The sequence below is a fragment of the Bombina bombina genome, chromosome 8, assembly GCF_027579735.1.
Source record: "Bombina bombina isolate aBomBom1 chromosome 8, aBomBom1.pri, whole genome shotgun sequence".
Lineage (NCBI taxonomy): Eukaryota > Metazoa > Chordata > Amphibia > Anura > Bombinatoridae > Bombina > Bombina bombina.
Window position 1 is genome coordinate 57626013 of NC_069506.1, and position 72089 is coordinate 57698101.

A 72089-nucleotide genomic window follows, 5' to 3' on the forward strand; every position below is an offset into this window, starting at 1 on the left:
ACCATTTTGAAATGGCTATCTTGCATTAAAGCTTCAGTGTATGGCTGTACTCTTTTCTTGTGCCTTCTGGAATGCTCGCTCTGTCAGTAATAAGCTTACAACTGTTCAGACCTGTTTGTTTCCAACGCTTTCAACCTTTCAGCAATTACTGAAACCTGGCTATCTTCCTCTGACACTGCTTCCATTGCTGCTCTCACACATCCCTCCCTTGTTATTTTCTGACTTGACTACTGCAATAACCTACTTGCTGGCCTTCTTTTTTCCCGCCTCTCCCCCCTTCAATCCTTCCTAAATGCCTCTGCCAGGCTGATCCACCTTTCCCATCGCTCTGTATCTGCTGCACCTCCCTGCGAGTCCCTTCATTGGCTCCCCATTCACAGCAGAATTAAATTCAAAATTCTCACCCTTACAGACAAAGCTCTCACCAACACCGCTACCCTCTACCTATCCTCTCTAATACACAAGTATACTCCAGCCCGCCCACTAAGATCCAACAATGACCTGCCCCTTGCATCCGCGACTATCACCTCCTCTCATGCTAGACTGCAGGACTTCACTTTAGACACACACCTAGGCCAGGTGAGAGACATGGTGGCGGTGTTGGCATCTTACTCTCCCCCTCCTGCTCCTATCAGTACATATCTCCATTCTCATCTCTCTCCTTTTCTTCCTTTGAAGTCCACTGCATTTGCCTGTTCTCGCCCCTCTCTCTCAGAGTGGCAGTTATCTATCGCCCCCCTGGACCAACCTCCCAATTCCTTGTCAACTTTTCTGCCTGGCTTCCTTACTTTCTCTCTACAAATACACCTACTCTAATTCTGGGGGACTTCAACATCCCCATTGACAACCCATCTGCCCCTGCTGCCTCTAAACTTCTCTCACTCACTAAATCCTTTGACCTCTCACAATCCACCCTATTCCCTACCCACCGCGATGGACACTCTATTGATATGGTATTCTCCTATCTCTGCTCTCTCTCTCTCTCTCTGATGTTGCCTGTCGCCCATTTCCCATCTCAGACCACCATCTGCTCACCTTTAATCTTAAAATACAGGCTGGGTCCTCTACTCTTATCCATCTATACTTCTTCGCTGGGTAAACTTATCAACAGTTATGGCTTCAAATATCACCTCTATGCTGATGACACCCAGATCTCCCTCTGTCCTTTCTCATGTCAGCGACGGCTTATCTGGTATTTCTTCCTGGATGGCCTCTCACCACCTAAATATTAACATGTACAAGACTGAGCTCCTTCTTATCCCCCCTCAAGTTCTACGCCGACTTCTGACTTCTCTATCCCTGTTGACAGCATCACCATTTCCTCTTCGCCCCAAGTCCGCTGCCTCGGAGTTACACTTGACTCAAATCTATCCGTCATCCCCCATATCCAATCACTTTCTACATCCTGCCGCAACCATCTATGCAATATTTCCAAGATTCGCCCTTTTCTGAGCGCTGACACCACAAAGCAAATAATCCACTCCCTTGTTATTTCCTGACTTGACTACTGCAATAACCTACTCGCTGGATTCCTCTTTCATGCCTCTCCCCCCTTCAATCCATCCTAAATGCCTCTGCCAGGCTGATCCACCTTTCCCATCGCTCTGTATCTGCTGCACCTCCCTGCGAGTCCCTTCATTGGCTCCCCATTCACAGCAGAATTAAATTCAAAATTCTCACCCTTACAGACAAAGCTCTCACCAACGCCGCTCCCCTCTACCTATCCTCTCTAATACACAAGTATACTCCAGCCCGCCCACTAAGATCCAACAATGACCTGCCCCTTGCATCCGCGACTATCACCTCCTCTCATGCTAGACTGCAGGACTTCTGTCATGCAGCACCTACCCACTGGAACACTCTCCCTCATGCTGTCAGGCTTTGCCCTAATCTTTCTTCCTTTAAATGTTCCCTGAAGACTTTTCTGTTCAGGGAAGCCTACCACCCAACTCAAAAATACATTAATTTCACTTACCTAACATTTCCCTCATCTAACTCTGTATTAACATCTTTCTCAAACTTGCAGTCCTCACCTCCTGTTTCTCAACCTCCTACCCTTTTAGATTGTAAGTTCCCACGGGAATAGGGACCTCAATCCCTCCTGTATGTGTTTGTAAATGTTGTCCTGTCTCTTACAAGTCTTATATTGTTTTATTTAAATTAATTGTATCCATGGACAGCGCTGCGGAATATGTTTGGCGCTTCATAAATAAAGTATAATAACAATAATAATAATAATAATAATAAAACCTACTTCTCCCCCTCACCCTCGCACCTGTAGAAATCTGCACACTGTGGACCCTCCCCAACTCTCCAACCTTATTTAAATACACCTCCCCCACTCTTCCACGATATCCTGCCCTTGCTATAACCCACTATAACTCTCTCCTCTGCACTTGACACTCTCGCTCCGTCCCAACTTCACAAAGCCCCACATCGTCAGCTCCAGCCCTGGCACTCCCAGCAAACACGCAACCTACAAAAATGCTCCTGCACTGCTGAACGTGCATAGAGGAAATCCCGCTCTGAACCTGATTTCATGCATTATAAGTTCATTTTTTACTCTGCCCTTCACTAAGCTAAGCAAACCTACTTCTCTTCTCTTATAGCCACTCACTCCTCAAACTCTAAAAGACCCTTCTCTATTTTCAACTCTCTCCTCTACCCACCTGCACTACCCCCCTCATCTACATTCAGTGCTCAAGACCTGGCTGTTTACTTTTTCAATAAAACACCATCCGAAGAAACATCCCAACACAAGCCTGCAATCTCCTAACTTCGCTCCCAGTCATCCCCTCTGCCGCTCTCTGCACCCTCCTCCCAACCACTGAGAGTGAGGAGGCATCCCTATTGTCTTCCTCACACCTCACTACCTGCCCGCTTGACCCTATTCCTTCACATCTAATACCTTCTCTGTCTCCCACCCTCACTCCGGGTCTTACTCACATATTCAGCCTATCCCTTTCTACCGGCTCATTCCCTGCCTCCTTCAAACATGCAAAGGTAACCCATATCCTCAAAAAACCCTCCCTCGACCATAACTCTCTTGCAAACTACAGCCCCATATCACTGCTCCCGCTAGCTTCAAAAATCCTTGAAAAACTAGTTTTCGATCGTCTAACCTACATCCTGTCCTCCAACTCATTGCTCGACCCCCTGCAATCTGGCTTCCATCCCCAACACTCAACTGAGACTGCCCTCACCAAGGTTACTAACGATCTCCTTTCTGCTAAAAACAAAGGCTACTACTCTATACTCATCTTACTTGACCTCTCTGCTGCCTTTGATACTGTTGACCATCCCCTTCTCCTATGGACTCTCAGCTCTCTTGGGCTCTGTGACACTGCCCTCTCCTAGATTCACTCTTATCTCTCTAACAGATCCTTCTCCGTCTCTTTTGCTGGAGAATCCTCCTCTCTATTGCCTCTGTCTGTTGGAGTACCTCAAGGCTCTGTCCTGGGTCCTCTACTCTTCTCTACTTACACTTCTTCACTGGGTAAACTTATCAACAGCTATGGCTTCAACTATCACCTCTATGCTGATGATACCCAGATCTACCTTTCCACTCCTGCTGTCTCCTTCTGTCAATTCTCACATCAGCGACGGTTTATCTGGCATTTGTCTAAGAGCGAACTACTTCTAAACCCCCCTCTAACTCTACTCCAGTTTCTATTTTTCCATCACTGTTGGCGGCACCACTATCTCCCCATCACCTCAAGTCCACTGCCTTGGAGTCACACTTGACTCAAATCTGCCCTTCATTCCCCACATCCAATTGCTCTCTTAATCCTGCCGCAACCACCTACGCAATATCTCCAAAATTTGTCTGTTTCTGAGTGCTGAAACTACTAAACAGCTAATCCACTCCCTGGTAATTTTCCGAATTGACTTCTGTAATAACCTACTAACTGGCCTCCCTTTCTCCCGCCTCTCTCCCCTTCAATCCATCCTAAATGCACCTGCCAGGCTACTCCACCTCTCTCAATGCTCTGATTCTGCTGCACCTCTCTGTGAATCCCTTCACTGGCTCCCCATTCACAGCAGAATTAAATTCAAATTTCTTACCCTGACCTACAAAACCCTCACCAATGCTGCCCCACCCTACCTGTCCTCACTCATCAACAAATATACTCCAGCCCGCTCCCTAAGATCCAACAATGACCTGCTCCTTGCGTCCTCTACCATCACCTCCTCTCATGCTAGACTACAGGACTTCTCTTGTGCGGAACCAACCCCCTGGAACGCACTTTCTTGAGCTGTCAGACTTTCCCCTAACTTCTCCTCCTTTAAATGTTCCCTAAAGACATTTTGGTTCAGGAAAGCTTATCACCCGACTCATTAACATATGAACTTCCCTTACCTAACAGTTGCCCTCATCATTCTCCTCACTAATATCATTCTCACCTTTGTAGTCCCCACCTCCTGTTTCCCATCCTCCTACCCATCTAGATTGTAAGTTCCTGCGGGAATAGGGCCCTCAATTCTCTCCTGTATCTGTCTGTAAAATTTTGTCTTTTATTGTATTGTTTCAACATTGTACTTTTATCCTTGTACCCATGGGCAGCGTTGCGGAATCTGTTGGCGCTTTATAAATAAAGAATAATAATAATAAAAAAGAATACGTCGGGGACCGTATGAAGAGGACGCTCCATGATGGACTTCTTCGCTGCACCCCCACGATGGATGAAGATGTCAACGCCTGGATGAAGACTTCTCGCCTCCTGGATGTCCGGATCTAACCGGGAGTAGATATTCTGGGGTTAGTGTTAAGTATTTTTTTTTATTTTTTGGGGTGGGTTTTTTTCAGATTAGGGTTTGAGTTTTTGAAAAAGAGCTAAATGCCCTTTTAAGGGCAAAGAAAAAGAACTGAATGCCTTTTTAAGGACAATGCCCATATAAATGTCCCTTCAGGGGCAATGGGTAGCTTAGGTTTTTTTTAGAGTTATGTTTTTTATTTTGGGGGGTTGGTTGGGTGGTGGGTTTTACTGTTGGGGGGACTTTGTATTTTTTTACAGGTAAAAGAGCTGTTTAACTTAGGGTAAAGCCCTATAAAAGGCCCTTTTAATGGCTATTGGTAGTTAATTGTAGGCTAGGAGGTGTTTTTATTTTGGGGGGGCGTTTTTATTTTTATCGGGCTATTAGATTAGGTGTAATTGTTTTTATTTTTGATAATTTAGTTTATTATTTTTTGTAAGCTTAGTATTTTTTTTTTTTCATAATTTAGTGTTTATTATTTTTTTAAATTTGTAATTTAGATATTTTAATTGGTAGTATTTTTTATTTTATTGGAAGGTTAGGTAGTAAGGTTAGGTTAATTTATAATTTAATGTTAGGTCTATTTTTATTTCACAGGTAAGTTTTTATTTATTTAAATATAGTTATATTGTAATTTTAATTTAAAGTTAGGTGGTGTTAGGATTAGGGGTTAATAGTTTAATTTAGTGTTTTGCGATGTGGGGGGGCGAAGGTTTACGGGTTAATAGGTTTATTTAGTTGCGGAGATGTGGGAGGCCAGAGGTGTAGGGGTTAATAACTTTATTATAGTGGCGGTGATGTCGGGGAACGGTGGAATAGGGGTTAATAATTTTTATTAGTGTCGGCAATGTCGGGAGTGGCAGATTAGGGGTTAAAACATGTATTTAATAGTCGCAATGTGGGTGGGCGGCAGATTAGGGGTTAAAAGGTTTAATATAGTGTTTGCGATGGAGGGCGATGGTTTAGGGGTTAATAGGTAGTTTAAGGGGGTTAGTGTACTTTGTAACAGTTTAGTTCTGAGTTTTGTGAAACATTTTTGTGGCACAAAACTCATAGCTACTGGTCTCATATGGAGGTATGGATCGTGTCGGTAAAGGCTGTAACGCAAACATTTTAGCCTCAACACACAACCTGTAATACCGGCGCTATGAAAATCCCACGCAAAAATGTCATTTTTTTGAGTGCGGAATGGACGTTGCATTACAGGCTAAAATGCGTGCGCTATAGCTATACCGACACGACTCGCAATAGCTGCGTTACTGCCATTACGTTGAAATTGCGTTAAAAGCAAAACTCATAATCTAGGTGTCAGTTTGTTAATTGCTGACATGATACAAGTCCCACTGGTGCTCTGAGCAGCTGCAGTATTTACAATGCTGATGCACTGATAATATCTAGCTATGCCTCATATGCACATGCAGATAAAAATGTTAACACTAAAATAGTGATAACTTTTACTAGAAGTATTTTTGCTAATCCATGTATATTGCAAATATGTTTCTATTCAAAGATGTAATTAATTATCATTTAAATTTTGGCCCGGAATGTCCCTTTAACCCTTTCGTGACAGGGTTAAAGTGTCTACATCGGAACACCTGTTCCGATGTAGACAAATTGAAACTACGCGATCGTGCATACGATCGCGAGATTTCAATTATTGGATCGCATCTGGGGGGCGTCCCTACAACCCTAGGAACGCCCTCCAGACCGCGATCAAGTCCTTGAAGCGCAGAAGGCTTCAGGACAGCCGTTTGATATGACGTTCTATTCCGTCATAACGGCTTTAAAGCCCAGTGTAAATATGACGGAATAGAACGGCATAACGGCGTTAAAAGGTTAATATATATATATGTTAAAATGTTATGTTTTTGTTTATTATTGTGAGCAATAATTGATTGTGTTTGGGTCAAATAAAATACAATAATTCTATAGGGCCGATTCATCAAGCTCTGTATGGAGCTGTATGCAGCTGTTTCCATGTGAGCCTTCAGGCTCGCCGGAAACAGGAGTTAAGAAGTAGCGGTCTTAAATCTGTTGTTCCGTCACTCGTTCGCTACCACTGAGGCGGCGGACAGCAATCCGCCTGATCGCATATGATTGAGTTGATTGACACCCTCTGCTAGCGGCAGATTGGCTGCGAATGTGCAGGGTTGTTAGAGGGTGTTAGGTTAGGGGGTTTTGATGTTAGTGTTTTACTTTTTGGTGGTGGGTTAGGGGTTTTATAGGTTAATAGTGTAGATGTTTAGTTTGCGATGTGGTGGGTTGGCGGTTTAGGGGTTAATAGTGTAAAGAGGTTGTCTGCAATGTGGGGGTGGTGGTTTAGGGGTTCATAGTGTAGTTTAGTGCAACTGTTTCATCCAGACAAACTCTTTACCCGATCTTTCAGGTTACGTAAAAAGTTTGAGCTGTAAATGCGATTGTGTTTGAGCGATCGTATTTACTTTCAACTTGGAATACGATCTCATATTAGTGCTCTGTGCTACCCATAGAAAATATGTGGAGCGTAAATTACCGCGAGTTCGCTCAAAGGAATTCACAGTAATTGAAACAGAGCAAGTTTTTGTTTAAATGGATAGTGTTCTGTAAAATTGATTACCCCTTAAAGGTCCATAATAATCAACCTAATGTTGCATATATTATAATTAATTAAGGTTTAATTATTAAGTTTTTTAAGATGCTGTATTCTCTAGTTGCCTCTCAACAACTACAAAAATGGCCAACCTAATAGCTTTTGTTCAACATATACTATGGGGTATTTTTATTAATGTGCGAGCGGACATGATGCGAAGTAGTGTATCATGTCCGCCGCACATCGATAAATGCAGACAACATACACTGTCCACATTTATCATTGCACCAGCAGTTCTTGTGAACTGCTGGTGCAATGCCACCCCCTGCAGATTTGCGGCCACTAGCAGGAGGTGTCAATCAACCCGATCGTATTCGATCAGGTTGATTTCTGTCCACAGCCTCAGAGCAGGCGGACAGATTATGAAACAGCGGTCTTTAGATATGCCCCTATATGTTTTTAACCCCTTAACGACTGAGGACGTGCAGGGTACGTCCTCAGAAAAAAGGCAGTTAATGCCTGAGAACGTACCCTGCACGTCCTCAGTGTGGAAAGCAGCTGGAAGCGATCCTGCTCGCTTCCAGCTGCTTTCCGGTTATTGCAGTGATGCCTCGATATGGAGGCATCCTGCAATAACCTTTTTAAGTAATCCGGTGCAGAGAGAGCCACTCTGTGGCCCTCTCTGCACCGGAGATCGGTGGCTACCTGCGTTGGTGGGTGGGAGCCGGACCGGGAGGCGGGTGGCGGCCATCGATGGCCCTGTGGAAGTGAAGGGGGGCGGGATCGTGGGCGGGGGTGGCTGGGGGCGCGCACCGGGCGCGCGCGCGTGCACGGGGGGGGGGGGGCCCGGGCGCGTGCACGGGGAGGGAGCGGGTGGGAACCGCTACACTGCAGAAAATGTGCAAATAAAAAAGATTAAAAAAATCGAAAAATAAAATAATCATCAAAGTGGTGGGGGTTTGTCTGGGTGGGGGGGGTGTCTGGGTGGGGGGGGGGGGGGAAGCTACACTACAGAAAAAAAAAAAAACAAAGAGAAAAAAAAACACTTTTTATTGTAAACTGGGTACTGGCAGACAGCTGCCAGTACCCAAGATGGCCCCCAATAAGGCAGAGGGGAGGGTTAGAGAGCGGTTTTGGGGGGGATCAGGGAGGTTGGGGGCTAAGGGGGGGGATCCTACACAGTAGCATATGTAAATATGCTAAAAAAAATTTTAATTTTTTTTTTAAAACCCTTTTATTTTAGTACTGGCAGACTTTCTGCCAGTACTTAAGATGGCGGGGACAATTGTGGGGTGGGGGAGGGAAGGGAGCTGTTTGGGAGGGATCAGGGGGTGGGATGTGTCAGATGGGAGGCTGATCTCTACACTAAAGCTAAAATTAACCCTGCAAGCTCACTACAAACTCCCTAATTAACCCTTTCACTGCTAGCCATAATACACGTGTGAGGCGCAACAGGATTTAGTGGCCTTCTAATTACCAGAAAGCAACGCCAAAGTCATATATGTCTGCTATTTCTGAACAAAGGGGATCCCAGACAAGCATTTACAACCATTTGTGCCATAATTGCACAAGCTGTTTGTAAATGATTTCAGTGAGAAGCCTAAAATTGTGAAAAATTTTACGTTTTTTTTAATTTGATCGCATTTGGCGGTGAAATGGTGGCATGAAATATACCAAAATGTGCCTAGATCAATACTTGGGGTTGTCTACTACACTACACTAAAGCTAAAATTAACCCTACAAGTTCCCTAAAAGCTCCCTAATTAACCCCTTAACTGCTGGGCATGATACACTTGTGGTGCGCAGTGGCATTTAGCGGCCTTCTAATTACCAAAAAGCAACGCCAAAGCCATATATGTGTGCTATTTATGAACAAAGGGGATCCCAGAGAAGAATTTACAACCATTTATGCCATAATTGCACAAGTTGTTTGTAAATAATTTCAGTGAGAAACCTAAAGTTTGTGAAAAAATTTGTGAAAAAGTGAACAATTTTTTGTATTTGATCGCATTTGGCGGTGAAATGGTGGCATGAAATATACCAAAATTGGCCTAGATCAATACTTTGGGATGTCTACTAAAAAAAAATATATAAATGTCAAGGGATATTCAGATATTCCTGAAAGATATCAGTGTTCTAAATGTGACTAGCGCTAATTTTGGAAAAACATGGTTTGGAAATAGCAAAGTGCTACTTGTATTTATGGCCCTATAACTTGCAAAAAAAGCAAAGAACATGTAAACATTGGGTATTTCTAAACTCAGGACAAAATTTAGAAACTATTTAGCATGGGTGTTTTTTGGTGGTTTTAGATATGTAACAGATTTTGGGGGTCAAAGTTAGAAAAAGTGTGTTTTTTTCCATTTTTCCTCATATTTTATCATTTTTTTTATAGTAAATTATAAGATATGATGAAAATAATGGTATCTTTAGAAAGTCCATTTAATGGCGAGAAAAACGGTATATAATATGTGTGGGTACAGTAAATGAGTAAGAAGAAAATTACAGCTAAACACAAACACCGCAAAAATGTAAAAATAGCCTTGGTCCCAAACGGACAGAAAATGGAAAAGTGCTCTGGTCACTAAGGGGTTAATATATGTGATATTTCAATAAATAGAAAATATTCAGACACTTTTATTGTTATGATTTTATAAGTTGACAGTTGATGTCTAGAATATACATTTAAACAGAGAGCTCCATAATATACAGTAGGTTTAAGCTTTCGAGCACTGTTCTTCTCACTCTTTGGGGTCAATTTATTATAGTGCGAGCGGACATGATACGATGTAGCGTATCATGTCCGCCGCACATCGATAAATGCCGACAGCATACGCTGTCCGCATTTATCATTGCACCAGCAGTTCTTGTGAAATGCTTGTGCAATGCTGCCCCCTTCAGATTCGCGGCCAATCAAAGCAGACGGACAGGTTAAGACCGCTGCTTCATAACTTCATAAGCTTTGTACAGAGCTTGATAAATTGACCCCTTTGTAGCAATCCTTAATTAATAGTTTTGCATGTTTTTTTTTTAAAGGAGTATGTTTTATAATAAAAATCTTACTTTCATTTTTGTAAAATAGTCCCACAACGATATTTTCGAAAATGGGTGTTTGTTTCTTTTCCCATGTCAAAACAGCATTGGTTTGCTGATAAGATACGGGAGTGTGGGCGCAATAGCGTGTCAGTTTCTGCAATTCTCTACAGCAATCTTCTGGCTCCTATGCTTACATTCATGTTTTTTCAAATAAAGATTCCAAGAGAATGAAGAAAATATAATAGAAGTAAATTAGAACGTTTCTTAAAATTGTATGCTCTATCTGAATCATAAAAGTTTAATTTTGACTAGACAATCCCTTTAATAATAAATGTAAATTGGATTTTTTATTTTTTTTTTATTTTCAAAAGAGCTTTATTGAACTTATCAATAATACAAACACAGGTAAAAAACAAATTAACAGCGTGAGGACATCAATTGACATCATAACAGTATAGTATTACACAGTTTAAAGTACGTTGAACTCTATATGAAACTCAAGAGTTGGTCATAATCTAAAGAGATATCATAACACTCATATGAGGGAGACTCCCAGGTCTCCAAACCAGGAAGGAAGGGGTGGAAGGGGGAAGGGGGGGATGTCCAGGAGCGGGATAGAAGAGGGCAGGGGGGGAGTGGTTGGTCCTGGGAAGGGATGACGTGTAAACCCCCCAAAACTAGAAGGGCATATCCTAAGGTAAGGCCTTATGTCATCCGTGGGAGGCTAGCAGGGGGTCAGGACATTAGGTTTCCAGGTTGTGTCATATTCGTCTTTCCAGTCAGCCCAAGTGAGCTCAAAAAGGTCAGAGTTACCCAGTTTATAGAATATATCTTTTTCCATGGTATAAATATAGGCCATATAAGAGCAGACCCTTGTCCAGCTAGGTGGGGACTCTGTTTTCCAGTCGCAAGCTATTAGGTGCTTAATGGACATAAAGAGGTAAATGCTAATATACGCATGGTCCTTTGGAATAGCATGGACACCTACATGTAAGAGGGCAACTGCCGGCGAGATACGAAGCGAAACACCCAGTTTGGAGAGGACTCTAAAACATCTAGCCCATAGAGGGCGAATTTTGGGGCATTCCCACCAAATGTGTAAAGAGTCGCCTCTCTGACCACAACCTCTCCAGCAATAAGGGGACGCATCTGTAAATATTTTAGCCAATCTGGTGGGTACATAGAACCAATGAGCCAGCAGCTTGTAATAAGTCTCAAATAGGGTTGTGCAATGTATGGCCTTTTTAGTACGCTCAAGAGTGTATCTCCAAATTTCTTCTGTATATGATTTCTCAAGTAGGGATTCCCACTTTGCGAGGTGGGGAGTAGCATACGAAATTGGATTTTTTTCTTTTTTACTTGTTCTCTTCCTTTAAAGGGACAGTTTACTCAAAAATTTTCTCACCTTTAATTTGTTCCCAATGACCCACTTTACCTGCTGGAGTGTATTAAATTGTTTACAAATATTTCCATTACCCTTATATAGGCATTTTAAATAGTTTACTCAAAAATTTTCTCACCTTTAATTTGTTCCCAATGACCCACTTTACCTGCTGGAGTGTATTAAATTGTTTACAAATATTTCCATTACCCTTATATAGGCATTTTAAATAGTTTATTTAGTCTGTGGTATCCCCACAAGTTTTTGGCCTCGAGGCCAAGCTGTGTTAACACAGTCAGTAGAAAAATGACACTCCCAGTGGGTTATAGAAGAGAAAAGGTAATAAAATGTTAATTTTCCATTGTTCTTTCCAAGTATTGGTGATTGGTTTATGGACAGATATAAGATAAAGAAGCAGGTATATGTACACAATGTGATAAAGTAATTAGATCTGATTATACCTACAAGCTCAGCCAATTTTATTAGGCTTTGGCTTCAAAACACAAAACCAGCTAATTCATATACACAAATAAGCCATAAAAAACAAATCTCATACATTTTATACTCTGCAGCTGGTAAAAAAAGTAATTGGAAACACATTAAGGGAAAAACAATTTTATAGTATACTGTCCCTTTAATTTTAAACTCCCATTTCCCTTTATCTGCTGATTCAGCCTTTTGTATAGCGCAATCTTTACAGGATTAACAAACATTTCGCTGGAAGTGGCTATGCAAATAATCATTTAAATAACATCAGTTGAAAGCAAATCAATACAATGAGGATTACTGAAGCTCACATACAAAAAAATCTAAAGTGACAGCTAAAGACTCTAGCCAGCAGGTCAAGTGATGAGTGCTCTATCTCTGTTCATAACTTATTTTAAAGGTATATGAAACTCAAACATTTTCTTTTGTGATTCAGACAGAGAATACCATTTAACCCCTTAACGACATACGTCGTACAGGGTATGTCTTGCACAAACTGGTCTTTAAAGACAAGCGACGTACCCTGTACGACGTTGGGGATTAAAGCGGCTGGAAGCGATCCTGATCGCTTCCAGCCGCTTTCCGGTTATTGCAGTAATGCCTCGATATCGAGGCATCCTGCAATAACAGTTTTTCCCCATCCGATGCAGAGAGAGCCACTCTTTGGCCCTCTCTGCACCGGACATCGATGGCCGCAATCGTTGGTGGGTGGGAGCCGATGTGGGAGGCGGGTGGGCGGCCATCGATGGCTTGCTGTGTTCAGAGGTGGGCGGGATCGTGGGCGGAGTAGCTGGGGGGCGCGCACAGATGCACGCGCGTGCACGGGGAGGCGGGCGGGCGCGTGCACGGGGAGGGAGCGGGTGGGAACCATTACACTATGGAACAATTTGTTTAAATTTAGTGGGAGAGAAGGGGAATAAAAATTTTAATATTCATAATCGAAGTGATCTGGGAGGGGGTGGGGGTTTAGTCTTGGGGGGGGGAAGCTACACTAAAGAAAGGTGGGAAGAAAAATTAAAAAAATATATTTTTTTGTAAACTGGGTTCTGGCAGACAGCTGCCAGAACCCAAGATGGCTCCCAATAATGTGGAGGGGGAGGGTTAGAGAGCTGTTTGGGGGGGGGGGGGATCAGGGAGGTTTGGGGCTAAGGGGGTTCCTACACAGCAGCATATGTAAATATGCTAAAAATAAAAAAATAAAAAATAAAAGATACCTTTTATTTTAGTACTGGCAGACTTACTGGCAGTACTTAAGATGGCGGGGACAATTGTGGGGTGGGGGAGGGAAGAGAGCTGTTTGGGAGGGATCAGGGGGTCTGATGTGTCAGATGGGAGGCTGATCTCTACACTAAAGCTAGAATTAACCCTGCAAGCTCCCTACAAGATCCCTAATTAACCCCTTCACTGCTAGACATAATACACGTGTGATGTGCAGCGGCATTTAGCAGCCTTCTAATCAGGGCTGGACTGTGAATAAAAAGCAGCCCTGGAAAAATATGAAGACCAGCCCTATTTTCCGTTAAGTCGAAAGAATGCACATGCTCCATTTATTTTTAAAGGGGATTACTGGGACACTCCTTCCCCAATATTGTTTCAGAATTAAATTATATTACTTTGTATTAAATACAAATGTCAGATTGATGTTATATAGCAGCCCTACAACCCAATTGAATCTATTAATCACCCCTTTAAATTGTAGCTTTCCAGCCCCAGCTGCTGCAGCCCACCGGGAAATCTCCTGGTATTCTGGTAGGCCAATCCGGTCCTGCTTCTAATTACCAAAAAGCATCACCAAAGCCATATATGTCTGCTATTTCTGAACAAAGGGGATCCCAGAGAAGCATTTACAATCATTTGTGCCCTAATTGCACAAGCTGTTTGTAAATAATTTCAGTGAGAAACCTAAAATTGCAAAAAAATTTAACGTTTTTTTTAAAAAATTTGATCGCATTTGGCGGTGAAATGGTGGCATTAAATATACCAAAATGGGCCTAGATCAATACTTTGGGTTGTCTACTACACTACACTAAAGCTAAAATTAACTCTACAAGCTCCCTACATGCTCCCTAATTAACCCCTTCACTGAAGGGCATAATACACGTGTGGTGCGCAGTGGCATTTTTGCAGCCTTCTAATTACCAAAAAGCAACGCCAAAGCCATATAAGTCTGCTATTTCTGAACAAAGGGGATCCAAGAGAAGCATTTACAGCCATTTGTGCCATAATTGCACAAGTTGTTTGTAAATAATTTCAGTGAGAAACCTAAAGTTTGTGAAAAAATTTGTGAAAAAGTGAACGATTTTTTTTATTTGCTCGCATTTGGCGGTGAAATGGTAGCATGAAATATACCAAAATGGGCCTAGATCAATACTTTGGGATGTCTTCTAAAAAAAAATATATACTTGTCAAGGGATATTCAGGGATTCCTGACAGATATCAGGGTTCCAATGTAACTAGCGCTTATTTTGAAAAAAAGTGGTTTGGAAATAGCAAAGTGCTACTTGTATTTATGGCCCTATAACTTGCAAAAAAAGTAAAGAACATGTAAACATTGGGTATTTCTAAACTCAGGACAAAATTTAGAAACTATTTAGCATGGGTGTTTTTTTAGTGGTTGTAGATGTGTAACAGATTTTGGGGGTTAAAGTTAGAAAAAGTGGGGTTTTTTTTCGATTTTTTCCTCATATTTTATAATATTTTTAATAGTAAATTATAAGATATTATGAAAATAATGGTATCTTTAGAAAGTCCATTTAATGGCGAGAAAACGGTATATAATATGTGTGGGTACAGTAAATGAGTAAGAGGAAAATTACAGCTAAACACAAACACCGCAGAAATGTAAAAATAGCCCTGGTCCTTAAGGGAAAGAAATTGAAAAATGGCCTTGTCCTTAAGGGGTTAAAAAAAGTTTCCATTTTTCTCTTTCCTGCACCTGATCTGCTACTTTATCACGTAGGAGACACACCAACAAGCATATGCCTGCAGCTCTTAAAGATTTCACTTAACAACACATAAGCAAGTTCTGAACAGTGTACCTGCGCACACAAGAAATAAACATGTCACCCAAGAAGCTTAGCAAAAAGGGATTAGGCCCCAAGCCACGTGGCCACACAACCCCATCTGTTAACAGCTATTTTAAGTCAGTGGAAGCTCAATCTGCTGCTACCAGTATTGTAGAAGATCCTGAATCACTTGCAGCATCCTCTTCGTCAGAATCTGACACAGAAACTACAACTGACACTATTACAATACCAAAAGCTTTATTTGAATCCCTCCCGTCAAAAAAAGACTTTACCACTTTAATCTCGCAAGTAAAGCAATGCATTAAAGATGAAATCAGTGATCTTAAAAGGGAAATGGTGAAGATTGGTCATAGGGTGGAAGCAGTGGAGAGCACACAAGATGCACATGCTTCAGCAATAACAGACCTCCACAACATTATTCTTAAACAGCATGGAGAGATTCAAGACCTGGAAGAAAAAATGGACGACGCAGAGAATAGAGGCAGAAGGCACAACATTCGAATCAGGAGCATCCCCGAAACTATCCCGGCCTCTGACCTAGACCAATACCTACAAGACCTCTTTAATTTCTTAAAACAAACAGAGTCTCCTGCAAAAATAGACATTGATAGAGCGCATAGGGCACTGAGACCTAGGCCCACGGACTCGCAGCCCCCACGGGATGTGATTGTCCGTATTACAAACTTCAAGGAAAAGGAAGAAATTATGAAGCAGGCCCGTGAGAAACAACCCATAAAGTATGAGAATACAGATTTACAATTTTATGCGGATCTTTCCCAAAGGACCCTCGCCAAAAGAAAAGAATTTAAGCCGCTCACTTTATTGCTTCAAAAGATGAACATCCCATACAGATGGGGATTCCCCTTTCATCTCATAATCTTGCGACAGGGAAAAAGATTCACATGTTCTTCACTGGAAGATATTCCTAAGGTGTGCACAGAGATAGACATTCAAACCCCGGACGGGGTGAAAACGCAGGCTACTCAGGAACAATCAAGCTCAGGAGCCAACGGTGGTCCTCTGCCACAGAGAAAAGAGTGGCAACAAGTTCAGCCAAAAAAAAGCCGTCGACACAGCACACACAGTCAGCTGCAGTTGAAGGAGAAGGGTTGATTGAGACTGTTTAAATAGTATCCTTTTTAATATCTTGAAATGCAAACTTTATATAAATTCTTTTTTTTAGGTGCTGTGGGGGGTGGACTTCCCCAAGAATACTTAGATATGTCGCGAGACATAGGTAACACCCAACACACGGGTAGTGGTAATCCTAAATTCTTACTGTTAGAGTTAAATTTCAGATGCATGTTTTTGGAGTTACAAGGCCATAATTTGACAAAGTTTACTTAGAAGTAATAATATTTTTCATTTATATGTTCAATCTCACAAAGACCTGATGTTATAGCCATGTTGGGCTCACTGTTAGATCTTGCTGATCTCTCAGCCAGATGGGAGAACTATTCTCCCTTAATGTTGATGTTGCAACCAACACTCCTCATACTAAGAGGTAGTGATTGTAATGTTATTTGCTATCTGCATTTTTCTTTTTCTTTTTTGTTATTATTGTTTTCATTTTTCTACATAGAGGGAAGTACCCGGGCATACATCTTGGTAAGTGTGGCAGGAAGTCTCATCTCACTAACATATTACCGGTCAAAGAGTACAGGTATAGGTAGGGATAACACTCAGGATGTAATCATCCTCACCCAAAACGTTAAGGGCTTCAATTGCCCAAATAAGCGCAGAATGGCTTTATTAGACCTACACAGAAAAGGGGGGCATATCCTAATGTTACAAGAGACACATTTTAAGTCTGGGCATGTTCCTAAGTTTTTCTCCTCCAATTACCCCCTGCACTTCCACAGTTCCAACCCATCCAAAAAAATCAATGGTGTTAGCATATTGATACATAGGTCCATTGCCTTTACTAAAACCCACATAGAACATGATAAAGATGGTAGATTCTTATGTATTACAGGTCTTCTATTCGGCAAGCCTGTAACGTTAGTGAATGTTTACGCCCCAAATAGATCCCAAAGCATGTTCATTAATACTACTACTAATTCCATCCTGTCACATATTAAAGGATCTTTAATCCTAGCAGGGGATCTTAATGTCCCTCTAAATCCTGAAATAGATTGTACCAATCCAGACACAAGACTCAAAATACCCAAAATGCAAACTATCTGGCAGAATCTCAAATTACTGGGGTCCATGATGCATGGAGATATATGAACCCGCAGAAAAGAGATTTTACATTCTTCTCAAACCCAAATAGGTGCTACTCTAGGTTAGATTATATACTTATAGACCACTTAGTACTCTCCTACATGAGAGCAGCCGACATCTCACACACTACCTGGTCAGACCACTCCTTGGTCTCATGTAGAATAACATGGCCCTCAGCTCCTCTCAGAACATTCCAGTGGAGACTGGATGAGTCGTTACTAAAGGAAAAAACACAAATAACTAATTTAGCTAAACATATAAAATCCTATTTCTCTTTGAACGACTCCCCCGAGGTTAACATCACTACCCTTTGGGAGGCCCACAAAAGTACTATCAGGGGGGAACTTATCAAGACCAAAGCATACGTAACGAAGAAGAGAAGGGAGAAGTTCTCCTCTCTAGCAAAAGACATAGCTGACTTAGACTATCTACACAAACAACACCCAGACAGAGTGTCAATTTTGGAAAATCTTAACGCCAAAAGAGACCAATTAAATACCCTACTCCAGTTGAACACTCAAAGGCAACTACTGTCCTTCCAACAAACATTTTATAGGGAGGGAAACAAACCAGGTAGATGGTTAGCAAGAGCCTTGAGGAAAAGACAACAACGCACATACGTTCACTCAATTAAGAGCAAGTCAGGTAGACAGATAGAAGATACCCATAAGATAGCGGAGGAATTCAAGGCGTATTACCATAAACTTTATAATCTTTACCCGAACAGGGACACACAGTCACACTCATATAAATGTAAGCAATACCTGGACCAAATACAAGTCCCGCAGTTAAATACAGAACAGTCTAAAACTCTAGATCAACCCTTCAATCTCAGGGAAGTGTTAGATGCAATAAAAACCCTAAAGCCTAACAAAGCACCTGGCCCAGACGGCTTTTCTGGTCTTTATTATAAAACTTTCTCCAAACACCTTGCCCCCTATTTGACTTCTTTATTTAACTATGTGTCAGAAAGCTCTTGTTTCCCGGACACCATGCTCCAGGCTGTGGTGACAGTCCTAGAAAAACCGGGTAAAACACCAGATCATCCAGCCAACTTCAGACCAATCTCGCTACTTAACACAGATCTGAAGCTATACTCAAAAATCCTAGCCACCCGAATAAATAAATTATTACCCCTACTAATTCACCAAGACCAGGCAGGCTTTGTGTCGTCCCGGGAAGCAAGGGACAACACAGTGAAAGTTCTAAATCTATTAGATTACGTGCAATCGACAGACATCCCGACTTTATTTGTATCCACCGACGCCGAGAAGGCATTTGACAGACTTGACTGGACCTACCTACAGACGACTCTCAGACGGTACAACTTCCCCAATCAATTCATACAAAAAATGATGGCTCTCTACACCACTCCTTCGGCACAGATCAGGGTTAATGGGACCCTGTCCGAACACTTTGAAATTAGAAATGGATCCAGACAGGGTTGTCCTCTCTCACCTTTACTGTTCATCCTATCCCTTGAACCCCTAGCAATCAAAATCAGATCAAACAGCAATATTCATGGAATACAGATAGGGCCAAGGAACCATAAGCTTGCCATTTACGCTGACGATTTATTACTAACACTGACAGATCCGTTAGAATCTATCTCTCACGTTCTATTAGAACTCGCTTCTTTTGGCAAGGTGTCTAATTTCTCGGTCAACATGTCAAAATCTGAATTCCTACCAGTGAGGGTACCACACCTTGTTTTAGAAGCTATTAAGACACATTGCCCCCTTAAAATGCAGACCAAATGCCTCAAATACCTAGGTATTTATCTTACTCCAGATAGACAATCTTCACGTAAATATAATTATGAGAGATTGATTACTGAATTTCATTCATTAACTTCCTCCTGGCTCTTAAAAAATGTTTCGTGGTTGGGTAGGATTCAGGCAGCGAAAATGGTATTGTTACCCAAAGCACTATACATATTACAAACTGTCCCTATTCAAAACATCTCCAGAGAGATTAATATATTACAAAAAATAATGAATGACTATATTTGGTGACGCAGACCACCGCGTATTGGTAAAAGCACAATTTATAAACTCACGACACAAGGGGGTCTTGGTGTTCCTCACCTTAGCTCATACAAGTTAGCTATTTCACTTCAAAGAGTACTGGAGTGGTGCAGGTATGAGATCGATCAATCCAAGGGTTGGGTACAGATTGAAACATCTCTAGCAGGCACTGATAACCTAGGCAGTTTGTGCTGGAATCCCTCAGCTATGAAAAGCCCAACAGTTTCCCAATTATATATCACTAACGAGACTTGGAAGGATTGGTTGTCAGTTCTTAAAACCCACCCGAAAATTTCCACTAAATACTCTCCGCTCACGAACCTACTATCAAACCCTGAATTCCCCCCAGGATTACAAGTAGAGAGAAATACAAACACAAACTCCACATTGAACATCCAGATCCAAATACACACACTATTAGATAAAAATAAACTAATGACAAAGCAGCAAATCGACTCTTTATCTCTTCCCTTCTTCACCTCTTGGTTCAACTATCATCAGGCTAGACACTTCATTCTCTCACATAAATACAAAGCAGACTTTACACGCCCACTTACACAGTTTGAACAAGCCTGCTCAAATGGATCAGAACACTTGAGATCAATTTCCTCACTATATAAATTAGTATTAGAAAACAGATTTGACAAACTACCTTCATATACAGTAGGGTGGGATAGAGAACTGGCATTAAACACCCCCCCCCCCCCCCCAAAGAATGGCTTTCTAGATTCAAAAGATTGTCGCAGTCGGCACATTCTTCTAGAGCAAAAGAAACAAATATCAAAATTTGCATGCGCTGGTACATGACACCATCAAGACTAAGACGAATATATAAAAATAGTACAGGTACTTGTTGGAGGGGGTGTGACCAAGAGGGTAGTATGAAACATATATGGTGGGAATGTGAGCCAATTAGACAATTCTGGTTCGAGATCTTTACAGATATAAATAAGGTTCTATCCACTCAATTAATCCCAGATCCGGAGCTGATATTGCTTCAAGGATCTCCCCGAGAAGCATGTAAGCTACGCAGACAATTATTCCAAATCATGATAAACACAGCAAAACAAATGATTCCCAGATATTGGAAATCCGCCACAATTCCAAGAGTCAGTGCATGGAGAAAGCTTGTCAGCACAGACCTAACTTTAGAAAGATTCCACTATCTTAGTTCGGATAACCTAGATTTTTTCGATAACATGCTTTTCCTCTGGGAGTCCTTCATACTAGCCCTGCCCAAGTAGGGGAATTAGGTGCGCTTACCCTCTTACTCTTTTACATATTTCAATATTGTACTCATTACGATTTCAGTCACACGACACTCTGAACATTTATTGGAGTCCTGCCGCGCTTATGCCCGGGTACACTTACACTCAATCTTTTATATTCAACTTTATTATTTAATTCTTGTTTAAGTTGAATTTATTTTATTGTATTTTTTATTATTGTTTCAAATGTTGGTGACTATTAAAAATTTCTGTAAATTGGTCCAGTCGAAACGAGACCTGGCATTGTTCACCACTTTAGAACTTTAAACCTATACATTTGTAGAAGAACGCCAGGACCATCTTCTTGGCCCTTATGAAAAGACTAAATATCACCTGGACTAGTCACCTGTAGACTAGGGAAGCTCAGACTTCCTCTACATCTAAGATCTGTCATCTAATGTTTGTGTATGAGTCAAACTAATTTTTTTTTGTTTTGTTTTTGTTCAAAAGTGTTATCATTTATTGTTATGTGAAATTCTAATAAAAAACAAATATATACAAAAAAAAAAAGTTTCCAATTTACTTCTATTATCAAATTTGCTTAGTTCCCATGATATTCAGTGTAGAAGAGATACCTAGGTAGGAATCTGGAGCGCTACATGGCAGGGAATAGTGCTGCCATCTAGTGCTCCAGACATGGGCCGGCTCCTAAGCATACGTCCCTGCTTTTCAACAAAAGATAACAAGATAACAAAGAAACTATGATAATAGAAGTAAATTAGAAAGTTGTTTAAAATTGCATGCTCTATTTGAATCATGAAAGAAAAATTTGGGGTTTCATTTCCCTTTAAAGTGATGGTAAATCCGAGCGTGTAAAAAAACGCTAGGATTTACCATCACTAAAAATAATGTGGAAATTCATTGATCGTTTAGTAAAAAAAAAGTGCTAAACTCATCCTCTCTAAGCCGTGGCAGCTTGCAAAAGTCAGAGCCTCCGTCCGCCCACAGCACAGTGCTCTTCTACCAATGAGTTGACATTTCAACCTCTAAACCAATAGCCTTGCTAGCATACAGAACACTGATGACAAGCACGGCTATTGGTTTAGAGATGCAAATGTCACCTCACTGAAGAAGAGCACTGTACCATGGGCGGCCTGAGGCTTTGACTTTAGCGAGCTGCCGCAGCACAGACGTGATGAGTTTAGTACCTTTTTTTACTAAATGATCAATGAAACATTTCTTGTGATGGTAAATCCTAGTGTTTTTTTAAATGCTTGGATTTACCATCACTTTAAGAAAATCTATTTGAATTAATATTTTGAATTGGATTTATCATTTTTACTTTGAGATCAGGAGAGCTATAGATCCACAGCACATTGCTTCAATACAAGCCGCTGGGGGAACACCCAGTTCTTGGCTGGACAAAACTTAAATCATTCCCCTAAAACGTTTTTTTAAATGTGGGAGGCATGGTAAGGAGATGCATAATTATCTATTCTGTATGGCTGCACATAGTACACAATTATTTACACTGTACAATTTTAAAGGTCAGTAAACACCTTGAGATTTTAATATATAAAATATTTAGTTATGTATAGTAAAGCAACGTTGCAATATACTTTTATTATTTATTTTGCCCCCTTTTCATGTAATTTAGCTCTGAAAAATGTGGGTTTAGTTCTCAGAAATTGAAAAGCACCCTGCTGACTCAAAGCTGACATGTTCACTAATTGGCATTAAATGTTAACAACAGCAAAAGAATGTACTAACACAATGACCATAGCTAACCTTGTTGTCTGTAGACTAAAGCCCAGATTGGCTCTTCCAAATAAGGCAAATGGGGGCTGGAGTTTGGCTATTAACAAATAATTGCATCAAACAAGATGTTAATTTGATTTACAAACGTTTAAACAACAGAAGTACCTTGTAATTACAACGGGCTAGATTACGAGTGGACTGGTAGTTTGAGCTCCCGCTCGCACATTAACCCTGCTAGACTGCAAAAAGCCGAACTTGGATTATCGCGAACGTGAAAAATGGAAAAAAAACTAACGCCCTTACGCACGTGCAAACCTGATCGCGTTTTCTAAAGTGCGCTAATCCAATATTTTACATTCCAATGCTCTTCACATAGCAGAATGTGTTCTATTTATTCTTAAATACACATTTCTATATATATATGATAATATTGTGGTACAATATATATCTATACCTATATATCTATATGATTATATATAGGTATAGATATATACAGATATATATAGGAATATATATTTATAAATACTTAGAACATATTCTGCTATGTGAAGAACATTGGAATGTTAAATATTTACAGTAAATACACACTATATAACACTTTATTAAATATGACTATTACATAAATATGTTTTTACATGTTTTCATCTACTTGACTGCAAAGGGCTCTAATGCACTTATACATATGTATCTTTATATGTATACATGTGTATTTATGTGTTTAGATGTGTATATATGTCTGTAAATACATATATACACATCTACATATGTACAGAGATATAAACATATATGATTATTATTTATTATTATTATTCTTTATTTATAAAGCGCCAATATAATCTGCAGCGCTGTCTGTGGGTACAAAAGTACAACCATGATACAATTTATGAAATAGGACACAATTTAGCAAACAAATACAGTTGGAATTGAGGGCCCTATTCCCGTGGGAACTTACAATCTATATATAGACATATATTTAGAAATATCTATGTATGTACCTCTATGTTAAAGCCCTTGCATACCTAGCTGAGACCTTATATCTTTGAGCCCTAATAACTTTTAATTTTTTTTATTTTAAATAATTGTATTCAGTTTTATTATGAGTGTAACTGTACTCAGGGCCGGCTCAAGATATTGTGCTGCCTGGGTCCAAGAATGAAATGACGCCCCCCCCCCCCCAGTTATAACATTACTAATTATCAACCTACTACCCTGGCCTCTGACCTTACTTACCTGCATGAAACCAATGCTTATGCACAACTGCATAATAGGTGGGAAGGTAGTTTGGGAAAAGATGCACTTGTCCCACCTTGATATGCAATACAACTGTATCATTGCTAAGGAATACTTTATATTAAGAGGTATTAAAGGCACCTAGTAATTGCCAATTCCTATGTACTTTGTATTATGAGACTAAAATGTGAAGTCAGTAACAGTATTATGCAATTTGTTAAGATTTGTATTAACTCTATAGCTTGAGACATTGGGGCCGAATTATCAATGTCTGTCCGACATGATACGCTGTAGTTCTGGTGAACTGCTTGTGCAATGCCATCCCCGGCCGCTAGCAGGGGATGTCAATCAGCCCGATCATATAGGATTGGGCGAATTGATGTCTGCAGCCTCAGAGCAGGCAGACCAGTTATGGAGCAGCGGTCTTAAGACCACTGCTTCATAACTGCTGTTTCCGGTGAGCCTGTATTGAGTCTACAGTGCAATAATTAGCTCTAGAGATACACTATATATGGAAATTAGGATTGATAGTTAGCCTAGAGATATGTACTTTTTGATGTGCTTGGTGCAACTTTTAAGTCTCGCATAATAGTTAAAGGGAAACTGAACCCAAATTTTTTCTTTTGTGATTCCGATAGAGCATGCAATTTCAAGCAACTTTCTAATTTACTCCTATTATCATTTTTTCTTCGTTCTCTTGCTATCTTTATTTGAAAAAGAAGGCATCTAAGCTTTTTTTCTCGGTTCAGTACTCTGGACAGCACTTTTTGATTGGTGGATGAATTTATCCACCAATCAGCAATGACAACCCAGGTTGTTCACCAAAAATGGGCCGGCATCTAAACTTACATTCTTGCATTTCAAATAAAGATACCAAGAGAATAAAGAAAATTTGATAATTAGAAAGTTGCTTAAAATTTCATGCTCAATCTGAATCACGAAAGAAAAAATTTGGGTTCAGTGTCCCTTTAACCAGAGCTCTGAGGTAACGCTATCCAGACGTGTGTTAAATTCAATTGTGCTCAAGTGAATGTGTTTACTTTCAACTCGTAATACTGCGCTACTTCTTACGCGTGCAAAGAGATGCGTTAAACCCCTTTTCACTTGTGCGCAGCTGTTCCATAAGTCTCCTCATTTCCTGATCTTGCTACGTCCTTACATTTATTTTGTAAATAAAACATTTATGTTATGCACTTGATGCCACTGGTCTCATTCCCTTAAGGCTCACCAACAATCTAAACTCTAAGAACCTATTATTGACTCTTCTAGACAATCTATATAAAATGCTTGTATCTCTTTTTCAGAAGGCCTGCCCACAGGTGCAACCATACAGAGACTCAATGGGCAGTGAAGTGTCCACAAATGTATACACTAGTAGGGGGTGCACAAAAGTTCTTCTTAAAAGTCACTGAAACAATTCCTTAGTTCTCATATGATAGGCCTTAGTCCCATAGCCCAACACCTGAAGTATCTCATATGCTTGATTCTTACTTAGCTCTACATAGAACAGGCAGATGTGAAAGGACACGTTGTACATAGAATCAAGTACTTCCTAATGGGAAACCTTGTCTATTACACCTCCCTATTGCTACGGAATCAACTGCTTGCCCCTTTATTTAGCAGCACATTTCTACTGACTGAAGAACTTAAAGGGACAGTCAACACTAAAAATGTTATTGTTTAAAAAGTTAGATAACGCCTTTACTAACCATTCCCCAGCTTTGCACAACCAGCATTGTTATATTAATATAATTTATAACATTTAAACCTCTAAATGTCTGCCTGTTTCTAGGTCACTATAGACAGCCTCTTATCACATGCTTTTTTATTAGCTTTTCACAAAGGGAGACTGCTAGTTCATGTGAGTCATTAAGATAACATTGTGCTCTCTCCGGTGGGTTCTGCACAACATAGCTAAAATGCAAGTCAATAGATAATAAATAAAAAGTCATGTGATTAGGGAACTGTCAAAAGAAGCTTAGATACAAGGTAATTACAGAGATTTAAAATGTATTAATATAACCATGTTTTCTGTGCAAAACTGGGGAATGGGTAATAAAAGTATTATCTTTTTAAACAATAACAAAATTTCAGTTGACTGTCCCTTTAAGGGGAATCGAATAAACCAAGATACATGGTGCTTACACTCAAGAAATACACAGAGACAGTTTAGTGAACGGTCCCACTAAAGACGGACTGAAAGTTTAAATTTCTAGGTCTCATGCTTCCTCCCGATGCTGCCTCACTGGATCCACCTAGTAAGCATGTTTAGATTTGTATATTTACGTTTTGATCACTGAGCAGTCCTAGTTAGTGCAAGCGCTTACCCAGGTGCTGAACCAAAAATGGTCTGGCTCATAAGCTTCGCATTCCTGCTTTTGAAATAAAGATACTAAGAGAACAGAGAAAAAAATGATAATAGGTGTTAATTAGAACTTTGCTTAAAATTGCATACTCTATCTGAATCATAAAAAAAAAAAAAGTTAGGTTTAGTATCCCTTTAATTATTGTTGATTTGTTTTCCCAGTTCTTACAGGAACAAAAAAAGCTCACAATTTCAGAGTGGAATTATAGGAAAAGGGGACAAAACAAATAATTAAAGTAAATTGTAGAGGGTTTTTTTTTATATACGATTTATCAGTTTATATTACCATCTCAAATTGTTTAATGTCCCTTTAAGACTGTCAGAAACAATTGTGGCAATAATGGGCCTAGCAGGACTGTCCTGACCAATTAATTTGCCATTTACAGGTACCATGTGGGAAATGAGGGAATCTGGCATTCCCTACCCTGCTGCCGGGGCTGAAGTTGCCACCCACTCACATACACAGCTTTAGCATGATGAGCAAAAATGCAGGACCCAAGCAGTGAGAAGTCCAATCACTCTGCCCCAAGAAGAAAGAGAGTCAACTTTTGTTTACAGCCCCCTTGTATAATCTTTGCTAATCCAAAGGGAATAATGAAATAAATGGTTTTAGGATCTACAGCACCTATGCATTTATTCCATTGTTGCACTTCTAGCCCTGTAGGTACAAAAGTGGAAAGGGTTTATGTAGACCTTAAATGGTGGGCAGGGCCAGGTGGCTGCAATGTATATCTTATTAGAGAAATTTAAAGTGAAATATTTATTTGTGTTCAGCATCAGTGTAAAAAGATACTTAGTATTCCAATAATAAAGAGCATATTCATTACAGCATTCTTCTTTATTATCAGTGTACAAATACTTAGCATCATTGTACACCTCGGGGTATTATCAGTTAATAAATGTTTATCATGATTATACAGCCTAGTCAACAAGTATCTTCATGTAGCTCACATTTTTAGAGGTACTCATCATCATTATGCTGGAGAGCATTATTACCAGTGAATAAATACTCCACATTACTATCCTGCCCACCCTACTCATTATGAAATATAAATACTGAGCACCGTTATACAGCTTGCTCTTTATCAGTTAACCCCTAAGTAGGGTTGCCACCTCAGCCATGTTTTCTTGGATACTTATGAGTTACACATGCTGCAGGGTGTGCAGGGAGGAACATGTATTGTGTTTCTGGACAGCACTATTTATATTCCTCCCTGCACACCCTACAGCATGTGTAACTTATAAGTGTTCTGTATTTTAAGGGACGGGTGGCAACCCTACCCCTAAGTGATCAGTTTGGGACCAGGACTATTTTTACATTTCTGCGGTGTTTGTGTTTAGCTTCAAATTTCCTTTTACTCATTTACTGTACGCACACATATTATATACCGTTTTTCTCGCCATTAAATGGGCTTTCTAAAGATACCATTATTTTCATCATGTCTTATAATGTACTATAAAAAATTATAAAATATGATGAAAAAAAGGGAAAAAAAACACACACTTTTTCTAACTTTGACCCCCTACACATCTATAACCACCAAAAAACAGCAAAGCTAAATAGTTTCTAAATTTTGTCCTGAATTTTAGAAATACCCAATGTTTACATGTTCTTTGCAAGTTATAGGGCAATAAATACAAGTGGCACTTTGCTATTTCCAAAATTAGCGCTAGTTACATTGTAACACTGATATCTGTCAGGAATCCCTGAAAATCCCTTGACATGTATACAGGTATATATAAATATTTTAGTTGACAACCCAAAGTATTGATCTAGGCCCATTTTAGTATATTTCATGCCACCATTTCACCGCCAAATGCGATCAAATTAAAAAAATTGTTGCATTTTTACTAACTTTTTCACAAACTTTAGGTTTCTCACTGAAATTATTTACAAACAGCTTGTGCAATTATGGCATAAATTGTTGTAAATTCTTATCTGGGATCCCCTTTGTTCAGAAATAGCAGACATTTATGGCTTTAGCATTACTTTTTGGTAATTAGAAGGCCGTTAAATGCTGGTGCGCACCACACTTGTATTATGCCCAGCAGTGAAGGGGTTAGATAGTTTGTAGGGATAATTTTAACTTTAGCGTAGTGTAGTAGACAACCCAAAGTACTGATCTAGGCCCATTTTGGTATATGTCATGCCACCATTTCACCGCCAAATGCGATCAAATAAAAAAAATCGTTCACTTTTTCACAAACTTTAGATTTCTCACTGAAATTACTTACAAACAGTTTGTGCAATTATGGCACAGATTCGCAATAAAATTTGCTCTTTTTTTTTTATATAAATCCCACTTTTTCTGTAGTGTAGCTGACCCTCTCAATACCCTACTCCCCTCCCAGATCCCTTTCTGGTCCCAGTTGTACATTGCTGCTACTTCAACAAAGGATATTAAAATAATGCAGCACATTTGAAATTGAAGCAAAATGAATCACTCATAAAAGAAAAATGTTGGGTTTCATGTCCCTTAATAAAAATATATATATAAAATATATAAATAATGGTCCTGGCAATACAACACGTACCCAGGTATTCTACTCTTTTAGTTATGATAGATAAAGTTAGTCACGTGTTATAGGGAGGTGTGGTTTGTTAGAGTATCGCAAAAAGTGTCCAACAAGGAAATAACCCTGGGTCTTACATCTCCTAAAACGCTTGTAAAGCTTGTAGCTAGTTGGGCCAGGGTTATGTGACTGTCGTCCCTTTACGCTGATATTGCACCGTGCTTCTCAAACCCCCAAATAATTATATTTTAAACGTTTTCGGTATGAAAAACCGACCCTTGTCTGCTCGTCCCGGGGTTTCTTACAAGATCCGCCCGGGAAAAAGGGATCGTTATGGGAATGTGCAGCTCTGCAAGCTGGCCGCCAAAACAGGCGAGGGCCTCAAACCGAGCTCCAGCGCAGCAGAGGAGGGAGAGATCCAGCAGAACCCGGGGTTTGAAGCGGTGCTAGTAGAGGACGGGGTCTGTGTAGTTGTGCTGAATGCCGGGCAGGTCTGTGCCGGTCACACTGGCTTTGTCCATTCTCTGTGTGTCACCTGTTTGCTGGGTTCTATGGGTCAGACTGTAGAACTAGAAAGGGGTTAAATAAATAGTCTGTTTTTTTTGTCTAATACTTTATTATAATAACCTCAAGCTTTATTTAATACATTTCTCACTTGCCAACCCCATAACAAGGCGCAGAATTAGATGTTAAATGACTAATTTAAAACTAATAAAATTGTGTTTACCCTCTGTCTTCATGGCCCTATATAAAGGTGGATTATTAGTTTAGCTTCTCATCACAAGCTAAATCATTGCTTTAAAGGGATATGTAAACCAAAAATTGTTTTTTCAAAATTCAGATACAGAGCAGGCAAATTTAAACAACTTTCTAATTTACTCATAATTTTTTCTTTGTTCTTTTGGTATCTTTTGTTGAACAGCAGGGCCATATTCTTAGGCGCTGGCCCATTTCTGGAGCACTATATAGCAGCAGTTTTGCATGTAGTGTTCCAGAAGCCTCCTAGGTATCTTTTCAACACAGAATATCAGAGGATCAAAGCAAATTTAATAAAAAAGTCGGATTCACAAAATAAAATGTTTGGGTTTCATATCCCTTTAATAGCAGTGAGGATACTAGGTAGTTTATATGCAGATATTATCTTAGGACAAAAATCAGCAATATGTGCTTGTACAATAACTTAAAGTGAAGGTAACGTCAAGCTAACTGCGTTTCGGCAATTGAACAATTGCATAAAATAATCCTGTTTCATTCATGGATTCGTCAATCAACGCTTATTTAGCAGTTATAATACCTTATAAATGATATATGTATTAACGCTGTTCGTTAGTCCGCATTATTCTAATTTTTCGTCATTGATGACGATTTATACAATTTCCAATCAATGCTGCCCCACCCGGGGTGTTCAACCACCTTTACAAATACGCCCATTGTATAATGTGCGCATGCGCAATATAATTGGCGCATGCAGGCAAAAATACTGATTCTTTTTCTGTGTATATGTGCATTCATAAGCCGCGCATGTTCTGTTACAGCCAGCACGATCGATACAGTTAAGTGAAGAGACTGAAGTTTAAGCGGAGACTGGCGCATGCGCATATACATCTATTCACAGAAGCGCGCTTCATAGCTATGTATAGAGCGGGTGGGACCATTCTATACGTCACACATTGAAAAAGCAGGAAGTATTGGATAGGAGGAGTTGGCAACGAAACGGTACAGATTTTTAAACTTGTATAAAATAACAATACATTTTTTTTTTTTTTAAACTTAGCGACAATGTTTAACTGAGACTTAATATAAGCGTAGCATAGATCCAGAATGGTTAACATTACCTTCACTTTAAAGGTAATAGGCTGCATTGTATCAGCTACGTACTGTGACCCTGTAAGAATGTTAATCTGTTATAAATATAAGCAAAAAAATGTGTAGATACAAAATATATAATATTTAGTCATGGATGGCAGAGTAGAAGATGTATATACTCCCTTTTTTTTTTTTTTTTTTTTTTTTTTTTATAGAAGAAGAAAGTGTTTAAAATTAAGCAGAATCAATCTGTGCTAAACCTCTTTAAGGTAAGGTGAGGGCTTCTCCCCTATCTTCTACTGCATATGTGTGAACCACAGTGTGTGGTCATACCACATCCATATGGACATGATTGTGATTGGTTAGCAAGGAGCATTATGTACACGGACACAGGGAAATCAGTGCAACCCCCCCAAACCATTAAACTTATATGGCAAAACAAAGCCACATTATTCATTTAAAAATGCTTCTTGAATATTATGAGGATGCAGTGTTCAACGTGTGTTTGCTGTCCCTTTATGACATTTGACTTATTCAATTGGATTAATGTTTTTTTTTTCTTTTATTCTTTATTTTCAGAAACTAACTTTCACAGGGAAATGCAGCCTAACGTGTTTATATGGCAGTGTCCAAGTGTTTGGCTTCACCATTTACCAGGACCAAACAACATGTGAGTTGTTTTCCCCTAATACACAGTCACCTTTGACAATTGAAGGGCTGATGAATAAGAGAACGTCAAAAACAAGGAAAGAGATTCGTATGGAAGCCAGAGCACTTTTACGAGGACACCTCCCTCTTGGTAAGATATATTTTTGTGTAAGAAGTTTTAAAGTGGTGCTTTTAATGGCATGGGTATGACTAATTTAGATTTCAATGGAAACTATTTTTTTTAATATACTTTTTAACATACCTAGTTAGGCTCAGGGCCGCAGTGTACTGCTGAGAGCTAACTGGTGGTTGGGTTGGTGGCTTCAAGCATATGCCTCTTGTCATTGGTTCACCAGATGTTTTCTTTTAAATATATTTTTATTACAGAGAGTTCAGGTTTACAACATATTAACAGATACATACATATAATTCAAAATTAAATATAATGATACAGAATATCTTCACAACAGATATTAAGTTGTCAATCAGTGAATTCCATACTAGTACAGTTAATTACGGCCTATGCTTGACCCGCTCAGACCTCGGATCTTTTCTCACTTGATTGATACCCAATCTCTCTTATTTTAACTTTTTCAATACTGGACTGACCCCTAATACTAATCATAGTTATAAGCCTCTTACTTTGAGGTCAAAAAGAAGAAAGGAAAAAAAGAGAAAAAAAAAAAAGAAAAAGAAAGAAAAAACATATTACTAACATCATTTCTCTATCAGAGTCCAGAGAAAGAAAGAAGAAAAAAAAAAAAAAAAAAAAAGGGGGGGAACACAAAAGAAGGGGAAAATAAAAATGTCTCCTCCACTCCTTCCCCCTATTAATACCATGCTACTGGAAAAATATCACGTAAAATTAAACCTTCGAAATATATAGACTTATGGAATGATTTAGTGAGTATATATTGTGTGGAGAGAGGATATGACTTTATGATTTTCAGCCATTTGTTAAAGAAACTTTGTATTTGTTTATCACATGTACTACATATATTGTATTGCTCGAACATAATCTGTGTTTTAACCGCATTTAAAAATATACTAAAAAGAGGAGGTTTATTATTTTTCCAGTTCTTCAGAATTAAGTTCCGAACTATAAGAATAATAGTATTCGCTAAATTATGAGATGCTACATCCGATACTAAGAATACTATGGACTTTGGGTCAAGCACTAGAATCTCCTTTGTATTTTTATTTAACCAGTGATTTACCTTACACCATAGTTGATTTATTTTCGGACAAAACCAAAAACAGTGGAGTAAATCTGCTGCAGGGAAATGGCATTTATAGCACTGGCCTTGCGTTTCTGAAGACCAGCGTATAAGTCTTTTTGGTGAAATATACGCATTATTAAGAAGTTTTAAGTGTGATTCTTTCAGGAGGAGGGGAGGAGAGCATTGTTCACCCACTTAATACTTCTACTAATTGTTTCAACATCCATCCCATCAAAGTATTTGGTCCAGTATACTAGACATAGATCCAAAATTAACTGGCCCTGTTTTGCAAGCAAGATTTTATAAAGTAGTGAGATTTAATGATTCCCCTGCCTGTATAGGTTAATATAGTCGCCAACTCTATCATATTTCCCATGCCAGGGCCCCAATTGTAACTTTTCCTGTATAAAGTGCCGTATCTGGAGATAGGCATAAAAGGATTTGTTCGAAAGATTATACTGCGTAGCTATACTCTCGAAGGTGCGCACCCCAAGGCCATCATCTAGTAGCTGTGCTATCAGGGTTAAACCCTTGCTGGCCCACCCACTGAATATTGCATTTTGAAGTCCCGGCTGGAATTCCGGGTTACCTCTAATTGGGAGAAAGGTGGATAAATGAAAATTAATCTTAAGTCGAAGACAAAATTGCTGCCAGGCCTTAACAACATTATATATACCAGTCAATGTTTTAATTTCTCCAGGAAGTCGCTTATAAGGACAATGTAAAGCCGCTATAATGGAGAAGGGCTTTATAAGATTTTCCTCTGATTTACTGTTTGTCAGATAATCAGAAGAAAGTAACCAATCTACTCCAAACCGTGCGAGAATGGCTATATTGTATAACTTAATATCCGGAAGCGCTAGACCTCCGAACTCCTTAGCTTGGCAGAGCTTTCTAATAGAGAGCATATGTCTACCTTTATTCCAGATAAGATTCGCACAGGCTCGATTGAATAACTTAATGTCCTTGTCCAGAATAAATAACGGCAGATTATTCATAATATATAGTAATTGGGGAAAAAGTATAGATTTAATAAGCATAATCTTAGCGGTTGCTGAGAGTGGAAAGAGACTCCAGCGATGAAATTTAGAAGTAATATTAGAAAAAAATACAGTATAGTTGAGTTTATACCATAGCTTAGGGTCTTTATGCAATTGTATCCCTAGATATCTAAAACTTTCTACTTCTCTGAAGTTATGCTGCGTAAAGCTCTCCTGGTGTTTGTGAATCCATAATATCTCTGATTTGAGAGCATTCACTTTGTAACCGGAAATTAGACTAAACTGTTCTAAAATTTTTAGTGCTTTAGGTATGCTTCTTTTAGTATTTTTAAAATACAGTAACGGGTCATCAGCGTATAGTGAAAGAACACAGGATTGCAATCCAAACTTCACCAGATGTTTTCAGTTAGCTCCCAGTACTTAATTGCTGCTCTGGAGCAGACTTTAACTATGTGTTTAACCTTTTTTTTTTTTTTGTGGGTGGGGGTGGAACACACAGTTATATGGAAGCAATAATGAAATGCTCTAACATAGGAGAGCATTTTCTTGCAGTAAAGCAATGTGGTAATGTACTCAGAAAGTTCTTGCATGCTACCAGTATGTTTCTACTAAGTCATTTAAAGGGTCAGTAGAACTGCAAGATGCAGAGTGCAAAAAAAATTACTCTGTCATGTGACAGCCATTAGCCAATCACAGGTGCATATAAGTATACATTGTGAACTCTTTCACATGCTCAGTGTAGTAGTTGCCTCTGAAAGTGTGCATATAAAAAAACTGTGCACATTATTTTTTTTAAGTATCTCAAAACTGCATGCTCTGTTGGAAAGTTTAATTTTGATTTAAGTGTCCTTTTAAAAAAAATTACTATGTATGTACACGTATGTACACACACGTATGTATCTACACATATGTACATGTATGTATATATGTGTGTGTATATATATATATATATATATATATATATATATATATATATATATATATATATATATATATATATATATATATATATATATATATTTATATATATATTTATTAAAACATTTTATTCCCTTATAGATGCAAGACGAACACTTATGCAAAGCTTTAAATCTTCAAGCTCCATATTATTACTTGAGCGTTTGGAAGATACAATGACTAGCTATATTTTGAGTCACCCAGATTTTTCTACGGTGTTTTCCAGCAAAGCGGTAAGGTCTTCAACAAATTTCTTGTAGAAATTTAGTAACTGTGGTCTGTGTTTTTAGAAGTTTATGATCTTTCTAATTCTTTTTTTTCATATTGTAAAGTGTATATTCAGCTATAACAAAAAATGGGACTCATTTATCAATTTTAAATTTTATTTTATAGAACATTCCATGTACTGTATATATTTTAAACTAGCTAATGTTCCCATTTTTTTAATAACAATTATTCTAGATCTTTTTAATTCTGTACTCCTAACAGGACAGTGGAAATCACTAAAAAGGACATAAAACCCAAACATTTTACTTTCATTATTTGAATCGAGCACTTTTTTTATTTTTTTTTATTTTTTTTATTTAAGTAAATTGAAAATCACATGCTCTCTGAACCCCGAAGGAAAAAAAAACTTGGGTTTCATGTCCCTTTTTTAAGTGATGGTAAATTTAACATATACTTAAATCCTTTCCTGTATCTACCTAATATTTATATGTACCTTTATTCATCAATTTTATTTGCATATGTGCTAAAGCAATAGTTTTGCTCCATTTTCAATATATTACTATATCTCCCTCTGGCCACCCACTACAAATTTTAGTTTTTTTATAAGGTAATGTTTTCACCTCTGATCCAATAGACATTCTAGCCATATGGCAATACATAAAAGATATTGCAGTGCATGCCCTCTGACCTCCTGTATTGATCCAAGCATTGATGGTTCCCAATTAGTTCCACTGTCGGGAGCGTGCATTGCTGTCGGCATAGAAAGTGGGTGGGACTGCTCTCCAGGTCACTACACTACAGAAACGCTGTTGGTCACTTTATATTCATTATTATTATTATTATTATTATTATTATTATTATTATTATTATTATTATAATTTATTTGTATAGCGCCGCCAAATTCCGTAGCGCTGGGTACAATGATGGGGGTATACAATGACAAAGATTTGTGATACAATACAAAACATAACAAGACTAAACAAATCTAGCACAGGAGGAAGAGGGCCCTGCTCCGGAGAGCTCACAGTCTATAGGTTTAGGGTGCAGAGACATAAGGTTGGGGTAGCTTGTTACATCGGTTGTATTTGCAGCAGAGAGTCAGGCAGTTCATGTACACGTATTAGCTTGGTTCGGTTGCGGGATGGAGGAGAGATGGTAAGCCTCTCTGAATAGGTGGGTTTTCAAGGATCTTCTGAAGCTATACAAGGTTGGAGACAGTCTGATGGAGCGGGGTAGAGAGTTCCAGAGGACAGGAGCAGCACGTGCAAAGTCTTGGAGGCGGGAGTGGGATGTAGAGATAACAGGAGTGTAGAGACGTAGGTCAGAGGTTGATCGAAGAGGACGGGATGGGGAGTATTTCACGATGAGAGAGGAAATATAGTTGGAAGTTAGACTGTTGAGTGCTTTGTAGGTTAGGGCTAATACTTTAAATTGTATTCTGGAGTGTATGGGGAGCCAGTGTAGAGACTGGCAGAGCGGAGCAGCTGATGTAGATCGTCGACTTAGGTGGATGAGTCTAGCAGAAGCATTCATAATAGATTGGAGGGAGGAGAGGCAGTGTTTTGGAAGGCCATTTAAGAGTAGATTGCAATAATCAATGCGTGACAGGATGAGGGAATGAATAAGTATTTTTGTAGTATTTTGAGTAAGGAAGGGACGAATTCTGGAAATGTTGCGTAGGTGTGAACGGCAGGATTTGGTAAGCGTTTGTATATGTGGGTTGAATGTGAGTTCTGAGTCTAGTGTGACCCCAAGGCAGCGGACCTGGGGTGAGGTGTTGAGAATAGAGTCTCCAACCATCAGAGAAATGTCAGGTGTCGGATGTCTCGAAGAGGGGGGAATAAGAAGCAGCTCAGTTTTGGACAGATTGAGTTGGAGGTAGTGTGAAGACATCCAAGAGAAAATTGCAGAGAGGCAGTCAGAAATCTGGTTGAGTAAAGAGGGAGAGATATCAGGAGAGGAAAGATAGATTTGGGTATCATCAGCATATAGGTGGTACTGGAATCCAAAGGAGTCTATAAGTTTTCCAAGGCAGGATGTATAGAGAGAGAAAAGCAAGGGGCCCAAGACAGAGCCTTGCGGTACTCCAACTGAGAGAGGCATAGGATCACAAGATATGTTGTTAAAGGAAACTGAAAACGAGCGGTTTGAAAGATATGATGCAAACCAGGAGAGGGCTGTGTCTCGGATGCCGAATGAATGGAGTATTTTTAGGAGGAGAGGATGGTCAACTGTGTCAAAAGCTGCAGACAGGTCAAGAAGAATTAGTAATGAGTAATGGCCTTTTGCTTTGGCTGATAGCAGGTCATTTGTTACTTTAGCAAGAGCGGTTTCTGTTGAGTGTTTAGGGCGGAAACCAGATTGTAGTGGATCAAGTAAGGAGTTAGTTGTGAGAAATTGAGTTAGCCGATTATAGACTAGTCGTTCCAATAATTTTGAAGCAAAGGGAAGTAAGGAGACCGGTTGATAGTTAGAAGGCGTGGAGGGGTCAAGCGAGGGCTTTTTTAGGATTGGTATGATTGACGCATGCTTGAATGTGTCAGGAAATGTGCCAGCAGTGAGGGATTGGTTAAAGAGATGAGTTAGGGTAGGGGTTAGTGAAGCAGAGAGAGGGGGAATAAGTCGTGAAGGAATATGGTCAAGTGGGCAGGTTGTGAGATGAGCCGAGGATAGGAGTGCAGAGACTTCTTCCTCTGTTACAGGAGGGAAATAGCATAGATTTTTGTTAATAGAAGGGGTGGGTAGGATCGCTGGGTTTGCGGGGTGCGAGGTGCAGATCTCTTTTCTAATGGTGTCAATTTTATTTTTGAAGTGATCAGCAATAATTTGAGCAGTGAGGTTGGTAGTGGGCGGGGGGGCAGGCGGACGTAGAAGGGAGTTAAAGGTTGAGAACAGTTTTCTGGGGTTGGATGCATGAGATGACACGAGGGAGGAGAAATAGACTTGTTTTGCCAGGCTGAGTGCAGAGTTGTAGGACTTAAGGGTGAATTTATAATGTTGCAAATCAGCAAAGGTGCGTGATTTCCTCCACTGCCGTTCAGCGGCCCGTGAGCATCGCTGAAGATATCTGGTCTGTTTAGTGTGCCACGGTTGCCGTCGAGTGATTGATGTACGTCGAAGAGTGGAGGGTGCAGTTTTGTCAAGTGTTGATTTTAGTGCTGAATTATACTGTAGAGTCACGAGGGTTGGACAAGAGAGGGCTGAAATGTCAGAGAGCAGAGGACTCAGTTGAGTGGAAAAGTCTGTGAGATCCAAGTCATTTAAATTCCTGTGAGGTAGCAGTTTTTTGGGGGCTTGCAAAGATGTAGCAGGTAGAGTGAGAGAGAAAGTTAATAGATGGTGGTCAGAGAGAGGAAAGGGGAAGTTAAGGGAGTTGGAAACAGCACAGAGATTTGTGAAGACCAGGTCTATGGAGTTGCCTTCACAGTGTGTTGGAGATGTTGTCCACTGGGACAGGCCTAAAGAGGTGGTAAGGGATAGAAGTTTAGAGGCAGCAGGCGTGTTAGGCTTATCAAGGGGTATGTTGAAGTCCCCTAAGATGAGAGAAGGGACATTAGAAGATAGAAAATGTGGAAGCCAGGTTTTAAAGTGGTCCAGAAATTGTGATGCTGGGCCAGGGGGCCGATAGATAACTGCAACACGAAGAGCTATAGGGGAGAAGAGGCGGATAGCGTGAATTTCAAAAGATGAGAATGAAAGAGAGGGGGGTGAAGGAATGCAGTGAAAGGTACTGTGTGGAGACAGGAGAATTCCTACTCCTCCTCCTTGTTTGTCTCCAGGCCTGGGAGTGTGACTGAAGTGCAGGCCGCCATAGGACAGAGATGCTACAGCAGTTGTGTTAGAGGAGGAGAGCCAAGTTTCAGTGAGGGCTAACAGGTTAAGTGAACGTGAAATAAATAGGTCGTGAATAGCTGTAAGCTTATTGCATACCGAGCGTGCATTCCAAAGGGCACATGAGAATTGGGGTGTACTAATAGAGGTGCAGTTAATGAGGTTTAGAGGGTTACGTGTGCAAGGTGTATGAGGTGTCATTTGGGGTGGACCTGGGTTAGGCGAGACATCCCCAGCTGCAAGAAGAAGAAAGATGGTGAGTGAAAGGAGATGAGAATGTGTCTTATGTGAGTGTTTAATTTTAGGATTAGTAAAGCATGGCTGGCTGAGGGATGTGAGATAGGAATAAAGTTCATGTTTGTTGTAGAGGGGGGAAGGTAGAAGGGAAGGAGAAATATGAATGTTCTGAGTGCTGTTTGTGAATGGAAGAGCTGTGACTTTAAGGAGAAGGGAGGAAAAGGTTAAAGCAGACATTAGAAAGTGTAGCATGCTTGCATTTATTTTTTGGAATCTGAAAGTACTTATTTCTGTTGTCCACTCCTTTGTATAACTCTGTTGTTATAACTCTCTCTACACTTATGAACTAGCACACTCCGTTGTTATAACTCTCTCTACACTTATGAACTAGCACACTCTGTTGTTATAACTCTCTCTACACTTATGAACTAGCACACTCTGTTGTTATAACTCTCTCTACACTTATGAACTAGCACACTCTGTTGTTATAACTCTCTCTACACTTATGAACTAGCACACTCCGTTGTTATAACTCTCTCTACACTTATGAACTAGCACACTCCGTTGTTATAACTCTCTCTACACTTATGAACTAGCACACTCCGTTGTTATAACTCTCTCTACACTTATGAACTAGCACACTCCGTTGTTATAACTCTCTCTACACTTATGAACTAGCACACTCTGTTGTTATAACTCTCTCTACACTTATGAACTAGCACACTCCGTTGTTATAACTCTCTCTACACTTATGAACTAGCACACTCCGTTGTTATAACTCTCTCTACACTTATGAACTAGCACACTCCGTTGTTATAACGCTCTCTACACTTATGAACTAGCACACTCTGTTGTTATAACTCTCTCTACACTTATGAACTAGCACACTCCGTTGTTATAACTCTCTCTACACTTATGAACTAGCACACTCCGTTGTTATAACTCTCTCTACACTTATGAACTAGCACACTCCGTTGTTATAACTCTCTCTACACTTATGAACTAGCACACTCCGTTGTTATAACTCTCTCTACACTTATGAACTAGCACACTCCGTTGTTATAACTCTCTCTACACTTATGAACTAGCACACTCTGTTGTTATAACTCTCTCTACACTTATGAACTAGCACACTCTGTTGTTATAACTCTCTCTACACTTATGAACTAGCACACTCCGTTGTTATAACTCTCTCTACACTTATGAACTAGCACACTCCGTTGTTATAACTCTCTCTACACTTATGAACTAGCACACTTAGGGAACTACACACAGTGCTGCTATGGTCTAACAAAATCATTATATTTTTTATTTATTTTTTACAAAAAAAAAATTCTACTGGCTTGCTTTTCATTCATCCATATAAGAATTTTTTTTTTTAAATAAGAATTTATGCTGTCAAATCTGTAAATTAATTTCTTGATCTTTTGATATTGTATCAGAAAGAAAAAAGTTCTACATTGTTGGACAACCTAGTTCTGCACTCTGTTGGAATTGAAAATTGTGATCCAGAGTGTGGTATCAAGATATCAGAAAAATGCCTTGTAGCGGTAAAGGAAATTATTCATGCCTGCCTTGGTATGTACGTTGAAACAGAATTGTCTCTTATGTTAAAGAAGTGTTTTGTGTACGTGTAGTTAGGTTTTTCACTTTGATAAAAACTCGATAAAAAATTTCTTATCTTTTACAGAAGAAGATAATGGCTGCCCAGTCATCCTTGTATGTGGTCCTAAAAATGTTGGAAAATCTACTTTTAATCGGTATCTTATTAATCAGTTATTAAACCAGTAAGTAGAACTAGCACCTTAATGGTAGTTTTAAACTTTAGAAAACGCATGTGAAACAGCACTGTCTAAGTATGTTATAAAAGCTTTGTGGTATGATAAAGGTTTAGACCTGTCTAACTGATTTTTAAAGGAGCAAGAAATCCTTGTTTGTGCAGAACTCATCCAATGGGACAGATTGCTTACTGGCTGATAAAGAAAGCATCCACAGCCCTGTTGATTGACTGTGGCAACCTCAAAGCACATGAATAAAACTAGTCTCATCTCAAGGTCACCGCAGAACTTGCCAGCTGATAGGGGTTAACCTCAGGAGGTTTTCTAAAGTATAATAAACCATTCACATAAAAACATGTTAGAGGGACAGTCTAGTCCAAAATAAACGTTCATGATTCAGATAGTGCATGTCATTTTAAACAATTTTCCAGTTTACTTTTATTACCAATTTTGCATTGTTCTTTTGGTATTCTTAGTTGAAAGCTAAACCTAGGAGGTTCATATGCTAATTTCTTAGACATTGAAGGCTGCCTCATTTTCAGAATGCATTTTGACAGTTTTTCACCACAAGAGGGTGTTAGTTCATGTGTGTCATATAGACAACACTGTGCTCATGCACGTGGAGTTACCTGGGAGCCAGCACTTATTGGCTAAAATGCAAGTCTGTCAAAATAACTGAAATAAGGGAGCAGTTTGCAGAGGCTTAGATACAAGATAATCATAGAGGTAAAAAGTATATTAAAGGACCAGTCATAATCAACAAATGCAAGATAACAAGACAATGCAATAGCACTTAGTCTGAACTTCAAATTAGTAGTAGATTTTTTTTCTGACAATTTTAAAAGTTGTCTTTTTCCACTCCCCCTGTACCATGTGACAGCCATCAGCCATTCACAAATGCATACACGTACCATGTGACAGCCATCAGCCATTCACAAATGCATACACACTTATTCTTGCACATGCTCAGTAGGAGCTGGTGACTCAAAACGTTTAAATATAAAAAGACTGTGCACATTTTGTTAATGGAAGTAAATTGGAAAGTTGTTTAAAATGGCATGCTCTATCTGAATAATGAAAGTGTAATTTTGATTAGGTGTCCCTTTAATATAACTGTTGGTTATGCAAAACTGGGGAATGGGTAATATAGGGATTGTCTACCTTTTACAGCGTTAAAAATTCTTGTGTCGACTGTCCCTTTAATACAAACAAACAAACAAAAAAAACTCATACTATGGCTTGCATTGAATGGTTTATTCTACTTAAAGGGACAGACTACACCAGAATATTTATTGGTTTAAAAGATAGATAACCCCTTTATTACCCATTCCCTAGTTTTGCATAACCAACACAGTTATAGTAATACACCTTTTACCTCTGTGATTATCTTGTATCTAAGCCTCTGAAAACTGCCCCTTTTTTCAGTTCTTTTGACAGACCTGCATTTTAGCCAATCAGTGCTGGCTCCTAGGAACTCCACGTGCGTGAGCACAGTGTTATCTATGAAACACATGAACTAACACCCTCTAGTGGTGAAAAACTGTCAAAATGCCCTAAACTAAGAGGTGGCCTTCAAGGGCTTAGAAATTAGCATATGATCCCCATAGATTTAGCTTTCAACTAAGAATACCAAGAGAACAAAGCAAAATTGGTGATAAAAGTAAATTGGAAAATTGTTTAAAATTACATGCCCTATCTCCGAATAATGAAAGTTTGTTTTGGACTAGACTGTCCTTTTTAAGAAAACTTCTAGGCATTAATAATTATTATATCAGAACGTCTGTTACAAGACAGTAGCCAGGCACCTAGTATAGTGACGGACGGAACATAAGAAGAAAATCTTTTATATTTGATCTTTTTTACAAAATATGTATGCATGCACTGGATGTCAATCAAAATTTAAAGTGAAGCGCTGAAGCGTAAGTAGAGAGGTGGCCATATGCTTAAACAATTTACTGGGCACAGGTGACTGAGTTTTAGCCAGTCTGACAATACCTGCATTAAACTAAAATTGTTAATTCTTTAGTTATGTTTCCCACTTCTTTGTTTTAAATTTACTGTTCAGCACAGTGCAATTAAATAAAAATGTCTTAGATTTAATTTGTTCTCCTCCTTTGTAATAATAAATTACTTATTATCAAGACTTTAGCTGTATTAATGATGCTTTCCTTTCTAGCATATCATGTGTAGGCTATTTGGACTGTGACTTGGGACAAACAGAGTTCACTCCTCCTGGATGTGTATCCTTACTGAGCATAACAAAGCCGGTTCTTGGTATGTATCTGTTTTTAAAAACCTTGCTTAAGTAGAATTTAAAAGGAACATCTGTGTTCTCCATAGAAAACCTTTCAAACTGGGAAGCATTATAATGTAGCCGGTGGGGCCTTGCAATACTTTGTAATATAAAAATTGTTTTCTAGCCAAAGCATAAGCTTTATTGCCTAATTTAACAAATGTATTCAATTATATTTTTGTTCAATAAACCTTTTTAAAAAAGGAATATTCACTAAATTTAGGTTCATTTGGTTTACATTTTAGTCAGGTGGTTAGTAAAATCAGCCGGGTGGTGCAACCGTTAAATATATCCTGGGTAGAACACTAGACATTTTATGTACTTTTAAATATGGATATCTGGGAGGGGCACGTGATGTTGTACTACTACAAAATTGCTGATTTCAACAACTTTGTTTTTGTTGATGCCAGGTCCACCATATACCCACCAAAGAGAAGCTTATAAAATGGTTTATTTTGGAGAAACCTCTTGTGAACAGGATATGGAGCGTTTTATTGAATCTGTGAAATATGTCATGACTTCCTATAAACGAGAAGAACCGCTGATTATAAATACAATGGGATGGGTTAAAGGTATTATTTGTGTGATTTTATTAATTTCAACATTTGATAAAGAAGCTTGGCCAATGATTCTCCTTTAGGCCAGGAGACAGGACATATTTAAATGATATCTGTGTGTAAGCACAGATTAACTCATTAGTGGACCATACACTTGTAAATAATCTCACGGTGATATCCCAGTGAGGTAGATATATACCTGTAGAGTGAGAAAATGAGATGTTATACAGGCAAGCCTAAAGCGTAGTTAGTTTGTGCATGGCCCATTGAGTATGTATCAACCCATCATAAGTGTTGTACATACTCTATATGCATAATACCTGTATACACACAAGTTTTATAGAAATGGCCCTTTAAAGGGACAGTCTACACCAGAATTTTTATTGTTTTAAAAGATAGATAATCCCTTTATTACCAATTTCCCAGTTTTGCATAACCAACACAGTTATATTAATATACTTTTAACCTCTGTGATTATCTTGTATCTAAGCCTCTGCAAACTGCCCCTTTGTTTCAGTTCTTTATGACAGACTTTCAGTTTAGCCAATCAGTGCCTGCGCCCAGATAACTTCACGAGCACAGTGTTATCTATATGAAATACGTGAACTAACACCCTCTAGTGGTGAGAAACTGTTAAAATGCATTCTGAAAAGAGGTGGCCTTCAAGGTCTAAGAAATTAGCATATGAACCTCCTAGGTTAAGCTTTCAACTAAGAATACCAAGAGAACAAAGCAAAATTGGTGATACAAGTAAATTGGAAAATTGTTTGAAATGACATGCTCTATCTGAATCATGAAAGTTTATTTTGGCCTAGACTGTCCCTTTAAGCACACCAGTTAAAAATACACTCAAATGATTGCATTTTATGTTATTTCAAAATGTCTTCAGTACATTTAAACATTCCTCTGGTTGGTGATCAATGTTTTCCTCTGCTCAAATATTATGATCCGCTAATGGCGTGAGGTCTGGTTATCTGTATGGGAACTCTAGATGATAACGCATCTTTCTTACCTTGCCTTCCTATCACAAAATATTCATAGTAATATATTATCTGGTTAATTACACACTGTTGTATATTCCAAGCTAGTGATTTTGTTTTTACCCCTTTTGCATTCTTTAAGGGTTTGGATTGCTGCTTCTCATTGATTTAATCCGTCTTCTATCGCCCAGTCACATTGTACAAATTCTTGCCAAAGGCGGCGACGTCATGGAGCCTCTTACGCCAAAATATCTTCAGCATTCCCCTGGTTTCCTAACAAAAGGGACTTCTCGGACAAAGAGTAAAGATAGTGAATTTGAGTCCTCCGATGAAGAGAGACAAGAACATCTACACAGTATCAGGACTCCTACTGATCAGCATCTCTTTACTGTTGAGACAGATTTCATAGGAGCAGGAGAAACCTCTCGTGTGTAAGTAATTTTTTTTCTTTTCTTTAAAAGGGATACTAAACCCAAATTTTCATGGGCATCATTTTAGTAGGTATTTTAGTATTTAAAAGGACATGAAATACAATTTTTTTTTTTTTTTTTTTTTTTTTTCTTCTTCTTTCATGATTCAGTTAGAGCATTACAGTTTTAAATAACTTTCGATTTACTTCTATAGTCAAATTTGATTCATTCTCTTGGTATCCATTACTAGTAGCTGAACGCATCAGGTGAGCCATAAGCAAGACAAATATACGTGCAGCCACCAATCAGCAGCTAGCTTCCAGTAATGCATTGATGGTCTTAAGCCTACCTATTTATTCTTTTCAACAAAGGATATCAAGTGAACTAAGCAAATTTGCTAAAAGAAGTAAACTGGAAAGTTGTTTAAAAGTTTGCTGTATTTGAATCGTGAAAGAAAAATTTTGGGTTTCATATTCCTTTAACTTTCAGTGCTAAGCACTTTCCCACCTGGGTGCTAATATTTTCTAAGGTTTTTTTAATTTATTAAAATTTTTTTTTTTTTTTTTAACTTTATTATTTTACAGACCCCCAAGACTTACACTGTTGGAAAGGTTAGGCGATTCCCTTTCCAACAGTAGGTCTTGGGGGGTCTGTAGCTGCTTAGATGCCTGAGATACAGGCTTCTAAGCAGCATGCCCCCTCCTCCTATACTTAACATTAAGTATAAATAAAGTTGCACAGTGACGTCATCACGTTATTGTGCGTGACGTCACTGTGCATCACGTGAAGCCCCGGCGATGCCTGTCACTTTACAGGCAACGATCGCCGGGGTAGGAACTGTTAGGAGCCCCCAGATCTCCCTCAAGGTGGGAGAGTGCTCATGACGGCTCTGAGCCGTCATTAGCACCAGAGTGAGAGAGGTTAAAGGATTACTTTCTGTTATAATTTTTAAGCTAAACAACTAACATATTAAAGTTTATAAACATTAATTAAAACCTACTGACCTATATTTTCTCCAAAACAAAGTTTCATAACGTTCTAAAAGTTATATCTTTTATTCGCCGATGATGTCACGTTATCCTGCCCACTATTTTCAGCACTGCATGTTCAAAATACTTAAACCAATAACTTTGTGTTTAAAGCGCCATTTTGAAACCTAGGTATTGTAAACGGATTGGTACAGAGCAAAGGATACCCACGGAGTGGGTTTGGAAAACAATTAAATTTGCAGACAAGATTTCCGATATACGGTAGAGATATGTTAATGAAATGCTATTGATAAAAAGCGTATTTGGGGTAGTTAGTTAGTAACAGGCATAGAAAATATTTATTTACAGTGGCCCTTTAATGTCCCTTTTTAAGATGGTTGAAATGCAACATAGGGACATGGGCCATAGCCGGAAGTGAGGCTTTTAATAGTGTAGCGCAAAGATGAGCTGACGTAGATAGAGACCAAGAATGGGAAGGGATGAACTTTCGATCAACATAAACACAAAGGCAGAGCAGGGTAATGCAAAGGGAGAAACTAGCAGAGCAGGCAAAACGCCAAAACCAAAGACGCAGTCCGAGAACACTGACTTACTGGTGGGGAGAAATGGTAAAACTTGCTCATTTTATTTTTAAAAACATAATGAAAAAGTTTAGATTTTGGAATTCTAGATTTGGGGTTTTGTGCCAGTATCCGGATTAAAAGTAGGGCACGATATTGGAAGTAAGACAAAAATGAGAATCAAAATAAGCAATATATGTGGTGCAACATCAAAAAATAGTGGGGTTTTGGTCTGGCACAATCCTTTTACGCTGGACATTGCACTCCAATTGGTTTATTAAAGGGATACTAAATCCAATTTTATTTCTTTAATGATTCAGAGCATGCAATTTTAAGCAACTTTCTCATTTACTCCTATTCATTTTTCTTCATTCCCTTGCTATCTTTATTTAAAAAGCAGGACTGTAAAGCTTAAAAGCCGTCCCATTTTTTTGTTCAGAACCTGGGTTACGCTTGCTTATTGGTTGGCTGAATGTAGTCACCAGTAAGCAAGCACTATCCAGGGTGCTGAACCTAAAATGGGACAGCTCCTAAGTTTTACACTCCTGCTTTTTAAATAGATAGCAAGAGGACGGAGAATCGTTTATAGTAGGAGTAAATTAGAAAGTTGCTTAAAATTGCATGCTCTATCTGAATCATGAAAGATCATTTTTTTTAGTGGTTTATATTAACTTTTTTTTTTTTGTGCTTTGATAGTAAAGGGGAAATAAAAAATGTTTTGTCTGATTTTGGAATAAAATGATTTAATCTATGCTAGTCTACAGTCTTTTATATATCTGTATGTAAGTTTTTGTTAAGTTACCATAATGGTACCATATTTTGTGTTTAAGGCGATGCCATAGTGGACTCCTCCGTGATCTTTCAATGTTGGGTTATCTGAGCAAGTTACAGCAGTTTGACCTTGAACAAATTGTGCCGTTAAACTGCTTGTTACCATATGAGGTAAGCACTTTTAAGATTTTCTCTTCTGTATAAATGTGTCCAAATTTTGCCCAGAACACACCTGGGCATTCAAAGGCTTAAAGGGACAGTCTAGTCCAAAATAAACTTTCATGATTCAGATAGGGCATGTAATTTTAAACAATTTTCCAATTTACTTTTATCACCAATTTTCCTTTGTTCTCTTGGTATTCTTAGTTGAAAGCTTAACCAGGGAGGTTCATATGCTAATTTCTTAGACCTTGAAGGCCACCTCTTTTCAGAATGCATTTTAAGTTTTTCACCACTAGAGGGTGTTAGTTTCATGTTTTTCATATAGATAACACTGTGCTCATGCACGTGAAGTTATCTGGGAGCTAGCACTGATTGGCTAAACTGCAAGTCTGTCAAAAGAACTGAAATAAAGGGGCAGTTTGCAGAGGCTTGGATACAAGATAATCACAAAGGTTAAAAGTATATTATTATAAGTGTGTTGGTTATGCAAAACTGGGGAATGGGTAATAAAGGGATTATCTATCTTTTAAAACAATAAAAATTCTGGTGTAGACTGTCCCTTTAAAGGAACATGAAACCCAACAATTTTCTTTTGATTCAGATAGAACATACAGGTTAAACCACTTTCTAATTTACTTCTGTTTTCTAATTTGCCAACCTAACTAGGTAGGTTCAAGTGCTGGGAGCTAATTGGTGGCTGCACATCACATATATACCTCTTATTATTGGCTTACCAATGTGTCCAACTATCTCCCAGTAGTGCATTGTTATTCCTTCAATAAAGGATACCTGGAATATAAGCAAAATTGGTAAAAGTACATTTGAAAGCTGTATAAAATTGTATGCTCTATCTGAATTATGAGAAAAATGTTTGCGTTTTTCATGCCTTTTTAAAATACTGTTGGATAAGAACACAACCTTGCATGAAATGTTTAAATGTGTATGTGAAGTTAGTTGTTCCTACTCTGACATGTTTTGAAGCAATAAAAATGGCGACTATTTTGCAACAAACTGCGATCAAATAAACTTTCAGAGAAATTATCCATTAAAAAGGCGACATTGGTATATCTATGGCATCTATATCTTATCCAGTAATAATGTTGCAAGACTAAAAGGAAGACCACTTGCTAGTGAGCTTCTTGCACAATGCATTTTCCATGACTAGTCTTCGTCTTCTTCTTCGTCTCATGGGTACAACGGTGAAACATTACAAATAGGGCTGTGCGATATGGGCAAAAAAAAAAATTGCGATTTTATTAAAAATTACTAAAACGCCTTAATTTTGCATTAAAGAGTTTAACACTACAGAATCTTAAAGGGACACTAAACCCCAACATTTTCTTTGATTCAGATAGAGAATACAATTTTAAACATTCCAATTTTCTTCTATTATCTATTTGCTTTATTCTTTAGCTATCCTTTGTTGAAGAAATAGCAGTGCACATGGGTGTGCCTATCAAAAGAGGCATCTGTGCAGCAACCAATAAGCAGCTACTGAGCCTATCTAGATATGCTTTTTAGCAAAGTATATCAAGAGAATGAAGCAAATTAGATAATAGAAGTAAATTAGAAAGTTGTTTAAAATTGCATGCTCTTTCTAAATCATGAAAGAAAACATTTGGGTTTCATGTCCCTTTAATGTACATGTTTCTCAGTGAACAAAACACTCTTGGAGCATAAAAATATAAACCACAAAATAGTTAAAATAAAATTAGCTGCCAAAAAACACAAGACACTACTGTATGCAGATGACATCCTTTTCTTCCTCACACTTCCATTAGTCTTGGTCCCTCAATTACTACAAGAATTAGATCGGTTTTGTGCTGCCTCCAATTTCCTAGTCAATAAAAATAAGTCTGAAATGTTAATCTTGCAAGGTAATGAACAACTTACAGCGTATATACAAGACATATGCCCTTTTCGCCTACAGAAGTCTAGCTTAAAGTATCTGGGAATTATGCTTGCTCCCTCCATACAAGAAATTGTTTTATTTTATTATAAAACCTTGCAGAAAACTATAGTATCAGACATGTCCTTGTGGAGGTCCCAACACATCACATGGTTAGGTAGAATAAACGCAATAAAGATGAACATCCTCCCACTTATATTATATTTACTACAAGCACTACCCATCCCTCTCAACTTTCTGACAAATCTACAGAATAATATTTTTAATTATATATAGGACAAACGCAAAGCCAGAATTAATAAAAATCTTATGTACCTGCATATCAAAAATGGAGGGCTTGGTGTTCCTAATCTTAAAAAATACAGACAAGCAATCTTTATGCAGAGGGTGGTGGATTGGTTCACTTACTACGAATACAAAGCTTGGGTAAAATTAGAACATGATATATCTGAACAGAAGCATTTAGGGGTACTGTGTTGGCAGAGGCGCACTGTGTTATTAACGAACATTACTCAAAGTGCAATTATTTCAGAGACAATTAGGACATGGGACAAAATTCTTATAGAATACCCTCATGTCTCGTCCAGGTTGACCCCCTTCTCCGACAATGTAGAGTTTGCCCCAGGGGCTAGATTTATGGGGGATTCTCAATCCATAAAACACCAAAGGGCAATAATGATGTTTCATTTGGGAAACTAACAAAAACTATACTCTCCCAGAGAACTAATAGATGACGGATTTTCCATATTTAACGACTGGTTCCTATTAAGGCAATGTCATTCGTACATTCATAAACACAATGACAGACGAAATCTTTTACGTCCTGTAACCCCATTCAAAGCATTATGCAAATCTTCCACTCCGGTTAAGAGAACCCTCACGCTCACATACTCTATTCTTCAGGCTTCTTCACACATACCACACTATTTAGATAGTTAGGAAAGAGAACTTAACTTAGAACTGACACATAATGATAGGACACGCATGTTTTCTTCTATAAATAAAACCTCGGCATCTAGCAGATTAATAGAATTAAGCCTTAAAATTATTCAGAGATGGTACCTCACCCCCTCTAAAATCCACACAATATTTCCATCTAGCAACGAGGGATGCTGGAGATGCGGTGCGTCACCAGGAAATATGACACACATATGGTGGACCTGTCCCCCACTAGTAAAAATGTGGGAGAAGATGGCAAAAGAGACGTCTAACATGCTGGAAGTGATAGTCCCGCTAGATCCAATTATTTGGTTATTCAATATCACTCATGGTAAATTACCTATATATAGAAGGAACTTAATAAAAAAAATAATAATAATATATATATATATATATATATATATATATATATATATATATATATATATATATATATATATATATATATATATATATCAAGCAATAGTTTCAAAACCCTAATAGCAAAGAATTGGAAGAATAGGGAAATTCCCACACTAGTACAATGGCATCACAAATTTTGTCAAATATTGGACCTGGAGGAATACGCCTACATGAAAAATAAGAGTAGACACGTATACCCAGATGAAGGCAGTATGGGAAGCGTACATTAGTATAAAAAAAAAACCTACCTACCTCTCCACACAATAGAATACATTAACTCCTACACCCCAAAAGATGCTTGAGCAGCTGGTGACTTGCATTAACACCTCTAAGTTTAAAAATGAAGGGAAGACGCAACTAAATTATTCTGACAAAACTCGATATGTTGTTTTATTATGGTTTGAAGTTTATAAATATAAAATATGACGGCAAAATCTTGTATAGACACTTGGAATTTATTATGTAATGGAACTTCTCATTGTTTAATACAAGTTATAATTTGATTGTCAATCAATAAAGCTTTTTTGAAAAAAAAAAAAAAAAAATGAGCTGCCTGTGCTGTGGTTACATAGTAGCAACTAACCATTTCTTAGGTCTTCTGTGTCACCAGTGTCATGTTTTCTTGGACAGTCATTATAACTATGGTATGATTAACATATGAAGCAGTGTATGCATGGAGAAACCTGAAAATTGCTGAATTTATAGCAGTATGATTTGTGTACAAGACCGTATACAGTAAAGGAAAATCCGGACATCCTGCACTGCCTGTCATATTACATCACACAGCTATTCTGTAGTAGTAGTACATAACACTAAGACCAGTTATAGTTAGAGTACATAATACAACAAGTGAACTCAATACACAGAAAAGCTAATTGAAAGGAAATTAGCTGGCCAGTTCTTCCCACATTCATTGTCCATGTTTTCTAATGGGCAGTCACAGTCTAGCTGTGGTATAGTAACAAATTAAGCAGTCATGGAGAAAGTGCTGACAATATTTTTGACTGATTGATTTGATTGAATGATTTGATTAAGTTGACTGATTTGTGTTTCTAAGTCTAGTAATTTAAGTAGTCTAGTTAAAAGTTAATGGCTTTCAGAATGCCTGTTGCTCCCCACACACTCTGTCTGCAATCTCTTCCAAAATGGCCGTTTCGTGGGCATTCTGAGGTCCGCACACTGGTCCGCCTCTAATCCTCCCTCTCCGTCTCAGTTTTTCATTATGAAAAGAGCTTTTTTTTTTTCTCTCCAAAAAATCACTTACTCTCGCAGTTTTTAAACCGCGGCGGTTAATCGTGGTTTAAAACCGCAACAGCGAAAAACCGTGCAGCACTAATTACAATATAAGACAAAATTTAACAGACAAAGGGGGAATTGAGGGCCCTATTCTAGTGGGAACTTACAATCTAGATGGGTAGGAGGATGGGAAACAGGAGGTGGGGACTGCAAAGGTGAGAATGATGTTAGTGCGTAGTTAGATGAGGGCAACTGTTAGGTAAGTGAAATTCATTTGTTACTGATTTGCAGATAGGCTTCCCTTAACAAAAAGGTATTTCATGAGCGTTTAAAGGAGGCGAGGTTAGGGGAAGGTCTGACCGCGCAAGGAAGTGTGTTCAGGAGGGTTGGTGCCGCACAAGATAAGTCCTGTGGTGCATGGGAGGAGGTGATGGTAGAGGATGCAAAGAGCATGTTTTAGTTGGATCTTAGGGGTCGGGCTGGAGTATTTGTTGATGATTGGATTATATTTGTTTGTTGGATTATATTTGTTGATCATGGGTGTATCCCTCACATTGAACTTCCGTGAGATGCTACCTCTTGTAGACAATATGGAGAGCTTCAGTCACACTTGAAATGCGTCAGATGCCCTAGGGGTGCCTTTTGTTTATATTGTGACATCTATTATGTGTTTTTAAATAGTTATTAAAATGTATTTTTATCCAAATATCATGGATGAAGCCGGTCTGGGTCTTTTTTGTTTGTATTCACATCGAAAAAAAATTGGACGCGTTTCACAGTTATGTTGGTAACACCCTTGTAACTGCTTTTTGTAAAGCGTTTCCTCATCATCCATTTAGTGCCACAAGCCCATTTTATATCACATCAAACCATGTGCTACAGGGATGGGAAATGTGTTCTGTTTTTTTTTTTTTTATTCCCCTTAACGACCACCGACGTACCCTGTATGTCAGCGGTCGTTAACAAAAACCCTCTTATCGGGCTTGTTTATAGCGCAGGTCTTGCTGACATATATTTGCATGCATCCAGAAATTGAGGCATGCAGCACTAGCACAGTTTTGCCGCCATGTGACGTATAGGGTACGTCGGATTGTTAAGGGGTTAAAAGCCTTGATAAAAAGAAATTAGGAATACCATGTTTTATTTAATGTATTCCAAGTTATTCTTTTAAAATGAGATTAATTGTGGATTGTATGTGTTTAGGTTCCCTTTAAGAGAGTTGCATTGCGTATTGTACATTCAGAGGTGGCGCCATCTCACATCATGTACTCCATTAACGCCAGCTGGATTGGACTTTGCCGAATACTTGATGATATTAGCAGTGAGGGTGATGGGCCAATTATACTGAAACAGACGCCAGTCTGTGATTGCCTGGGATTCGGTAAGCCCAAAATAATGCTTGACATTTGAAGAAAATGTCTTTTAATTGAAAACTAATATTTCTTTTTTTAATTTTCTTTGCAAATTCTCATATGGTTTCTGAATGTAATTAAATTCCTTTCTTACAGCCTTGAATTTGTCCTAAACATCTTTTATATTATACTGACTATAAATATATATATATATATATATATATATATATATATATATATATATATATATATATAATCTGAATGTAATACACTACTATAAAGAATAATATGCACAAATACTGATATAAAAATCCAGTATAAAACCTTTAAAACACTGTAATTAGAAGCTCCCAGTTTAGCACTGTTGATGAGGTTAGGCTGGGACACCCACTGAAAAGAAAGCAAGAAGAGCAGACCCCCCCCCCCCCCTGCATATTAAAAGACCCATTACACAAACTGGAGCAAGCAGGAATCCTGTAGACTTCAGTCTAAATCTGATACTTTGAGGCTTGGTTAGGAGTAAATCAGCACAAAATGAAAAAATAAGCAAAACTTTACATTGTTGCAAAAACATTACCAGATGGGCTGTATAAATGGATCATCTAGAAAACCTATATGCAAAGAAAAATCTAGTGTACAATGTCCCTTTTTATTAAAAAAAAAAAAAGTTTAGCACTAATCACCACCGGTTTAAAGGTACCTGGAGATCAAAATAAAACTTCCACGATTCAGATAGAGCATAAAGTTTAAATGTACTTCTTTTAACAAATTAACCTATTTCTCTTTGTGTCCTTTGTTGAAATTTAAAGGACAATTAAATACAATTGAATTGCATAGTCAACAAATTAATAATAAAGAAAATGCAATAACACTTAGCTTTGAAATTTGTCAGACTACTTTATTTCCTTGCCCCCTTTAATCATGTGACATCCATCAGCTAATCACAGAACACTTGAACTGAACTCTTGCACATGCTCAGTAGGAGCTGCTGCCTTTTACAAATAAAAAAAAATCGTTCTCTATTCAGATCATAAAAGTTTTTATTTTTGACTTCAGGGTCCCTTTATTAACTCTTTCCATAGTGAGGTACGCTCAGGTGCATGTATCCTTGTCCTGGGTATCATTTGGCAACATTTTGTAACAATTTTATACAAGCAACCTGTGTAGAGGAAGTGTAGTAGTTTTAACTATTATATGGTAAACTAAAACTTTCTCACAATGCCACCACTAACAGGAAGTTCTCCTCTATAACCACTTTAATGTGTAAAATATCTGGCTGAAACTTGCACAATTTAGTCACACAAAATGAATACAACTCAAGTCCTAAAACATTTATAATATGCAACCATATTAAAACATAATAATGAATTCATCATAATACAAATCAATTGCATTCACATAAAGAGTCCACAAATAAGTTTGTTTAAAAGATCATTTCTTTAGCGTTCATACGATCCACTCAATTTCCATGTAGCGATAATAAAGACTCTCTTCCTACAATGTTATTTAGAAAATAGGCTTGTCATCAGATTGCAATATAGGTGTTATTTGTTTACTTACACCGTAACTGGTGTGTGTTAGGTTTCACTATTCCTCCGGGTACTCCAGTCTTTTACCGGCACATATCCACTAGAATCAGCGTCTTCATTTACTGCTTGTTAATTCAAGCAATACCCGCTGTGGTCTCTCTCAATTTTTCTTTCTTCTCTTGGTATCTTTATTTGAATGTAAGCTTAGAAGCTGGCCTATATGTGGTTCAGCACCCTGGGTAGCATTTAGCCACCAATCAGCAAGTGCTACCCAGGTGCTGAACAAAAAATGGGCTGGCTCCTAAGCTTGCATTCCTGCTTTTCAAATAAAGATACCAAGAGAATGAAGAAAATTGATGACTAAATTAGAAATTTACATAAAATTGCATGCTCTATCTTAAAGGGACAGTCTAGTCAAAATTAAACTTTCATGATTCGGATAGGGCATGCAATTGTAAACAACTTTCCAATTTACTTTTATCATCAAATTTGCTTTGTTCCCTTGGTGGTATATTGAAAAAGCTAAACCTAGGTAGCCTCAAACTGATATCTAAACCGTTAAAAACCGCCTCCTAGCTCAGAGCATTTTGAAAGTTTTTCACAGTTAGACAGTAGTAGTTCATGTGTCGTATAGATAATATTGTACTCACTCCCGTGGAGTTATTTAGGAGTCTGCACTAGTTGGCTAAACGGCAAGTCTGTCAAAAACACTGAGATAAGGGGGCAGTTTGCAGAGGCTTAGATACAAGGTAATCACAGAGGTAAAAAGTGTATTTATATAAACGTGTTGATTATGCAAAACTGGGGATTAGGTAATAAAGGGATTATCTATCTTTTTAACCCCTTAATGACCGAGGACGTGCAGGGTACGTCCTCAAAAAAAAGGCAGTTAACGCCTGAGGACGTACCCTGCACGTCCTCGGTGTGTAAAGCAGCTGGAAGCAATCCTGCTCGCTTCCAGCTGCTTTCCGGTTATTGCAGTGATGCCTCGATAAGGAGGCATCCTGCAATAACCATACATGGCCATCCGATGCAGAGAGAGCCACTCTGTGGCCCTCTCTGCACCGGACATCGATGGCCGGTATCGTTGGTGGGTGGGAGGCGGGTGGGCGGCCATCGGTGTGACGTCGGGGGGGGTGGGATCGGGGGCGCGCACGGAGGGTGGCGGGCGGGCGCGTGCACGGGGCGGGAGCGGGTGGGAACCGCTACACTACAGAAAATCAATAAAAAGTTAAAAGTTAAAAGGGCCATAATCACACAAAAAAAACCCCACAAAAAGAGATCGTGGAGGGATGGGGGGTTGGTTTTTGTGTGGGGGGAAGCTACACTACAGAAAAGTTAAAAAAATGCAAAACAAAAACATTTTTTCGTCTAAACTGGGTACTGGCAGACAGCTGCCAGTACCCAAGATGGCGCTCATTAAGTTAGAGTGGGAGGGTTATAGAGCTGTTTGGGGGGGATCAGTGAGGTTGGGGGCTAAGGGGGGATAGTACACAGCAGCATATGTAAATATGCTTTAAAAAAAACCCACCAACGAAACAAATATAGCTTTTATTTTAGTACTGGCAGACTTTCTGCCAGTACTTAAGATGGCGGGGACAATTATGGGGTGGGGGAGGAAAGAGAGCTGTTTGGGAGGGATCAGGGGGTCTGATGTTTACGGTGGGAGGCTGAGCTCTACACTAAATCTAATATTAACCCTGCAAGCTCCCTACAAGCTACCTAATTAACCCCTTCACTGCTAGCCATAATACACGTGTGATGCGCAGCGGCATTTAGCGGCCTTCAAAATACCAAAAAGCAACGCCAAAGCCATATATGTCTGCTATTTCTGAACAAAGGGGATCCCAGAGAAGCATTTACAACCATTTGTGCCATAACTGCACAATCTGTTTGTAAATGATTTCATTGAGAAACCTAAAATTGTGAAAAATTTAACGTTTTTTTTTAAATTTGATCGCATTTGGCGGTGAAATGGTGGCATGAAATATACCAAAATGGGCCTAGATCAATACTTGGGGTTGTCTACTACACTACACTAAAGCTAAAATTACCCCAAAAAACTCCCTACATGCTCCCTAATTAACCCCTTCACTGCTGGGCATAATACACGTGTGTTGCGCAGTGGCATTTAGTGGCATTCTAATTACCAAAAAGCAACACCAAAGCCATATATGTCTGCTATTTCTGAACAAAAGGGATCCCAGAGAAGAATTTACAACCATTTGTGACATAATTGCACAAGCTGTTTGTAAATAATTTCAGTGAGAAACATAAAGTTTGTGAAAAAATTTGTGAAAAAGTGAAAAAATTTTTTATTTGATCGCATTTGGCGGTGAAATGGTGGCATGAAATATACCAAAATGGGCTTAGATCAATACTTTGGGTTGTCTACTAAAAAAAAATATATACATGTCAATGGATATTCAGAGATTCCTGAAAGATATCAGTGTTCTAATGTAACTAGCGCTAATTTTGAGAAAAAAAATGGTTTGGAAATAGCAAAGTGCTACTTGTATTTATGGCCCTATAACTTGCAAAAAAATGCAAAGAACATGTAAACATTAGGTATTTCTAAAATCAGGACAATATTTAGAAACTATTTAGCATAGGTGTTTTTTGGTGGTTGTAGATATGTAACAGATTTTGGGGGTCAAAGTTAGAAAAATTGGGTTTTTTTTTCAATTTTTCCTCATATTTTATCATTTTTTTATAGTAAATTATAAGATATGATGAAAATAATGGTATCTTTAGAAAGTCCATTTAATGGCGAGAAAAACGGTATATAATATGTGTGGGTACAGTAAATGAGTAAGAGGAAAATTACAGCTAAACACAAACACTGCAAAAACGTAAAAGTAGCCTTGGTCCCAAACGGACAGAAAATAGAAAAGTGCTGTGGTCATTAAGGGGTTAAACAATAAAAATTCTGGTGTAGACTGTCCCTTTAATCATAAAAGAAAAAAATTGGGTTTTATATCCCTTTTATCAACTTTCCTTACTGAAAAATACTTTTGTAGCTGCAGAGAAATGCATTGCAAATAAGATCTTATAATGTTCCATCGTTTTCCCATCTCTAATAGGAATAGTTCGTGGAGTTAACATGGAAAACAAGGTTTACCACATACTCACCCCAGTTCCGCCGGAGTCACTGCGATTAGTTAACTGCCTATTAATTGGAAACATTTCCATACCACACTCTGTACTGAAGAACCAGGTAAAAGCTGATCTATATTTTCCTCATTTTATTTATTTTACTACTAATCTCTTCTTTAATGCAAGGTATTACATAACAAAAATGTACTTGCCTAATGCAAATGAGGTTTATCCAACTTAATCTTAAAAGGATTTCCAGAAGAGATTTTTTAGTGATTCCTTCGTGTTATGATTCCTGTTGCTATAACAAATGTGATTATGATTTTCTACTTTTGCTGTAAACCTTTTAATTTATTATATTTACTTTTTTTTCCATATAGTAAGGGAAAGTAACCTCCTATATTTTGCATTCCAAGTGTTCCTAACACATTCTCTCTTCTTCACAGCTTGGCATTAAAGGGGAAATCCCTTATGTCACATCAGAGTATGATTTTACAATCTCAGGAGCTGGAAAAATGAAGATAAATAAGCAACTTAAGAGAAGGGAACACAAAAAATAGTCAATTTTATTAAGATTATTATTTTTTTTTTTTTAAAGCAAAAGGACTAAACTTTGTCAGGATAAGTTATTTACATTTGTTGGAGAATTAAACCACTGCTGTGTAAATATTTTTTTTTGTATGTCTACCATGTGCTTTCAGAAGGTTTTTAAAAGTAGTTTTGGGTTTAATCGTTGCATGATAATAAACATGCTTCACAAATAATGTATTGTCCTTTTATTCTTGCTTTGCAGTAGTAAGTATTTTTGTGTGTGTGTGTTTTTCCCCCAAGGTATCTAAACTATGTTCTGTGTAAGAAAACCGTAATATTGATATAAAGTCTGATTTGATTGTGTTCCTGGGAGAGAAGAAAATAAATATATAATACATTCTATACTGTATGTATATGTGCAGGGCTCAAAATTTCCACTCGCCATTGGCGAGTGGAAATTTAACGGTGGCAAGTGAAAGTTAGTGGATGTTGAGTCTTAAGTCTGGTGGCATGTTGTAAGTTGGCACATTGTATTTGCAGAATGTACATTCCTATTGCAACTCTGACACAAACACATTTTTGTGCTTTGTGCTAAAACTATTTTCTAAAGGGATATTATATAGCCATGAAAGTGCAAGGCTATGTTATTCCTCTAGGGCTTTAGGGACCCCATTAGTGCTTAGACTGTTACTTCTGAGAGGGTAAACTGGGAAGAGAGAAATTGGAGAGGAAAAGCGAGTGGAGAAGACTGTAGAGACAATGGAGAAAGAAAGTGAAAAGATATGATAGAGGGGAAAGAGTGTAAAGAGAAGATATGGCCTGAGAGAGTAAAAAGGAGAGATTGAAGAGGGAGTCGAGAAAGATAGTTAAAGGGACACTGTATACAAATTTTTTCTTTTGTAATTCAGAAAGCACATGCAATTTTAAACAACTTTCTAATTTACTCCTATTTTTCTTCGTTCTCTTGCTATCATTATTTGAAAAAGAAGGCATCTAAGCTTTTTTTGGTTTTAGTACTCTGGACAGCACTTTTTTTTTTATTGGTGGATGAATTTATCCACCAATCAGCAAGGACAACCCAGGTTGTTCACCAAAAATGGGCCGGCATCTAAACTTACATTCTTGCATTTCAAATAAAGATACCAAGAGAAGAAAATTTGATAATAGGAGTAAATTAGAAAGTTGCTTAAAATTTCGTGCTCAATTTGATTCACAAAAGAAATTTTTTGGGTACAGTGTCCCTTTAAGGGAGAGGTGGTAATTATTAAAAAAAAAAAATCTCCAGGTCTGCTTTGACCTTCCATGACTGTCAGCAATCTCTGCATTCTCTCAAACAACTTCCTTTTTCTAGTGGGATATTCAACTCATAGGCCAGCGAGAGGAGGCAAAGAGCACCCCAGCAAAGCTGTTAAGTGTCACTTCCGTTACCCATAATCCCCAGTCATTCTCTTTGCCCCTGTCAATGGAGGATGTGTGAAGATGGTGTCTGAAGATATTTAATCCTTCTATGGGTACTTTTCCCTGCAAGGAAGGATTGGGGCTATGCTGTGTCCATGTCAATCTCTTTAGTAAGAGTAATGATGGCTATCAGCAGTTAGAGAGCGGCAAAGTTGTCTTTGCTTTATTTCTAACATTATTGTTACTCCTTTATAGAAAGCCAGGGTTGGTTACTCTGTTCTTTTTCTTTAGGTCCCTGATAGAGAGTGGGGTATCTATCACACCTAGGAAGCTGTTTCTGTCCTGCAGCATGGATCCACTGGTAAGTGCCTTTGCCTTCTAGGTACTGAAGGACAGCACTTTGGCGGTTAATTCCTATAGTGGTTTAACATCTGGGGCAAGTTTTAGCCATATTGATGGGTTAACAGTTGGGCTGTTTGGCAGGCACTGCTGTATGTGAAACATTTAAGGGGTTAATATTTTTTAACCTTAATAAATATGAGACTGGCTGAAGGGTTGCGTAATAAAAAGAAATGCATGCTTTATTTTTTCTACATAGGCTAAACTAACTTTTTAGGCTGGTTAGACAAAAACGCACGCTTTTACAGTTGCACAGTTTTCTTTACTTGGTCTGATCACGTGACTTTCCGCTCTTCCGTTTTAATTCATATGGAGCGAAGTGAGTTAGGCTGTGAGTTTTTGTTAGCGATCACGTCTAATATCTCTGTGTCAGCTTCTAGTTTGATCGAACAGGATCTGTTTGCACTATTTATTGGCTTTCTAAGTCTGACTGCCGAATCTAACAACAGATCTGAAATCAGCAGAGAGTCTTCTTGCAATTACTAGTGACCACTCCGGTCCCGGTGCGGTAAGACTCCTCAGCTAGACTGAGGTATAGAGGTGTGAGGAAAAAATGTTTAAAATACTTTTTTTCCCTTTTGTTGCAAAAGTGTTTGTGGTTCTATATACCGTACTGGTTGTAAAAAAAAAATAAAAAATCATATTTCTTATAAAATTTGTGCTGGTTAACCTTTCCCAGGTATCTGATGAGGAGGATACTTCAGTAGCTTCTGAAGGTGAGATCTCAGACTCTGACATGATGGGAGAAAATTCTACAGAATCTGAAGAGTTTAATTTCAGATTTAAGCTTGAGCACCTCCAGTTGCTTCTGAAGGAAGTTCTAGCTACTTTGGATGACTCTGAACCTTCTGCCGTTGTCAACCCTAAAAAGTAAACTAATCTTAATAGAGTTTATGATACTCCCTCATCTGTGGATTTTTTTTCTGTTCCAGACAAAATGTCAGAAATTATAGCTCAGGAATGGGATAAGCCAGGGATTCCTTTTTCCCCTTCCCCTGTTTTTAAAAAGATGTTTCCTTTTGCTGACTCCATTTGTGGCGCACTGTGCCTAAGGTAGAAGGAGCTATCTCTACTCTAGCTAAAATAACTACTATTCCTATAGAGAATAGTTGCTCTTTCAAAGAACCCATGGATAAGAAGCTAGATGCTTATTTAAAAAATATGTACATCCATCAAGGATTACAGTGGCAACCAGCAGCAAGTATTGCTACGGTTGTGGGAGCAGCATCTTATTGGTGCAATGCCTTGTCTGAGCTTGTATCAGAAGAGACTATGATAGAGGAGATTCAAGATAGGATCAAGGCTCTTAAACTGGCAAATACTTTTATCTGTGATGCCAACATGCAGGTGATTAGACTGGGAGCTAAGATGTCTAGCTTCGCTGTTCTAGCTCGCAGAGCTCTGTGGTTAAAATCTTGGTCGGCTGATGTAACTTCCAAGTCCAAGCTTTTGTCTTTAACTTCTAAGGGTAAAACTTTATTTGGTCCTGGTTTGGCGGAGATCATTTCCAAAGTTACGGGTGGAAAGGGATTTTTCCTACCTCAGGACAAGAAGAGGACAGAAATTTTTACTCCACTTCTTCCAAGCCAGAGCAGTCCAATACCTCATGGAGGTCCAGTCAGCCTTGGAATAAGGTGAAACAAACTAAGAAACCTTCCACTGATTCAAAATCAGCATGAAGGGTCCGCCCCCAATCAAATTTTGGATCAAATGGGGGGCAGGCTTTCTTTTTTTGAACCGGCTTGGATATGCAACGTCCCAGATCCTTGGGCTGTGGATATAGTATCCCAGGGTTACAGAATAGAATTCAAGTCTTGCCCTCCAAGGGGCAGATTTCTGTCAAGATTATCTACAAATCAGGTAAAGGGTGAGGTCTTAAACTGCGTAGAGGACCTATCCTCTCTGGGCGTAATTGATCCAGTTCCTGTAGAGGAACAGGGTGAAGGATTCTATTCAAATCTCTTTGTGGTTCCCAAAAAGGAGGAAACTTTCCGTCCAATCCTAGACCTAAAGTACCTCAACAAATTCCTCAGTGTTCCGTCCTTCAAGATGGAAACTATTTGTTCCATTGGTTCAAGAAGGTCAGTTTATGACTACCATAGATCTTAATAATGCGTACCTTCATGTTCCCATTCACAGGGATCACCAGTTTCTGAAGTTTGCCTTTCTGAACAAGCACTTTTGTTTGTTGCCCTTCCTTTTGGTCTTGCTACAGCTCCCAGAATATTCACAAAGGTTCTGGGGGGTCTCCTGGCTGTGGTCAGATCTCAGGGAATAGCAGTGGCGCCTTACCTGGACGACATCCTAGTTCAAGCATCATCTTTTCAACTAGCAAGATCTCATACAGACATGTTGTCTATTCTACGTTCCCACGAGTGGAAAATGAATCTGGAACAGAGTTCCCTAGTACCACCCACAAGGATGTGTTTTTTTGGGAACAATTATTCAATATCCATGAAAATCTATCTGACGGATGGCAGAAAATCCAAACTTCTTGCTTTCCTGCCTTTCTCTCCAGTCTTTTGTTTGCCCATCAGTGGCTCAATACATGGAGGTGATTGGTCTCATGGTAGCTTCCATGGCTATCATCATTCATTTTGTTTGGTTCCATCTGAGACCTCTGCAGTTATGCATGCTCTGTCAATGGAACGGAGACCACTCAGATCTCTTGCGAATTATAGATCTGGATCCCCTGACAAGAGACTCTCGTGGTGCATTTCACAGGACCATCTGTCTCGAGGCACATGCTTTTTGAGACCTTCTTGGGTGATTGTGACTTACATCAACCACCAGTGAGGAACTCTGAGTTCCTTAGCTATGAAGGAGGCACCTTGCATTCTGCAGTGGGCGGAAGCTCACGATTATCTGCCATCCACATTCCAGGGGTGGACAACTGAGCAGACAGACCTTTCATCCCCGGGAGTGGGCTCTCCATCTGGAAGTGTTCTTGATGATAACCCTCAGAAGGAGGGTTCTGGAGTTGGAGTTGATGGTGTCTCATAAAAATACCAAGCTTCCAAAGTACGGTTCAAGGTCGAGATCCTCGGGCCGTTCTGATAGGCGCTCTGGCGGTTCCTTGGATCTTCTCTCTGGCATACCCGTTTACCCCGTTTGCTCTCCTTCCACGAGTAATTGCGCGTATCAAACAGGAGAGAGCATCTGTGATTCTTATAGCTTCTGCATGGCCTTGCAGGATCTGGTTCGCGGATCTGGTGAAGATGTTCTCTTCCACCTTGGAGGTTACCTCTGCGGAAGGACCTTCTCCTTTAGGGTCCCTTCCTCCATCCAAATCTAGATTCTCTGAAGCTGACTTCTTGGAGATTAAACGCCTAGTTTTGCCTAGACGTGGTTTTTCTTAAGGGGTCATTGATACCATTCTTCAGGCTTGTATATCTGTTACTCGCAAGATTTATCATAAGGTATGGCGTAAATACCTTTTTATTGGTGCAAAGGGTTTCTCCTGGAGTCGGGTGAGGTTTCCTCGCATTTTATCTTTTCTTCAGGATGGCCTGGAGAAAGGTTTCAGTCAGTACTCTGAAGGGTCAGATTTCTGTACTGTCTATTCTTTTGCACAAACGTCTGGCAGATTTGCCACATGTTCAAGCCTTTGTTCAGGCCCTAGACAGAATCAGGTCTGTGTTCAAACCTGTCGCTCCTCCTTGGAGCCTAAACCTTGTTCTTAAAGTTTTGCAGCAGGCTCCGTTTGAGCCGATGCATTCTGTAGATTTTAAATTATCTTGGAAGGTTTTGTTTCTTCTTGCTAATTCTTCCGCTTGCAGAGTTTCTGAGCTTTCGGCTCTGTGGTGTGATTCCCCTTACCTTATTGTTCATGCAGTTAATGCGGTCCACAAACATGCCCTTAGTGTCCAAAGCTTACGCGTTTCGGCTTAACTGTCATACTCATAGCTTCCTGGAAGCTATGAGTACGGCAGTTCAGCCGAAACGTGTAAGCTTTGGACACTAAGGGCATGTTTGTGTGTTTATTCATGTACCGCTTTTAAAGAATGATTTAATAAAGCAAGGAAAAGTTTTAACTGCAGCTCCGGACTTTGTCTTTTTTGCTTTATATTTTCAAAAGCTACAAAAGTAAAAGATTTAATAATGCTCCTCCCCTTTTGGTGTTTAAGTGGCTCTAGTACAGACATCCTCAAACTTGGCCCTCCTGAGGTTTTGGAACTACATTTCCTGTGATGCTCAGCTAGCATATCAGCTGGGTGAGCATCATGGGAAATGTAGTTCCAAAACCTCTAGAGGGCCAAGTTTGAGAATGTCTGCGAGTCTAGAACACTTTACTCTTCTTAATGCATTTGTTACTGCTGTGTGTGTGTGTGTATGCATGTATGCAAACAAAAGAATCACTACAAACCACGGTAGTCTTGCTTCAAAGTTGAAAAGTGTTTATTTCATCTACTTAGACATGAGCAGACAAACACCTAACATGTTTAACATGGGCACTCCCACGCTTCATCAGAGGTGATGTGTATTCATCTGTATGTATCCATTGGATAATTTCCAGCGGCTGGAGAGAGCCGCTTCTATACTGACAAACAGCAACTTCTGGACAGCTCTAACGAATAAGTGTTTCCAGTGCTTCACTCACCGCCTCTACAAGCTGATACGCTAAGCAACCTCAAGCAGCACTACGCTGGTTCCCATAGCCAGTCACGGACTCAATCCTGGCCAGACTTGGGGGAGACATACCTCAAGGACGCAGGTATTCTGAAGTCATCTGACTAAGCGGCGGCTGGTGAGGAAGATGACGGGGCCCTACCTGACGACTTCGCACCGGCTTGGGACTACTACTAGGCATTGGGTGAGTGAAAGCCTGTGTTTTCCCTGAGAGCTCACTACTGCAATAACATACTGGGACTGCCTCACAATAAGTGCACTATCTGAGCATTACGATTTCTCACTTTTTACTCAATATATGCTCCACACTTGATCCATCTTGGGACTCTAACTATTGAGCAGCCTGTTTAGGCTAACGTATGCTCTTCATAAGCGCTATATATAAAAAGGACTCAAGATTGCCAATTTAGCGAGTATTTTGTATCACTATACTCAACTCTGGGACTAACTGAACACTATGTCATCTAAGTAGCTTATGTAACAAGGAAACCGGGACTGGTAACAGTAATATACAGAGAACTGCGAAAGTCACTTTGTTTTTCTATTTGAGCTAAGTACTAACTGTCATTTTCCCCTTGTACTTTGCTGAATCTAGTGTGTGTATGTGTGTATATATATATATATATATATATATATATATATATATATATACATATACACTGTGACGTCATCTTTTTCAGCTGAGACCCGGCTTCTTGGTATAAAGTTCACTTATAGCCACGGAAAAATAACATATATATATATATAATCAATGTAAATATTTGCATAGGAAATTAGCACATCTAGGCAAAATTCCCTGCTTGCTTTTTCCCAGAAATACCTCATATACAATGTTACCAATGCACAAGAGAATTCTGGGTAAGATATGCAAATTAGATATGCAAATTCTATTTTTTTTGCTTCAAAATACTGTTTTAACACAGCTATCCTTTTAACAGGATTATTTGCTGCAAAATCCTGTTAAAAGGATAGCTGTGTTAAAACAGTATTTTGAAGCAATATATATATATATCATAGCAGAGAAGTGCACTCTCACTTAAGTCATTTACCAGGGTGCTAGTAGATAATAATAAACAGCATAAAGAAAAAACTTGCACTCGCTGGATTTTTCCAAAACAGATTTTACTGTGACCGTGTAACGTTTCGGGGATAATGTATCCCAGAAACATTACACGGTCACAGTAAAATCTGTTTTGGAAAAATCCAGCGAGTGCAAGTTTTTTATTTATGCTTTTATATATATATATATAATTTATGTAAGAACTTACCTGATAAATTCATTTCTTTCATATTGGCAAGAGTCCATGAGCTAGTGACGTATGGGATATACATTCCTACCAGGAGGGGCAAAGTTTCCCAAACCTCAAAATGCCTATAAATACACCCCCCACCACACCCACAATTCAGTTTAACGAATAGCCAAGAAGTGGGGTGATAAGAAAGGAGCGAAAGTATCAACAAGGAATTGGAATAATTGTGCTTTATACAAAAAAATCATAACCACCATAAAAAGGGTGGGCCTCATGGACTCTTGCCAATATGAAAGAAATGAATTTATCAGGTAAGTTCTTACATAAATTATGTTTTCTTTCATGTAATTGGCAAGAGTCCATGAGCTAGTGACGTATGGGATAGGAAATACCCAAGATGTGGAACTCCACGCAAGAGTCACTAGAGAGGGAGGGATAAAAATAAAGAGAGCCAATTCCGCTGAAAAATTAATCCACAACCCAAATCAAAAGTTTTAATCTTTATAATGAAGAAAACTGAAATTATAAGCAGAAGAATCAAACTGAAACAGCTGCCTGAAGTACTTTTCTACCAAAAACTGCTTCTGAAGAAGAGAAAACATCAAAATGGTAGAATTTAGTAAAAGTATGCAAAGAAGACCAAGTCGCTGCTTTGCAAATCTGATCAACAGAAGCTTCATTCTTAAAAGCCCAGGAAGTAGAAACTGACCTAGTAGAATGAGCCGTAATCCTCTGAGGCGGGGATTTAGCCGACTCCAAATAAGCATGATGAATCAAAAGCTTTAACCAAGATGCAAAAGAAATAGCAGAAGCCTTCTGACCTTTTCTAGAACCAGAAAAGACAACAAATAGACTAGAAGTCTTTCTGAAATCTTTAGTAGCTTCAACATAATATTTCAAAGCTCTAACCACATCCAAAGAATGTAAAGATCTTTCCAGAGAATTCTTAGGATTAGGACACAACGAAGGGACAACAATTTCTCTACTAATGTTGTTGGAATTCACAACTTTAGGTAAAAATTTAAATGAAGTCCACAAAACTGCCTTATCCTGATGAAAAATCAGAAAAGGAGACTCACAAGAAAGATCAGATAATTCAGAAACTCTTCTAGCAGAAGAGATAGCCAAAAGGAAAAATACTTTCCAGGAAAGTAATTTAATGTCCAAAGAATGCATAGGCTCAAACGGAGGAGCCTGTAAAGCCCTCAAAACCAAATTAAGACTCCAAGGAGGAGAAATTGGCTTAATGACAGGCTTGATACGAACCAAAGCCTGAACAAAATAATGAATATCAGGAAGATTAGCAATTTTTCTGTGAAACAGAACAGAAAGAGCAGAGATTTGTCCTTTCAAGGAACTTGCAGACAAACCCTTATCCAAACCATCCTGAAGAAACTGTAAAATCCTAGGAATTCTAAAAGAATGCCAAGAGAATTTATGAGAAGAACACCATGAAATGTAAGTCTTCCAAACTCTGTAATAAATCTTTCTAGACACAGATTTGCGAGCTTGCAACATAGTATTAATCACTGAGTCAGAGAAACCTCTATGACTAAGCACTAAGCGTTCAATCTCCATACCTTCAAATTTAATGATTTGAGATCCTGATGGAAAAATGGACCTTGAGATAGAAGGTCTGGCCTTAACGGAAGTGGCCAAGGTTGGCAACTGGACATCCGAACAAGATCCGCATACCAAAACCTGTGTGGCCATGCTGGAGCCACCAGCAGTACAAATGAACGTTCCAATATGATTTTGGAAATCACTCTTGGAAGAAGAACTAGAGGCGGAAAGACATAAGCAGGTTGATAATTCCAAGGAAGTGACAACGCATCCACTGCTTCCGCCTGAGGATCCCTGGACCTGGACAGATACCTGGGAAGTTTCCTGTCTAGATGAGAAGCCATCAGATCTATTTCTGGAAGCCCCCACATCTGAATAATCTGAAGAAACACATCTGGGTGAAGAGACCATTCTCCCGGATGTAAGGTCTGGCGACTGAGATAATCCGCTTCCCAATTGTCTATACCTGGGATATGGACCGCAGAGATTAGACACGAACTGGATTCAGCCCATGCAAGTATCCGAGATACTTCTTTCATAGCTAGAGGACTGTGAGTCCCACCTTGATGATTGACATATGCCATGGTTGTGACATTGTCTGTCTGAAAACAAATAAACGATTCTTTCTTCAGAAGAGGCCAAAACTGAAGAGCTCTGAGAATCGCACAGAGTTCTAAAATATTGATTGGTAATCTCGCCTCTTGAGATTTCCAAACCCCCTGCGCTGTCAGAGATCCCCAGACAGCTCCCCAACCTGAAAGACTCGCATCTGTTGTGATCACAGTCCAGGGTGGACGAACAAAAGGGGCCCCCTGAACTAAACGATGGTGATCTAACCACCAAGTCAGAGATAGTCGAATATTGGGATTTAAGGATATTAATTGTGATATCCTTGTATAATCCCTGCACCATTGGCTCAGCATACAAAGCTGAAGAGGTCTCATGTGAAAACGAGCAAAGAGGATCGCGTCCAATGCTGCAGTCATGAGGCCTAAAACCTCCATGCACATAGCTACTAAAGGGAATTGAGACTGAAGGTTCCTACAAGCTGAAACCAATTTCAGGCATCTTTTGTCTGTTAGAGGCAAATTCATGGATACTGAATCTATTTGGAATCCTAAAAAGGTTACCCATGTCTGAGGAATCAAGGAACTTTTTGGTAAATTGATCCTCCAACCATGTCTTTGAAGAAACAACACTAGTTGATTCGTGTGAGATTCTGCAGAATGTGAAGACTGAGCAAGTACCAAGATATCGTCCAAATAAGGAAACACTGCAATACCCCGCTCTCTGATTACAGAAAGTAGGGCACCGAGAATCTTTGAAAAGATCCTTGGAGCTGTTGCTAGGCCAAAAGGAAGAGCAACAAATTGGCAATGCTTGTCTAGAAAAGAGAATCTCAGGAACTGATAATGATCTGGATGAATCGGAATATGAAGATATGCATCCTGTAAGTCTATTGTGGACATATAATACCCTTGCTGAACAAAAGGCAGAATAGTCCTTATAGTCACCATTTTGAATGTTGGTATTCTCACATAACGATTCAAAATTTTTAGATCCAGAACTGGTCTGAAAGAATCCTCTTTCTTTGGAACAATGAACAGATTTGAATAAAACCCCAGACCCCGTTCCGGAAAGGGAACTGGCACAATTACCCAGGATAACTCCAGGTCTGAAACACACTTCAGGAAAGCCTGAGCCTTTACTGGGTTCACTGGAATGCGTGAGAGAAAGAAACTTCTCACAGGCGGTCTTACCTTGAAACCTATTCTGTACCCTTGAGAAACAATGTTCTGGATCCATTGATTTTGGATTGAATTGATCCAAACATCTTTGAAAAATCTTAGACTGCCCCCTACCAGCTGCGCTGAAATGAGGGCCGCACCTTCATGCGGACTTGGGGGCTGCCTTTGGTTTCCTAAAAGGCTTGGATTTATTCCAGACTGGAGAAGGCTTCCAATTGGAAACCGTTCCTTTAGGGGAAGGGTCAGATTTCTGTTCCTTATTCTGACGAAAGGAACGAAAACGGTTAGGAGCCCTAAATTTACCCTTAGACTTTTTATCCTGAGGCAAAAAAGCTCCCTTCCCCCCAGTAACAGTTGAAATAATAGAATCCAACTGAGAACCAAATAATTTATTACCTTGGAAAGAAAGAGATAGCAATGTTGACTTAGAAGTCATATCTGCATTCCAAGTTTTAAGCCATAAAGCTCTTCTAACTAAAATAGCTAAAGACATATATTATTAGCATGTTGAATAAGCTTAACAATGCTATACACATTAGGATCTGGTACTTGTTGCGCTAAAGTTTCAAACCAAAAAGTTGAAGCCGCAGCAACATCAGCCAAAGAAATAGCAGGCCTAAGAAGATGACCTGCACATAAATAAGCCTTCCTTAGATAAGATTCAAGCTTCCTATCTAAAGGATCTTTAAAAGAAATACTATCTGCCGTAGGAATAGTAGTACGCTTTGCAAGAGTAGAGAGAGCCCCATCAACTTTGGGGATCTTTTCCCAAATCTCCAATCTATCAGTTGGCAAAGGGTGCAATTTCTTAAACCTTAACCCCTTAATGACCACAGCACTTTTCCATTTTCTGTCCTTTTGGGACCAAGGCTATTTTTACATTTTTGAGGTGTTTGTGTTTAGCTGTAATTTTCCTCTTACTCATTTACTGTACCCACACATATTATATACCGTTTTTCTCGCCATTAAATGGACTTTCTAAAGATACCATTATTTTCATCATATCTTATAATTTACTATAAAAAAATGATAAAATATGAGGAAAAAATGGAAAAAAACACACTTTTTCTAACTTTGACCCCCAAAATCTGTTACACATCTACAACCACCAAGAAACACCCATGCTAAATAGTTTCTAAATTTTTGTCCTGATTTTAGAAATACCCAATGTTTACATGTTCTTTGCTTTTTTGTAAACTATAGGGCCATAAATACAAGTAGCACTTTGCTATTTCCAAACCATTTATTTTCAAAATTAGCGCTAGTTACATTAGAACACTGATATCTTTCAGGAATCTCTGAATATCCATTGACATGTATATATATTTTTTTAGTAGACAACCCAAAGTATTGATCTAGGCCCATTTTGGTATATTTCATGCCACCATTTCACCGCCAAATGCATTCAAATACAAAAAATCGTTCACTTTTCACAAATTTTTTTAAAAACTTTTGGTTTCTAACTTAAATTATTTACAAACAGCTTGTGCAATTATGGCATAAATGGTTGTAAATTCTTCTCTGGGATCCCCTTTGTTCAGAAATAGCAGACATATATGACTTTGGCGTTGCTTTTTGGTAATTAGAAGGCCGCTAAATGCCACTGCGCACCACACGAGAATTATGCCCAGCAGTGAAGGGGTTAATTAGGGAGCATGTAGGGAGCTTTTTGGGGTAGTTTTAGCTTTAGTGTAGTGTAGTAGACAACCCCAAGTATTGATCTAGGCCAATTTTGGTATATTTCATGCCACCATTTCACCGCCAAATGCAATCAAACTAAAAAAAACGTTAAATTTTTCTCAATTTTAGGTTTCTCACTGAAATTATTTACAAACAGTTTGTGCAATTATGGCACAAATGGTTGTAAATGCTTCTCTGTTCAGAAATAGCAGACATATATGGCTTTGGCATTGCTTTTTTGTAATTAGAAGGCCTCTAAATGCAGCTGCGCCTCACACGTGTATTATGGCTAGCAGTGAAGGGGTTAATTATGTAGCTTGTAGGGAGCTTGCAGGGTTAATTTTATCTTTAGTGTAGAGCTCAGCCTCCCACCTGAAACATCAGACCCCCTGATCCCTCCCAAACAGCTCTCTTCCCTCCCCCACCCCACAATTGTCCACGCCATCTTAAGTACTGGCAGAAACTCTGCCAGTACTAAAATAAAAGGTATTTGGCCCTTTAAAAAAATTAAAAAAAGCATATTTACATATGCTGATGTGTAGGATCCCCCCTTAGACCCCAACCTCACTGATCCCCCACCAAACAGGTCTCTAACCCTTTCCCTCTGCCTTAATGGGCGCCATCTTGGGTACTGGCAGCTGTCTGCCAGTACCCAGTTTTGTAAAAAATGTGCCTTTTTTAAAAAAAAATGCCCTTTTCTGTAGCGTAGCTTTCCCCCCCCCCACCAAGACCAACCCCCAACCCCTTCCAGATCCCTTAGATTACATTTTTAATACTTAAACTTTATTCGTTTTTTTACTTTTAACTTTATTTTTTTCTGTAGTGTATCGGTTCCCACCCGCTCCCGCCCTGTGCACGTGCCCGCCCACCACCCCCCGTGCACGCGTGCGCTCCCGTGCGCGCCCACGTGGGTCCTGCCCCCCTCCACTCCACACAGAGCATTGATGGCCGCCCACCCGCCTCCCACGTAAGCTCCCACCCACCAATTATACCGGCCATCGATGTCTGGTGCAGAGAGGGCCACAGAGTGGCTCTCTCTGCATCGGATGGTCAAGGGGGGTTATTGCAGGATGCCTCCATATCGAGGCATCACTGCAATAACCGGAAAGCAGCTGGAAGTGAGCAGGATCGCTTCCAGCTGCTTTCCAGACCAAGGACGTACGCCACACGTCCTCGGTCATTAATTGTATTTTTTTTGAGGACGTGTGGCGTACGTCCTTGGTCATAAGGGGTTAAAGAAGGAGTAAATGAAGTACCCAGACTATTCCATTCCCTAGAAATTACATCTGAAATAGCATCAGGAACCGGAATAACCTCTGGAATAACCACATGAGGTTTAAAAAACTAATTTAAACATTTACTAGTTTTAATATCAAGAGGACTAGTCTCCTCCATATCTAATGCAATCAACACCTCTTT

The 72089-nt window shown here is 38.9% G+C and overlaps 1 protein-coding gene across 1 annotated transcript; it reads left to right on the top strand.

The window, feature by feature from the left end:
- Window positions 1-28708: 28708 nt before the first annotated feature.
- Window positions 28709-58236, top strand: NOL9 (nucleolar protein 9). Its single transcript, XM_053690387.1, has 12 exons — window positions 28709-29072; window positions 30967-31186; window positions 34316-34446; window positions 39952-40087; window positions 40200-40296; window positions 42464-42561; window positions 42991-43152; window positions 44260-44548; window positions 46907-47018; window positions 52699-52876; window positions 57460-57593; window positions 57919-58236. The coding sequence occupies exons 1-12, from the start codon at window positions 28845-28847 to the stop codon at window positions 58030-58032; spliced, it is 1899 nt and encodes a 632-aa protein (XP_053546362.1). The 5' UTR covers window positions 28709-28844; the 3' UTR covers window positions 58033-58236.
- The last annotated feature ends 13853 nt before the right edge of the window (window positions 58237-72089 follow it).

Bases quoted from the DNA above. Each gene is read 5' to 3' on its own strand.
- NOL9 (XM_053690387.1), top strand. From the start codon at position 28,845: ATGAAAAACCGACCCTTGTCTGCTCGTCCCGGGGTTTCTTACAAGATC. The intron at 34,447-39,951 runs GTAAGGTCTTCA...ATATTGTATCAG, and splicing joins CGGTGTTTTCCAGCAAAGCG to AAAGAAAAAAGTTCTACATT. The intron at 52,877-57,459 runs GTAAGCCCAAAA...CATCTCTAATAG, and splicing joins CTGTGATTGCCTGGGATTCG to GAATAGTTCGTGGAGTTAAC.